The 72,089-nt window shown below is 40.6% G+C and overlaps 1 protein-coding gene and 1 long non-coding RNA gene across 6 annotated transcripts; one reads left to right on the forward strand and one right to left on the reverse strand.

Moving 5' to 3' along the window:
- Window positions 1-11,272: 11,272 nt before the first annotated feature.
- PHF6 (PHD finger protein 6) lies at window positions 11,273-60,187 on the reverse strand. 4 transcript variants are annotated; one of them, XM_059384826.1, is made up of 11 exons: window positions 60,015-60,187; window positions 55,904-56,087; window positions 55,580-55,681; window positions 41,787-41,920; window positions 41,423-41,466; window positions 29,099-29,265; window positions 28,797-28,940; window positions 27,488-27,592; window positions 24,765-24,898; window positions 16,944-17,073; window positions 11,273-11,588 (listed from the first exon to the last, which is right to left on the reverse strand). In XM_059384826.1, exons 2-10 carry the CDS (start codon window positions 56,039-56,041, stop codon window positions 16,944-16,946), a joined length of 1,098 nt encoding a protein of 365 aa, XP_059240809.1. In that variant the 5' UTR covers window positions 56,042-56,087; window positions 60,015-60,187; the 3' UTR covers window positions 11,273-11,588. The 4 variants fall into 4 exon arrangements, with proteins under 4 accessions (XP_059240809.1, XP_059240808.1, XP_059240807.1 ...); XM_059384825.1 differs by lacking the exon at window positions 11,273-11,588 and adding an exon at window positions 13,445-15,795; XM_059384824.1 differs by lacking the exon at window positions 11,273-11,588 and adding an exon at window positions 13,445-16,611.
- Window positions 25,153-35,251, forward strand: LOC132006801 (uncharacterized). Of its 2 annotated transcripts, none has more exons than XR_009401231.1 (4): window positions 25,153-25,788; window positions 33,645-33,759; window positions 34,454-34,544; window positions 35,178-35,251. It is a non-coding gene; the product is annotated as an uncharacterized LOC132006801 (long non-coding RNA). The 2 variants fall into 2 exon arrangements; XR_009401232.1 differs by having other exon boundaries at window positions 25,153-25,783.
- Window positions 60,188-72,089: the final 11,902 nt, after the last annotated feature.

Consider the following 72,089-nt stretch of genomic DNA (forward strand, 5'->3'; position numbering starts at 1 on the left):
TGCTTCTTCGCTTACTATTTGGAATGCTGCTGTAATAAAGAGCGTTCTCTTCTCTCTATTCATTAGTTCTTAAATTATTTAAATCACCAGAGACCCAGGCATTTTATCCTGTAGGTAGTGATCCATCAGTAGCATTAATTACTTTTGTGCCCAGAAGTTGGCTCTTGGGAGTCCCTTTGTGTTGGTTCCTGTGTCTTTGTGGTTATTTTCCCATCATTCTTTGAGCACTTTCTTAATTTCTGGCACCACAAGATACACCAGGCTCATCTTGTACTTTTCCTATCCTAGCCTTGGAATTGGCTGTTTTTCCAAAAAGCCCTGGTTCCACTCATTGGAAAGTAGTATTAGAAGTAGGAGAAAATACTAGTATTAGAAACTAAGCTCTGGGTATTAGGTTATAACATTTATTTTATTTTATTTTATTATTTTTTGTATTCCAGGAAGACATTTACTGTTTGCTGAATTAGAAATCAGACGGAAAACCATCCCAGGCTTTGAGTGCTCAAAGACATGATCCAGAAGTCAAGCCTTTCTTCCCATTCTATTATACCCTTCTCAGGTTTGTCCCCTCTTGGTCACAAGATGTCTCCTGTAGCTCCAGACATTCACACAAGACTCAAAGCACAACAGGAGGGAAGAGGGCTCCCCAAGACCCTATTTCTACAATTCTCTAATAAGGAAGAAAAGTCTTTCTCATATACCCCCCTGTAATCTAGATGGCCAAAAACTGTGTCACACTTACTTCTCTCTAAACCAGTCAGTGGTCAGTGGGAATTGGTTTAGACTGGGCACATTGTCCACTGAACAAGACCCAGGGTTCTGTTAGCAAAGAAAAGAAGGTGGGGGAAAGGACTATTGGAAAGAAAATTAAGAATGTGTGCCACAACAAGGTATAGAGCTGAGTGATATTCTTTTAGACATTCTCACCAAAGTATCTAACCAATGTATATCTGAAAGAAAACAGTGATTCCATTGCACCAAAATGACAAACACCAATATTGTAGTACAGCATGTTCTCTAGAAATTGAGTATTTAAGGAGCATTTCCTTTTTTAAAAAAAGATTTTATTTATTTTTTTGACAGAGAGATATTAAGGAGCATTTCCTAAGAAATTGCTAACTGTAAGACATTGTGCTAGGTCTATCAGTGGGCTTGAAGATGAATAAGAAATGGTTGGTCCCTATCCTACCTCAATATAGTTATTCCAGAAGAGACAGGATAGATCTAGTGAGGGTTCTCAACCCTGGTGGCACAGTCCAGTCACTTGGGAAGCTTGTAAAATTCTGGCTCCAGGGCCAAGTCCTAAAACAATGAAATGAAACCCTTACAGGCAAAACTGGGTCAAAGGTTAAAGCTTCAGAATGGGTGAAGATGCAGAGAAAGGGGAACCCTCTTGCACTGTTGGTGGGAATGCAAGGTGGTACAGCCACTCTGGAAAACAGCATGGAGGTTCTTCAAAAAGTTGAAAATATATAGAGCTACCCTACGACCCAGCAATTGCACTACTGGGTATTTACCCCGAAGATACAGATGTAGTGAAAAGAAGGGGCACATTCACCCCGATGTTCATAGCAGGAATTGTCCACGATAGCCAAACTGTGGAAGGAGCCGAGATGCCCTTCAACAGATGAATGGATAAAGAAGATGTGGTTCATATACACAATGGAGTATTATGCCTCCATCAGAAAGGATGAATACCCAACTTTTGCATCAGCATGGATGGGACTGGAGGGGATTATGTTGAGTGAAATAAGTCAAGCAGAGAAAAACAATCATATGCTTTCACTCCTACGGGGAACCTAAGGAATAGCGTGGAGGACCATAGGGGAAGGGAGCAAAATCCAAAGGGGGAGAAATCAGAGAGGGAGAAGAACCATGAGAGACTATGAACCCCGAGAAACAATCTGGGGCTTTCAGAGGGGAGGAGGGGTAGGGGTAACAGGGTGATGGGTATTGAGGGCATGTGCTATGTAACGAGTGCCCTCCTTAATGCCCATCGCACATTTAACCCCCCCCCCCCCCCCCCCCCCCCCCCCCTTTCTAATGTTGCTTTTTCCTAGGATCAGGCACCAAGTTCAGAATAATACAACTGATGAGGTATTTTACACCAAAACCCATCCTTAGCTGTTCTCCTAGATGCCGGCTAGTACCTGACTCACAGTGTGACCTCACAAGCAAAGGTAGGGAGGGGTGTGTGTTAGCAATAATTATAATAGGTATGCTTCATGTATGTTTCATGAGATCAACAGTAAACTGTCTTGTAGTTTAGGCTCACAACACAGGGAAAGTTGTCAAGTCAAAGAAGCTCAAGTTACTTTAGGTTTACCTTTTACTACTATAGGAACTGGTATCTCTTTTCAAGCATTGTGGTGATAGCATTCATGTTTGTGGGTATAAGGGCTAGTGAAGTGGCTGTTTTAGTTTTTAGGATTTTATTTATTTGTTTGGCAGAGGGAGAGCCAGGCTCCCTGCTGAGCAAGGAGCCTGATGTGGGACTCCATCCAGGAACCCTGGGATCATGACCTGAGCAGAAGGCAGATGCTTCATCGACCGAGCCACCCAGGTGCCCTTAACTGTTGTATTATAGGGATTCTAGCACACACTGTACAGGCCAGATTTTAACACCCTGAAGATTTCCTCGCGGCCTTCTCTGTTTATGAAATGTTCTTGCCCCAAGGTTATCGTACACCACTAGTTACAAGCGGATCCTTTCCCTTGTGTACTGTTCCCTGCTAAGGTGTTCGGCTCACCTCCATTCTGATACTGTTGGTTATCCTAAGGAACCACTAGAACAATTTGGTCTTTCCATAGATGGTCTCTGCTCTCCCTTTGGGCTTGCCCAAAGATCCCTGCTGTGATTTAAGTAGAGCTGTGCTATCCAGTATGGCGGCCACTAACTACATGTGGCCATTAGTCTACGTTTAAATGAATTACAGTTAAATAAAAAAATTTGGTTCCTCAGTCCTCCTAGCCACATTTCAAATGCTCAGTAGCCACTTACAGGTGGTGGCTGCTGTGTTAGCCCACATGGACGGCCGGAGAGCATTTCCATCATTGTAGAAAGAGTGGGACCTCCAGGAGGAATGACAAAGAACAGGGAAGGCTCTACTAAAGCTGATTTCTCTGTAAGCTGATACTGCTAGGAGGGGCCCAAGACTGACAGACTGTTCCAGTATACCAAAGACCCAGGACTTCTAGGATTATCTTAGCCCAGAATCGGAACACTTCAGGAAGGTAGGCTGCTGGGGCTCCTGGGTGGCTTAGTCCGTTAAGCGTCTGCCTTCGGCTTGGGTCATGATCTCAGGGTCCTGGGATGGAGCCCCGCATCCAGCTCTCTGCTCAGTGGTGAGTCTGCTTCTCCTTTTCCCTCTGTGATCTCTCGCTCTTGCTTTCTCTCAAATAAGTAAAATCTTTAAAAAAAAAAAGTTTATTTAAATAAAAAGTAGACTGCTAGTCTAAGTAGAAAGCAAAGTAGGACAGAGTAAAACTGATAAGAAACCGAGTCACAGGTGTCTTAGATCAGAATTGTTCTGAATGTTCTTTGTGGCAGCAGAGCCAGAGCCCCCTTTCTCTTTTCTCTCTTCCGGCCCTCAGTTTAGCAGGCTGTATCGATGCCATTTACCAGTGGACTCCAGCCTCAAGTTCTAAACCAGTAGCATAGCTCCTTCCTTGACTGTTAATGACATATCAATTACCTGATTTGTGGAGGGGTGCTTTTAAAGAAAACCTGGTAGGGGCGCCTGGGTGGCTCAGTCAGTTAAGCATCTGCTTTCGGCCCAGGTCAAGATCCTGGAGTCCTGGGATCAAGCCCGAGGTGGGGGGGGGGGTCCCTGCTCCCTGCTGAGCACTCCCCCTCTCCCTATCCCACTCCCCCCCACCCTGCTAATGCACATGCATGCTCTCTCTCTCAAATAAATAAAATCTTAATTTAAAAAAAATCTTGCAAGGCGAGGAAATCAAAGCAGCATAGGGACAGGGAGGGAGCTGAGCAAGAATATGTCCTGGCCTGACTCACAGGGGAAGCCAACCCCCCCCCCCATACAAGGACTTTGTATCCTAGAATCATTGGCTACTTTGGGAAGGGGGAGGGTACCCTCCCAGGCTCCCATGAGGCAAGGGCAAGTAACCAGAGACCGAAGAAGTGTGGGATGAGGGCACTAGCTGGTCAGGGAAGCAAGGCACCAACAGCACCTCCCACACCCGTGTCCATAGCTACGTGCGACAGCTGCCAGTGAAAATGAGTTACCATGGGGTTTTGTTCTGCTAGAAACATTTTCCTAATAGAGGAAGGCAGTTTAAAGGAATATTATTGCATTATCATGAATAGAAATGACTTTAATAATGACTTTGCATGCTACATAATTAAGACTAGGTCTCATTTCCACCATTTGTTAGAAATTTTAAAAGCGATTGACTGGGCAACAAATTAATGGAATTTTCACTCATTTTTGCTGGTAGCTATTGAGTAATAATTTGTTTAGCTGAACCCAGGTAACATTCTGAAATTTACGTGTATAGAAATGTTTCTACTCAGCTTTATGTGTGGCCTTTTAAAGGCGTACTATCTGATGGGTTTGTAAAAATTAATTTTATTTAGCAATTGTATTTTATCTCCGTTTTGTATCTCTTAATAATTCTTAAGTGTCTTTGGGGAGTTTAAATTAGTATAATACTAGATTCATAAGCATCTAGTTTTATACAGTATACTAGAATTACCTGAAATATACTCCTGTAACACATGTAATACCGAGAGGGTAATTATATGCAAGTGAGTGCTGACCTTGAGGTGATTTCAAAAGCCTCAGGAACTTGTGTTTACATCTCCCTTCCCCCCTGAGAAAGCTGGAAATTTAGATAAGAATAGCAAACACTTAAGCTGCACTTACCATTGGAGAAATTTAAACAGTGGTTGGAAGACAATCAGGGAATTCTATTAAAAACTGAGGAGTCCAGGGGTGCCTGGGTGGCTCAGTCACTTAAGTGTCGGACTCTTGATTTTGGCTCAGGTCATGCTCTCAGGGTCGTCACAAGATTGAGGCCTACCTCAGGCTCTACTCTCAGCAGGGAATCTGCTTGGAATTCTCTCTGGCTCCCGCTCTTGCACCCTCCCCCGCAGTGAGTCTTTTTAAAAAAGAAATTTATCTTAAGGCTATAATCAGAGAAGGGCAGAAAGCTATATGGAGAAGAATGTTCATCTCAGGGTGCCTGGGTGGCTCAGGCGGTTAAGCGTCTGCCTTTGGCTTGGGTCATGATCCCAGGGTCCTGGGACGGAGTCAGGACAGGGCTCCCTGCTCAGCGGGGAGTCTGCTTTTCTGCCCCTCCTCTGGCTCGGGCGCTTTCTCTCCCGCTCACTCATAAGTGAAATCTTTTTTAAAAAAAAGAGTGTTTGTCTCAGCATCATTCGTTATCGAGGCTTCCTATAAGAAAAAAGGAAATGTCACTTAAACAAAATGAAAAAGGAACCTAAGACAGATGAGGACACCGACATAGAAACAAAACAGGCGCAGCTGAAGGGTGAAAGCAGCTCATGAGGTCAGTCTCCTACATTTCGGGGGTACTCCAGCAGAAAAGGTTAGCAATCACCCCAAGCACTGGGGAGGGAGAGCATTCTCTCTGGGCCACTTGATCCAAATACAGTTTATGCTCTTTCCTCCAGATTGTGGTTCTTTAGTGGCCTTTGGTGGCCTTCGTTTATAGATAGGCAACTTGATCCAAGTATAGCTCGTGCTCCTTCCTCTGGGTTCCTTAGTGTGGGTTCCTTCCTCTCTAGGTTACTTGAGCCAAATATAGCTCGTGCTCCTTCCTCCAGAGTGTGGTTCCCCTACCCTCCCCTTACCCTTCGGAAGGATGTCTTGACACTCCCGTTCCCTGAGTTTGGACCTTCTTCAGGCTCCCTTAATACTGGCTGCTATTTCTGCTGGTAGGCCCAACGTTAGATTTTTTTCCAAAATTATAGAAAAGTGGCAATAACAGTGCAAAGAGCTCCTGCATACCATCCACCAAGATTCATCAACATGTGGTACCATGCTCCATTTGCTTTCTCTCTCTCTCTCTCTCCTTTTTTCTGAACCAGGTAAAAGGCAGACATGACACCTTTACTCCTAAACACGTCGGTATCTGTTTTCTAAGAATAAGACTATTCTCCTATAACCACAATTATCAAAGTGAGGACATTGACATTGACATCATAGTATCAATCTCCAGTCCATGTTCATATTTAGTCAGTCATCCCCAAAACGTCAGAATTCTTTTTTGCTGAACCAGTCCCCATGGCAGGATCCCACATTATTTTCAGTCGTCACGTCTCTTTATTGCCTTTAATGTGGGACCGTTTTTCAGGCTTGCTTTGATCTTCAAAACATTCAAGGCAAGTACAGGCCAGCTGTTCTCTAGAATATTCTTTAACCTGGGGTCCTCTGCTGTTTCTTCATCATCAGATCGGCACTGTTTGCAACAGCGAGGTAATAGCAACAGCAAAACCCGGAAACTTAGCGATCTAAGGACAGGGAAATGGCTAAACTAGGACAGAGCCACAAAATGCACAATTAGGCAACTAATAAGAATGATAGAGTTTATGTACTGAACTATGAAGATACTTCCGATTTTTAGGTGGGGAAAAAAGCAGAATACAACTTAGATATAAAATGTGCCCATTTTTTTTTTAAAAAGATTTTATTTATTTGACAGAGAGAGATCACAAGTAGGCAGAGAGGCAGGCAGAGAAAGAGGAAGGGTGAGCAGAGAACTGGATGCGGGACTCAATCCCAGGACCCTGAGATCGTGACCTGAGCTGGAGGCAGAGGCTTTAACCCACTGAGTCACCCAGGCCCCCAGAATGCGCCCATTTTGTGTGATTACATATATGCACAGACACATTTGAAGATTTTACAAAAAATGTAATGGTGGCCTTATGGTTCATAAGATTAGGGGAGATTTAAAATTTTTATTTTTATTTCTCTGTGTTTTCTAATTTGGATTCAGTGACCATTAATTCATGTGCAAATGGTGAAAATACAAAAAAAGCTTTTCAAAGAGATGGAGGCTCACGTGTGGCAGGCAAGGGGACTAGCTATGAAAGGATTTCTAATCTCGGCCCTGTCATCTAATGTGTTACTCTTACTCTTGGGTTATCTGCAAAATAACCATGTGACAGTGCTTGGACAGTTAGGGACATGAGAGTCAAGAAGTCAAGGAAAGAAGAACTGAAGAGGACCGATGGGCTTTAGCAACGGCCACTGGTGGACTTTGCTGGAACAGTGTCTGTGTAGTTGAGAAAGTGAGTGCAGTGAAGCTGAGGACTAAGTCATAAAAATAGGGAAGCAGAGGCATGGAGTGGGGACTCGGCTTTCCAGAAAATTATTTGCGAAGAGGAGAGAAACAATGTAAAATGAGGAGGGAACACAGGAACGAGGGCCAGCGTGTCAGGGGATGGGAAAGTCTTGAGTCTGTTCTCTCCTTTAATCCTCACAAGTCTATGCATGGAGTCCTTTTTTTTCCCCCAGATTTTATTATTTATTTGAGAGAGAGAGAGAGCATGAGAGGAGAGAGGTCAGCCAGAGAAGCAGACTCCTGAAGTTAAGCCCAATGTGGGACTTGATCCTAAGACTCTGGGATCATGACCTGAGCTGAAGGCAGTCGCCCAACCAACCGAGCCACCCAGGCGTCCCACGGAGTACTAATTTTATGGGCATTTTAAAGATGACATCATGGAGGTGGAGATCCAGTAACTTGATCAAGGTTACACAGGATCCCAGCCAAGGCCACCCATACCTAGAGTCCATACACCTATGTTTGTAATAGGTTCTAGGTATAAAAGGAAAGACAAGTAAAAAGGATTGCAGACTGATGTGGAGAACCTGGGACGAAACCCCAGTGTGTATGGTGGCATGACTCCGCAGCATATGTGGTGGTGATCTCTAGTGTTCTCCTTCCCCGATGGAACAGGAGAAGGAACTCTAGGCACAGGGACGTGGAAGGGCAGATGAGAATCGCGGAGCGGCAGGTCGTGGCCAGTGATGTCTATTAAGCATCTCACGCAGACTGAGTAGGAAAGGAAGCGAGGCCAAGAAGTGTCCCCAAAGAAAACGGAGGAACAGAGAGTCTGATGAACAAGGGTGCAGAGTGGAAACGGAAGTTAGGATTCTGAGCAAAAGGTGAAAGAGAAAAACAAAACACCAGGTAAAATCAAAACTAGTTTATCAGCCGTGAGACTATGGAGAGGATGGATCCAAGAGACAGAACGAATGACGGGTCCTCAGGAACTTCGCAGGCAGACGTGGAGATGGAACCAGACCGGGTGCAGCCCTAGAGATGGATGGCGTCATTAACACGCCAGAGTAGCCTGCAGACTGGGTACAAATGCTCAGGAGGAGTGCAAGACGGCAGAGACCAGAACGCTGCCGTCGGTCAGGGCTGGGGAGAAGGGCCAGCGAAGGAGTCATCTTGAAGGCGTGGTACAGATCATGGGAATGAAGGTACGAGGGTTTCCAGGAAAGCATCAAAGGAAGAAAGGAATAAAGATGTGAAATGTTCCAAGTTTTGTGCTGACCTTTCTAGGAAATGGCCTAGAGTTGGCTGCATTTCCAAGTTTCATGGAATGAAGGGACCCCAGTTAACCCTTCTCCCTGTGTCCCCGTCCCCAGCCCCTGCATACTGGACAGCTGCCCTAAGCCGTTTGGGCACCTGGGACAGGTTGAAATGCTTAAGGACAACTCCTCTAAGGCAGGTCCGGAATGACTGTTGTGTTTGAGGATAATGCCAAAATTCCAGCTCTCTGGGGCACCTGGGTGGCTCAGTGGGTTGAAGCCTCTGCCTTCAGCTCAGGTCATGATCCCAGGGTCCTGGGATGGAGCCCCGCGTCGGGATCTCTGCTCCGCGGGGAGCCTGCTTTCTGCCTGCCTCTCTGCCTACTTGTGATTTCTCTCTCTCTGTCAAATAAATAAAATCTTAAAAAAAAAAAATTCCAGCTCTCTGATCTGCAAACTGTCAGAAACTCATCTTTTGTGCTTGCTCTCTAACCGAGAACATGTGAAACCAGGATCCCAAGAAGGATTGCTTCCTGGTAATACTAAATCAATACTAAATATAGAACATAGGCCTACTTGGGCTTAAGGATCAGGAACATTTGAAAATAAGCCTTTGTGTTAAATTGTCTGGCTAACTTCTGAAATGAAAGTAAGGGCAGTCTCTGTGACCACTGAAGTTCAAAGTTAGAAGAACTCATGGAGTCAGGGTGTTTTCTTACCCCTTGTTACAGACTTCATTATTTCATAAACATAAAAGAAATGAGTAGAGGGAAACATGATCAAAGGTTCTGTTATTGGTAAAACATTAAAGAATTATTTTTATAGGTTATGCATCTGACTGAAATCTTTTTAAAAAATGGCTGTTTGGCTAATGTCATAAGTACCTAATTAGCACTAATCGATTTTGAGAATTAGAAAAAAAACTACTTTTCGGGTGACACCGATCATCCCTGACTACAATTCAATTTATTCTTTACTTAGAAACTGGCAGGTTGACTGAGGAGCGTAACCGAATATTTGTGTTATTTTTGCCAACAGTTTATTTTTAGACATGCAGGTAACTGTTGCTTGAAATTCTTAAATGAAAGCAAATCATTCTTTAGCAAATGAGCTAAAAGCATGATATATACATCAAGCCAATTTTTCTGGTTTGTCTTAGATTTGTTATGCATACAAGGACAAAACAACTAGTCGAAAAGTGGAAAGTACAAATGGCTTCGTCTTGTTTTTACACAATTGACTAGTTGTTAGACACACGGATGGGGAGTAAGAACCATCACAACAGATAAAGGTCATAGGAATTCTTCAACAGTACACGACCCCTTCAAATGCACCAAACCAAACCACACATGACGCTGGACACACAGAGAAACAGATCATCTGGCAACAATGAACGGCTATGAACAATCCATTACATTTCAGAAAGCAGGAGGAAGAGAAATGATTCACCAATTACTACTGTTACTAATACGTATGAAACAAAACCTTGACTCATTTCACAAATGAGATTCTCCCAAATAATCCATATTCTACTTTGAGATATACTCTACATGGGCCTTATGACAAAATGAAAAACCCAGAGTTTCCTATAGAGCACGTAAGCATGTATCACGTTCTTTAAAAGAAGGTACTGGGTGCCTGCGTGGCTCAGTGGGTTAAGCCTCTGCCTTCGGCTCAGGTCCTAATTCCAGGGTCCCAGGCTCAAGCCCTGCATCAGGCTCTCTGCTCAGCAGGGAGCCTGTTTCCACCTCTCTGCCTATTTCTGATTTCTGTCTGTCAAATAAATAAATAAAATCTTAAAAAAAAAAAAAAAAAGAAGGTACCGTAATTCTTTCCATTAAAAGGCATTCCTTTGGAGCGGAGAAGCTTAATCCCTTTGGGTGAACTTTTCAGTTGGTGTAAATTTTTTGGATGGCAATTTTTATTAAAACTTTAAATGTATAGGGCACCTGGGTGGCTCAGTGAGTTAAAGCCTCTGCCTTCGGCTCAGGTCATGATTCCAGGGTCCTGGGATCGAGCCCCACATCAGGCTCTTTCCTCTGTGGGGAGCCTGTTTCCTCCTCTCTCTCTGCCTGCCTCTCTGCCTACTTGTGATCTCTGTCAAATAGATAAATAAAATCTTTAAAAAAAAAAACCTTTAAATGTATATATACCTTTTATTTAGCAGCTCCACTTCTGGAAGTTTAGCTTGTGAAATGGCCTGAATAAGAACACGAAGATGTATGTGAGACCAGACAGAACCATTCCAGCCCGTTCACCGAGCTGCTAAACAGAAGGTGAGAAATCTAGTTGTTCTGACAGCTTGTGGTGGTGTTCCAGCGAAGAGGACAGGTGCAGATCTCCATGCCCAGCATGACCCTATTTATGCTAAAAAGTGTAGAAGTTAGAGATGTACACAAGTACTTTAGAAGGACCCATGTCACATCCTGGGGAGTAGGCTTGCAGACGTGGTGCGGCGGGGAAGGAGAGGTCTCACATTTTGCCCTACAGATCTCTGTATGTTTTAATTGTGTACGATGACCACACAGTACTTTTTAAAAATCGAGGTTAAAGTCATGTAATAAAAAAACTCACCCTTTCCAAGTATATAATTCATGGTTTTTAGTATATTCACAAAGTTGTGTAACCATCACTACTACCTAATTCCAGCCATTTACATCACCCCAAAAAGAAGCCCTGTACCTGCTAACAGTTGCTCCCCGGGGCCCCCTCTCTGCACCCACTAATCTGCATTCTGACTCTGTGGACTTGCTGCTTCCGGACATTTCACATAAAGGGCAAACGGCAGGGGTGCCTGGGTGGCTCAGTCGGTGAAGCGTCCGCCTTTGGCTCCGGTCCTGGTCCTGGGGTCCTGGGATCGAGCCCAGCATCGGGCTCCCTGCTCAGCGGGGAGCCTGCTTCTCCTTCTCCCTCTGCCCCTGCCGACTCTCGTGCACTCATGCTCTCGCTCTCATAAATAAATCAATTAAATCTTTAAGGGAAAAAGAAGGGCACCATACAAGATGCGATCCTTGGTGCCTGGCTTCTTAGCATTAAGTCTTCAAGCAGGGATCAGTTCTTTAGCTGTTTAAACAGAAAACAATCTGTAAATAGCTCTGATTAAAAAAAAAAAAAAAGACACTCGGAAACCGCCTCACCCTTTTGTACAAATCACTTTGTAGAAGCTCAGCAGTTCTAAATCCAATGTCCATATTAAAGCACGGTTTATTTCTATCTTCCTCCTCCTAGCGCTCACTTGAATAGACTCTCTCAGGTCCCAGTTCAAAGGTTTGGCCCTTCACAGAGCATTTTTGTTTCCGCCTAAGTCTGTTTATGAGATCATTTATCCCAGCATCATCTTCCCTATCTCCCTGGCACTGCCCCCACCCCCACTGTAAAAACACACTTAGAGCCACAGAGAGGTAGAGACAAAGGCATAATCTGGGTGTTTATGGACCTCCTATCTTTTGACAAAGATCCAGGTCTAAATGACTTCGGTACACTGACCACGTACAGAACATGGCCGCTTACTTTCCTAAGTGACTTTCTAGTTTCCACCCCCTGAACAGAAATCAAGAATGCATTTTTGCTTTAGGTCCTTAATGTCCAGATGCCTCATTATCTAAACAAGGCAAAATTATGTGAACGTTGGTTGATCTACAAAGCAGCACCGTCTCTGCAGCTGAGGACTCTGATACATAAATAAGGAGGGTTTTCCCTAAAAAAGATGGACCAGCCCTTTGCTGGCCATAGAATTTTCCTAGGAAATTCTACCAGTTTCATACGTTAGAATGACCTCAGCACCTGCTGATGACTGAAGCTGGAAAAGGAGAACAACCCCCCCCCCCCAGGCCCCCAGCTGCCAATAGTTTCAGTTAGCTGAAGAAAAGCACAGAATCTCCCTTCTCTAGGTCTTTATGGTGGTAATAAAAATGAAATAAAGTAATAGGGAGGCCTGGCTGGCTCAGTGGATATAGAGTGTGCAACTCCTAATCTTGGGGTTCTGAGTTCGAGCTCCACCTCGGATGTAGGGATTACTTAAAAATAATTTCTTTTTAGATACAATCTTAAATTAAAAAAAAAAAAAAACAAAACGGGGCACCTGGGTGGTTCAGTGGGTTGAGCCTCTGCCTTCTTCAGCTCAGGTCATGATCTCAGGGTCCTGGGTTCAAGGCCCATATCGGGCTCTCTGCTCAGCAGGGAGCCTGCTTCCCACCCCCACCCGCCTGCCTCTCTGCCTACTTGTGATCTCTGTCTGTCAAATACATAAATAAAATCTTTAAAAAAACAAAAACAAAAAACCAAAAAAACGAAACTAAGCAATATATTTTAAGCACACGCACCAAGCACGACTAGGTAATGTCTGCAGTCAGGCACGCCGTCCCACAGTTCTGGTGTTAATCGGAACCTGTTCCGTAATTTTTTTTCCTCTCGAGTAGGAATGCAGGTGAGGACTTTTCTGTATGGAACGAGCACGTTCCACTGACTGAAAACTGCTTTCCGCCCTGGCTACACGTACCTCACTGTACGAGCGCGCTACTAGAAGTCAGCTGTCCAGGAGAAGGGTTAAATTCGTAAGTTGGAATCCCTTCACCCTTATTACCAAGCAGATAAACCACACTAGGAGTTTTGGCTTATTTTTCAAAAGCACCTTCTACCTAGGTTCCAAGGACCCAGTAGAAGCCAGGGTTCTCCCCGAATCACGTAATAATAAGAGCAGCGAGGAGTCACGCGCTTCTGCTGTACCCGGCAGACTGCCGGTTCTCTCCATGGTGAAACCTCTGCGCTGTGACGCCTTGAACTGGACTCGAATGCACTTTCTGACCGCCAGTTCCTACGCCAAGTAGGCATCTCGTCTCTAAGACTAAAGGGAACACCGTCCTATTGTCGCTGTGCGCGTCATTAGACCCTCTCACAAAAAAGACAAGCGTACAAACATGAAAGTCGTAACTCATTTATTGAATGAATAGTATATGCAAGGATACCAAGAAAAGGAAACTAATACTACAAACTACCATTTTGAAAATAAAGCCAATATAACAGGAACAAAATATACATAACATGAGAGGAATGTTTGATTTTGACCCATAATGCATTCCTTATCTTTACAACGAACCTAAATGCCTGTTAGAACAAAACTGCATACCTTGGTCTAACCTTTAGTGCTTTTCAAAAAAGCAACAACATTCTAGAACACATTTCTTTTTCTTTGAGATATTTAAGATTCACACATTTGTTCAAGTACATAGATTCTGATTCAACAGTAGATCTACATAGCTTGTTACTCTCTTAATATCTTGAGTAGCGTGTACTCCTGAGCAAGTACTATCTGAAATTCTAAAATTGCTGATCTTTGAAATAAAATCTATTTCAGCTGTGGGTTTTTAATAAATTGAGATGAAAGTAAAATTCACACCCCACCCCCCCCCCCCCCAGGAACAAAGAGCTCTTATTAAAGTATAGAAACTCAAGTCTATCTTTCTACGCTAAAGAACATTTCTTACTAACAGTTCTGGTAAGGCAATAAATGCTCCAGAATAATCTTCAATATACGCTTGCAAAGATTACACTGTTGAATATCAATAACGAAAACAGAACAAAAAAGAAGAGGGGGGAAGAAAGGAAAGAAAGAAAAGACGCTCTGAAATTTCAAGCTAAAATATGCGTAAAAGACAGTCATGGCAGTATTTTTTTGAAAGGATGTACATGTTATATACTTATCAAATAATGTCATGCTTATTAAAACTACAGTTAAGGACTTAAGAGATGAACAGTAAATACACTGCTGAGGTCCATTTTCCTAAATATTCATACCACAATGTAATTACTACCCAGAAGATGATGACTCTACTTGGGAACATAAGTACTGTACAATTTTTACATTGTAAGGCACTTTTTACTCAGCATGTGACGAAAACATGGATGGAGAATCAAAGTATTGGAGGTTTACAACCAAAGGTGATTTTTCATGTGACTTCAGTTTACATTTCAACTTTGAATGAAAGACTGTTTAGCCAATCACACCACAGTGAGAAAAATAGGTAGCCAGCCACTTAATTCTAGCCAACCAAAAGGTAAAGTGCTATTCTGGTTGCTAGTGGCAGAGAAAGGGGTGAAGACACCCAGAGGAATTGACGCACTTGATTACATAACAAATCCATTGACTAATAACTACAGTATGTGAAGTCTATGATATGATCATTGGCTGGCCACTATTACCCCGGCACCTTCCATTTTTCCTAAAAACATAATTACAGTAGTTGTCCGAAAATGAAGGTGCCCTACTGTTCCACGGGTAAGTCTATGGCACACAATGTAAAAATGATCAAGACACAGTGATTCGAAGATTTTAAAATAACAGGTTTCAAGCTGTTGTAAGGAAATAAAGTACAGATCCTTTGGGAAAAGTCACATAGCTCGGTAAACAAACATCTAGATCTGTCGTTGCACTTCAAGTCATGGTGAATTTTGAAAATTCATCACATACACACACACACAAAAGCCCAATGGCATATTTAGAGCAAAAAGAGAAAAACACATAGGGCAACCCCACTAAAGCTAGTTTCCTTCTAAAAATAATAAAAGATGGTTAAAATAAAGCAATCATTGAGTCCCTTGATTGAAGTGAATGTGTAAATAACACACTCGACAAATGTGACCTTAAGGGACTAGCAGTTAAAAAAAATCAGTCATTAAGCACAGTGTAATTTTCCACCTGTTACATTTTAAAAACGCTTCTCCATAAGCTGCAGAATATCATGATGTACAGTCAAGTTAACATATTATTTCTTATTTGCTGATTTGCTTTAATGTGGTAGGTTAACGAAGAATTCAGAAATCAGAGTCCCTACCCTTGGTACTGAGGTGCTATGGTAATATTAGGCAGACCACAACTAAAGTTTTTTGGTTTTGCCATAAAGAAATACATAAATGTGCTTCAGCAGGTAAGTGGAAGAAAATATCCCTAGCTGGAAATGCCAGTGTGAAAATCCTTTCTAAACAGCTGCATTCTTAGGCTTCGATAAACAACTCTGATGATTAAGAAAATACCACCGAGCCCTACCAGGAAAAAACAAAACACGTAGGGCACCGAAAGCCTAGTCAACAGATAAGCAAAGCAATGCATGAAAACATGAGAAGTATTAAATAATTTTTTAAAAAATAGTGGTCACAAAATGAAAAATAAATACTGTTTTATGCAGACTTTTTTTTTTTTTTTAATTCCAACAGCGGCTGAGACCTCCTCGTGTACTTTGGGCCAATATATGAAGTGTTCCACACCACACGGCACCTGAGAGAAACCAGTTTCAGACATGGTGGCTGAAGTCCTTCGTGAGTGGTAACCCTTTCAATCTTAAAGAGGTTTAATTTGCTGCTGCCAAATCTTAGTTTAAACTTGAAAGGATCCAATCATTTTGCTAGAAGCTCTTTGTAGGACATGATAAGAGAAGAGGTTTACTGTCAAGGGAATTTTGGCGTAAGCACCGGAGCTCACAACTTAACATCGCCAGTTGCCCGAGTGCATGCTGGTCAGTGAGAACAACTTTAACAGGAACGAAATGAAAAACTTTAGCACACTTCCTGGAAGAGATTTTAGCATGTGCTGTCAAAGCCAAGAGAAAAAGAAGGTTCTCTTCATTTCTAGCCTCCGTGACTTGAGTGTGAAAAAAAAGAAAATCACAAATTCCCATGTGTTGCCCCCAGAGGCGTGTTACTGTGAAGTGAAATTTGCTTATGCTTTCCCTTGAGTATGAGTCCACTAAACAAACTTAGACACTCTAAACAGTAGAACTTTTGTTCAGTCCAGAAATATAGCTTACTTCATTTCAATGTCTGCTTTAACTGTTGACACTATACACAGGGTTAATAGTGTTTCGATTGCTTCCCAGAAACTGCAAACTACAGCTAGTAATATCAACATGTTAAATTCTGCCATCTAGTGAAGGCTCATAAAACAAACAAGACGTTTTTAGGCAGTTCAATGAAGGATCTAAGAGTTGGGCAGTAAAAAGTGACAAACCCTTTTTGATTTTAGAAAACAGTGAAAAAAGAATAGTAGTTATGGATGTCTTATTCATTCCCAGTTTTCTAACTCTGTCCCATGAACCTGTTTAAAAGATGATAAAAAATTGTAAAATATGATGTTTGAGGGGAGCACAATAAATAATCAAGTTACTGAGGAGCAAGAACATCTTACTGGTTCGACATTACAGCTACGCTGATTGATAAAGCAGATCGCTTGTTTTTACGGTTACAAAATCAGCTAGTTAAAAAAAAAAAACTATGCAAGCCTACACAATCCTTTAGCATTCTAGTAACATGCTGAACTAAACATAATAGCATTAAAAAATCATACTGCATATACCATTACTCCAACAACGTTATTTATCAGCGAGTACTGTATCCCGACAACGGATCCGACACACGTAACGTTCATACCTAGTTTCCATTAAGTTGCTGCTGAGTTAGTTGCTGCTGGTCAATTTCTACTTTTCCCCGGCTTTTACTCTCTCGTTCCTCATCTTCTTCATCTCTCTCATCATTCCCACTATGATTTTTACAGTACAGTCTACAATGAGGAAAGATAAAAATCTCAAAATGTTTTTTCGCTGTTGATGAGAATATATTTATGCCATTAATAGATGAGGTTGGTGCCCACTTAAAATAGCTATGCTTTTAAAGAATGCTACAATTAGTTACAGGTCGTCCATTTCTATCTGAATGATAGGAAAGCACACTATTAATGAGATCGTAAAAAGTTCATCTGAAATAAAACCTGTGGTTTAGGATAAAAGTTGTCGTGTATGCCCAAAGATATAGACATTTCCTCATTTTACGCATTGAGATTAAAAATAAAGCTTCCAGCCTACTTGAACATATAAATTTGCAGGTATGTAGACGAATAGTCCAATTCTACGTTTCAGATACAGAATTCAAAAGCACATTTTAGGACATAATATAAACTCTATAGATACTGCTGCTTTCTGCTCGTATTACATGAAACACTTTTATTCAAACTCCCCACAATGTCATTTCATCATTTGTGTCCTGGCCCTTCATGAACCCCCTAACAATTTGGCTCGGTCTCTATTTTTATTCATTCATTCATTCATTCATTTGGCTCGGTCTCTCTTGATCTAGACTGGCTCCTCCCAACTTCTTTTTTCCCCATGACATTGACTTTTAGGGAAAAGTTAGACCAACTACCTTTTCAACTGTACCATTCTGGATTTGTCTAACTGTGGGCCTGTTTCATTTGGTTCTCTCTTACCCCATATTTCCTATAAACTGGAAATAAGGTCTAAGGGTTTGGTTAACTCTAGGTTCAACTTTTCCTTGTGAGTCCAGGATATTTGAGAGGGGACCCTGCACACTTCAGGAGGCATGTTAATTTCAGAATGCCCCACTATTAGTGATGCTGTTGGATCATTTGGTTAAAGTGGTGGTGATAGCCAGACTTTTCCATTGTACAAGTAGGTTTTCCTCCTTTAAAATCAGCAAACAACCTCTGGAGTGGTTTGACGTCTGGCTATTCTGACAACCTTTTATGTGGGTATATACACTGTTTATTTGGCATTCATTGTTTTTAATTAAAAAAAAAAAAGCAATGCGTGTTATTTAGGACAAGGGCGTAGGTAGGCCAATTAATGTATATGTACCAATAGTTTTTATAGTTAAGCGCCCCACCGTAATCAATGGGTGAGCTGACATCAGCTCAGTTTTAGGTCAATTATATATACCAAGACAAGATGGAACAATGCTTTAAAAATGTTCAGTGGGTGCCCTCTTGTGGTCAGCAATAGGTAAGACATTCATATACTAATTCTGACACAAATGACCTAAAATTAGTTTTAACATGAAGAGTTTCTAACATGTGAGTAGAATAAAAGGCAGGGAGGGGGGTGGGGAGCAACAATAACAACTGACTTCCAACCTAGTTTTGCTTATTTTTAAATTTTTAAAACATTTTCAATGATTTCCAAAGAACTATGGAGAATCTGTATTCTTCAAATGCTACATGTTGGCAATCACTTAAAAATAAACCAACAGCCTCAGTTCAAATTATCAGGAGTGAATTCCTTTATAGTGTACCTATAAAGTGGCTTCCTCCAAAGTATAACCTGAATTAAGCCTTTAAGCCAACTTGTAAATTACACGATAGAGGAACAAGGTGAATGGCATCATGAAAAGACAAAAAAATCAATCTAGAAGGTGGGGCTTTCACAGGACGACTTATCAGGGTTCTGCAAAAATAGGGGGGAAGGCGGGATGGAGTGGGGATTGCTCTATTTTGAGAGACTTACCAGACATATTCATTAAATGCAGTGTATGGGCCTTGTATGTATTGAGATTTGAACAAATTGGGTCTGGAAAGGCATTTCTAAGACAACTGGGGAAATGTGAATGTGGACTTGGGAGATGACACTAAGAACTTCCTGCTGATTTTTACAAAGTGTGGTAATGCATAGTGATCCTGATGTATGTAGGGACACACTGACAAGAGGTGTGGGATTCTGCTTCAGCAAAAAGAAAAAAACAGTAGATGAAAGCAAGTGTGGCAGTAACTCGGGAGCTGCTTAGATGGGGAGCGGCTACAGTATCCTATTTTTGTATACTTTTGAAAAATTTCAGTAAGAGCCCTTAGTTGTTAAAACAGATTTTAATCTTTTTATGGCATCACTTTTCACTCCCATAGGCCCATTACGTGTCCTTTGCCAATCTAGACACCAAGACCACAGGTGACATCCTGTCAAACAAGATCCCTGTCACATAATTTACTTTTTTATGGTGGGGAACTCACTTTTTAAACATACATATTTTTAAAATTTTAGTAATACAACAGAGACAATAAAACAGGATAAGCAGAGAAACTATGTATGGAATCTTCCCTCACCTTCTTAAGGAACAAATACATTTAATCTAATGTATAGATTAATGTAATAATTTAATGAATATATTCAGGATCCAGAAGGAGCCAGTAAAGAAGGAAAGCCACATGCCGGAGAGGGAAGCCACTTCATTCAGAAGTATTTCTCCTTGCATTTCCTATTTGTGCGTTCTTCTATCCCCGAACTACTTGCACACGGACTCATTTGAACTCAACAGTCTCTATGAACGAAATCTGGAATCTGCACCATAAGCAGATTTCAGAAACAAATTTCAATGTGAAAAAATAAAAAGTAATTCAAATCACTGTGGATTCTGGTGTAAATATTTTCTTTAGAGACGGTCACTGCAACGTGGTTTCTTAATAGCTAAAGATTAAAAACCATCTGAATGTCTAAAAAAGGAACTGATTACACTGATAGACCCGTACAATGGAATACTATGCAACCATTAAAATGGTGATATAAAACTGTTTAATGTCACAGAAAAATGTCTCAGATATAGCAAGTGGAAGACAGATTACAAAAGCATATATAAGATCTTTTTATGAATAAATGTACATACACAATCACATACATGTCTAGAAAATATCCTGGAAGATTTAAAATTCTCTCTGCTGGTAGAATTGAAGTTCACATTAGGCCTTTTCCCCTTATCTTTATTTTCCATTTTTTTCCCCCTCAAAGTGAAAATGGGTAAATATTACAGTATGTAAATGGAGCTGAAATTTAAATACGAGAATTTTCCACATATCTGATTTTAGATGTTTAGCACGGGCCTGTTTTTAAATCTTAATGCCACTTTAAATAACGGACTGCTTATAAAAATATTCAGCCACTGAACTATATAAATATAAAACTGCCGAACAGTAAGTTGTATAAAGAAAATTGCTTCTCTCCCATCTCCATGCAGTGAATGAGGTAACAACTGGTAAAGTACGTTTATGAACACAGACACGTATCTTGTACATGTGTGTTTTTTATATGCCAGAACAGGTCACACAACTCGATTGCTTCACCTTTCTCGACCCCAGAACACCTCTCCATGACTCTCCACATGGATCGACTTCAGTCTTTCATTGCTGCATAGTATTCCATTAAATGCACCTACTAAAACTTGAGTCTCTTGATAGACATTGTTTTGGGCTTGATTTTTGCTGTTGTGGGTTAAAGGGTAAAAAAATTCCTTTCCCATTTCACCTTTGGTTAACTCTAGCGGTTATTCCCTTGGCAACTGCGCCAAAACTGGCACGGTGCGTCCGCTTCTTTACTAAGCCGCCCCCGCCCCTTCCACCTGGTAGATGGGAGACGGCTCAGGAGAATTCTACTCTGATGAGCCGGCTCTCTGGCCCTGTGTGGTGTGACCTGAAAATGCCCTATGCCTAGACGACTATCCCGTAACAGGTGCTGGCTCAATGGGGTAAGCAGCTTTTAAGACGGGGGGGGGGGGGCGGGGGCGGGGGGATCCCCTGTGGCCCCACCCACAGCTCGAATCCAAACTTACTGGGCCTGCGCAGCCCGCGTACCGCAAGCACTCTCTCGAGGCAGCAGATGTTGCCCTGCCGGCCAGCTGCGCTTCCTGTCTCTATCCCCAAGCTGACTGATGCCATCTGCGCTAATCACACCAATCCCAGCACAGGTGCGTCAACAGGGTGCCCTAGTGGGTAGTGCGGCTATCCTTCATGGGGCAACGGAACTGCGTGCGCATACATCTTTGAGCTGTTTTCTTGCTTCCCTGGCAGAAATCCCTACTACGCATACCAGTAGCAAAATACATTATTTTCTTAAAGGCCGTGGTCTCCAATGCTAAATTGCTCTCCTAAATTGTAAGTTACATTCTAATTCACTATCAAATGCAAATACCAGGTCTCCAGAACCTGGTCAACAGGTGAATCCTACTCATCTTTGCCCATCAGATAGGCAAAAACTAGTAAGATCTTGTTTAATTTGCATTTCTTTCATTACTAAGGGGGAGTGGCTTTTCACATGCTTATAACCCCCGGCTAGTTCTCCTATAAACTGCCTTTTCATGTTCTTCACCCATTTTATCCCCCCTAAACTGGGTTCTTTCTCTCAAGGATTTGGAGTTCTTTTTAGCCGAATTTTAATGTAGTCAAAAATTCCAAGTTTCCTAACACGTTTAGAAAGGTCATCTGTACTCAGAGAGATTCTAGAAAATTTCTCCTACATTTTCTGTTTTACTTAGGGTTCGATTTTTAAAGCCCAGGAGGTATTCCTGGGGTACAGTCTGAGGTAAGGATTCAAACTGTTTCCTAAATGGAGCCAATTATATAAACTGTACAGAGATCAGATACTGAATAATCAATCCATCCTGTCTCCACAGATCTAGAACCACCGAAATTACCCAGCAAAGACATGGATCAGTTTCCTGTGATCTTTGTCACTGTGCCAGTACCAGTTTAATTACTGGGTGAGTGGGTTTGATAGCTAATAGGTGATCTCCCCTCTTGATCTCATTAAACTTGTTCTTGGCTGCACGTAATAAAGACTAGTCCACAACCCCAGGACCTACTTTCCCCTCTTCCCTTGGTAGCACTGAAGCAGATTTGGGTAGCCTGGTACCCACCAGGGGTGCATTTCCCAGCCCCTGCTGGAGAGGTGACTGAATTCTGGCTAATGAGATGCTGAGCAGAAGTGTGTGTGGAACCTCCTGGAAGGACGATTAAAGACCCGTCAGCTGGAGGAACTGCCACTTCGTCCTTCCGCTTTCCTATGGCTCCGGAAGGACACCCCGCGGATGAGAGCAGAAACATGGTAATCCGGGTCTCGGATGACACAGAGAAGAGGCTAACACATTGGACTGCACTCCTTGGGACATCTTGCAGGGAGAAACAAATTTCTATCTTGTTTAAGCCTCTAGTTCTTCCCTGTTCATAAGGGAACTTAATCATTACCAGTAGAAAATAATAACCCACTCACTCTTCTAGATTAAAACATCAACATTTTATATTTCATCAAAATTATACTTGATGTATAGATTAATTTGAGAAGAACAGGTATCTTTCAGTGTTGAGTAACTTTCCATCAGGGAACATAATACATTTTACTATCCATGTGGGTCCCATGTAAAACACTGGGTTTTTTTTGTTTGTTTGTTTGTTTTAAAGGTTCAACTGTGGTGTGCGAATGTCTGTGGGGAACGGGTAGAGGGTGACGTTTTTCCTTGCTATTTTCTAACTAGTTGTTATTGGAGCTGTTTTTAAAACTTCATCTCATAGTCAGCAACCTTACTGAGCTCTTATTAATTTTAGTAAATGGAGTTGGTCCCTTTGGATTTTCTTGGTAGACAATGACATCAATAACAAATACTGACAATTTTATTTTGCTCCTTCATGGTATTTATTAGACATTTTTCTTCCTTCTCTTGTTGCAGCGGCTTAACCCTCCAGAAGAACGCTGAAAAGTAACATTGGTAGTTGGTAGTATAGTGGTTCTCAGTTACAGATGAACTTGAGAATAACCTGGAGAGTCATCGAAAAACATGGTTTGGGCCTCAATCCACTGAGTTTAAAATCTCTGGGGCCCAGGCACGAACATTTTTAAAGAGGGCCCTATCCACCCTCAGGTGGTTCGAGGCTCAGCCCTGGTTAAGAACCACTGTCCCTTTAACACTTCGCTGTTGTCTTCTCATAAATGCTCCATCAGGGCCCCCCGCTTCCCACGGGGACCCTTGGTACTGCACTTTAAAGTTCAGAAATGGGTCTTGAATGCTATGAAATGCCTTTTCACCATCCACCAGGAAGGTGATAGGATTTTTCTTTCTCTGTTAATGGCAATGGATCACATTAATAGATTTCCTAATTCTGAACAGTCTTCAAATTGTTAGAAGACAGCACTGCGTTTAATGTTCTAACATTTTATTAGGACTTTGGTATATTATTTATAACAGTGAGACTGGTCTATAGCTTTCTTATTTGCTTTTGTTTTAAATGCTATCTTTGTCAGGTTTGGTCTCTCAGTTATGCAAAGTTTTAAGGAATGAACCAAGTCTTTCATCTCTGCTATGCGCTCGACCTCTTTAAATAGTACTGGAATTCTCTGTTCCTTAAAGGCTTGATAGAACTCACTTGAAAAACAGCTCTGCCTTTATTATTAAACAGAGTTTGGCAAATTTTATAATACAGCCCTCGCGCCTCATCCAGTTACCCAAATGCATGGCGGCTGTCTGTATAAACTACTTTGTATACGGGCCAGTAGGGTGTTTACTCATTGGCCTACTGCATCCTGGGAATGTAAGGAAGTGCTTTACAACTCGCAAAGGCAAGTCGAAAAATCCACGGATCCCCACCAACTTCTTGTCATTCAAGCAAACAAATGGAACCATTATAGATGCGCACTGATATGAAAGACCCAGAAAACAGAAGGTAACATGTCATCCCAAATCTCCAAACCTTGTGCCTTCATCACAGGCTTAAGAGGGTCTCTGGCCTTCTGTTTTCACAAATGCACCTGCTTCTAAGCTACCACGAACCCTCACCTGGACCCTGAGCAGGAGCCTCCCAACTCACCTTCCCATCTGCACCCTTGCTTCTGTCCCAACTTCGGGTCTTGGCGTGTGCTGTTCCTTCTGCCAAGGACACCGTCCCAATGCCCACCCTGACCTTCACCCAAGAAGATGAAGCTCTTCAGCTCGAGCTCTATTTCATTAAGGAAATTCCTAAACACTCTGCAGTACAGACTATGAGTCAGGTCCTCCCTTGCTGGCTCTCTTGTAGTGCTTTGTAATGGATCCTTTCCAGCACTTAAGTAGACTGTAATTGTAGATTTATTTATGTGCTCATTTAATTAATATGGCTCTCCCACTAGACTACAGGCTTCACGGGAACGTAGCTTGTGCCTCTACTGATCACTCTATTTTTTAAAAAAAGATTTTATTTATTCATTTGACAGAGACACAAAGAGAGTGAGTGAGAGAGGGAACACAAGCAGGGGGAGCTGGAGGAGAAGCAGGCTCCCTGCTGAGTTTGGCAGGGGCTCATGCGGGGCTCATGCGGGGCTCATGCGGGGCTTGATCCCAGAATGGTGGGATCATGACCTGAGCCGAAGGCAGAGGCTGAACTGTCCGAGCCACCCAGGCGCCCCCACTGATCATTCTTGTATGCCCAGCTCCCAGCACAAAACCTGGCATTTGGTAAGCATGATGCATACTAGCCGAATGAATGCGAATCCAGGGATGTGTAGTCAGAGGAAAACGCCAATCGTAGTACTTGTTTCTTTATATATAAGGGTCCTAAGTATTCTACGCTTGGCTAAATACCACCTAGGAATCATGACCAAGTAAACTAATGCCATCTATTTAAGGGCAATTACTTACTGACAAGTTTAGGCAAATGGACAATTGTTGTTCTCTTACTTGTAAATTCCTCGTGACATATTTTCAATGTATTTAGCTTTGTCTTGTACTCCACAGTGGTAATGGTAAGTCTTAACACAGGCTTTTATTTCACATCCAATAGTAGCACCGGGCTGACTGCAAAGTGTACATTTCTGTTTAAGGGAAGAGAAAGAATGATCATAAGCAGTATTTCAAAGTTTTTGCAACCTTATTTATTCTATTTTAGCCATATTTCAGCCACACATTCTAGTTTACAAAGAAAACAGCCAGTTTTCTACGGAAAAACAGTACAGTGAACTTAGTGTTTAGCAGATCTGTTAAATCATGCCGCAAGTTAAACCATACTTTGATAGACTTTCTGATATTAAGTCCCTCCCTGATGCTTCCATTATTTACCTATACTAACCTTCGAAGATCTGACATCCAAACATAAATAAGACACTCCTCAATACCGCCAAACACAAAAAGAATTAGATTCTGTTACTTTAGTGGTTGGCTTCTTCTGCTCCCTGGAACCAGTTCCTTTCCTGTGATGACTGAAGAATGAGAAGACAGGAAAGCAATTTGCCACCAAGAGGGATTGCTACCAAGTAGGTAAAAGGGCAGAGGGAGACTGAAGGGGCTGAAATCTTTTCAAAACATCGCGTCTTGGCCTCGGTCAGCCAGCTTTGCCTCAAGAATGTTCTGAGATTCAAAGGTGGTTGTTGACAAAAGGGTTTCACAGTCAAGTAAGTGTGAGGAATGCTAGTTTTAAACAGACTGCTTGACTGCAGAACGTCTCACAGCCTTTCTGCAAGAAAGAGGGTACAGTAAACAGTTCCCAAATTACTGAACTCTAGATGCCCTTATATTTTTGGACGGTTGAGGGGGGGCATCTTGTCGGACTACTTTCCTTTGGAGCACACTTGGGAAAGTGCTAGTTTGGTGTTTGCATGAACATTCAACCGGGCAGAGGTGAATGAGTTGACCAGAAGGACTGAACTGTTACACTAGTCACCTACTTGGACCGCAGCTGTATGACACGACAACACTGCTTGGTACGGTAAGCCGAAGAGATTTTTCCCTTATATTTTTTTAGGATTCTACATTCTGATTCAAAGGAGTTTCATTATTACGAGAGTAATCGAAGTATCAAAACAGAAACTGGATTTAAGGGGGACAGATCACATCAACGATCTTCACACCTTCAGAAATGCAGCTCCACAAAGAAAGGGGCATCTCTAATGGATTCACATAAAGCTCACCAACATGGCAAACCACTAGATGAGACACTGAAGGGGAACTTCACAACAGAGGGGGGAGGGAGTAGACTCACCTCCTGAATCCAAGGATCAGACATTACGACTAGTCTGATGTGATAAAATACGGATGACAGAGTCCTACCCGTGGGTATTCTTACCCCCCAAAATCTTGACACTGAATCTAATCAAGCCTTTACATCTAACTTCCACTTTAAAAGAAAATCTGGTGGATAGAGGGACAAGTTAAATGGCATCATGAATAAGCAGACAGATAAAACATATGGGGCATGGGATATTGTCTACAGGACAATTCATTCATTTTCTTCAACAAGCCAATGGCATACGACAAAACAAAAACAGACACAACAAAGACAAGGAGAGAGGGAAGTGCCCTAGGTTGTTACATCAAGGATACAGAACCACCAAATGGAATGGGCGATCCTCCTTTGGATACTGAGTCACACGAATTGACTTTAAAAAGGTACTTTTGAGACAATTGGGGAGATACAAATACGAACTGGGTATTAAATAACACTGAGAACTCAATGTTAATTCGTAAGGTGTGATGACATTGTGGTTAGGTAAGAAAATGCCCAACTTTGAGGAGATACATACTGACATAATGTAGAGGTGAAATGATAAGAAGTCTCAGCTCTGCTTTAAAACACTTCAAGCAACAAGAATAAAAGGCAGAGATGAAGCGAGTGCCGCAAGCTCTTGATAACTGAAGGGTCAAGGTGATGGACAGACGTGTGTTACTAGTCTTTCTAATTTTGAGATGTTTGAAAATTTTCACAGTAAAAAATTTTTTTAATTCAGGTCATCTCTAGAGACAGTTGAGGTCTTAAAAGATTTAGCATTCCATTGACATTTTATAATATTTATCAACTGTAAAGGAGTAAGTAATCAATAAAGATGCCAATATTTCTTAAAGCTATTTATTAGTAATTCAGTATGTTTAAAAACATGAGACTTAGGCACAGTTTATAAAGAAAACTTTAAAGCTATGGTAAACATTTTAAGAGACATAACTGTGTATGTGAACGTTAACTAAACAGAAGGCTCTGAAAAAAATCTTTTCCTTTTATTTGAAAAAAAAAGAAAAAGAAAAAAAATAATGAACAACATGGGGAAGTTCCCAATGATCTATTAGGATTATGGAACTGTTCTTTAAGCAAGCTGAAATAATATTAACATTTTAAACTTAGTAAGGTGTGTCACATTCACATCTTCATTTATTTTATTAAAAGACTCTCAGATACCCTGAAATATAAATCTCAGTGTAATTCTCTTAGGTACTGAAGTTACATAGAGGAGTAAGTTCCAGAAACATCAGCATCCTTTATTGTATTACAAATAAGTCAAATATATACTTGCTTTAACATATGAACTACTTTAGATTAGATGTTTTAATGACTGGATAAATTTGAGATGCGTTCTAAATTTAAAGCAGAAAGTCAGAAGAGTAACGTTGCATAGCATAAATATAAAACCACAGACCATTCTTTTTCCTCGCTTAATCTCCTGAAGTACAGTTTTAATATCAAAATCTCCAAATTCTGCTCTTGATGTTGTTGTGAGCTGGACTGTGCCAGAAGAAAATAACTAGGAAAGAAAAATGCAGGAATATTTAATGTTCAGAACCCTTGTGAGAAAAAGATTAAACAATGGAATAACAAATGTGTTCTACAACTTCAGTATCCTGAGAAAGAGAACTTTTCTTTAAAAATCAAGTATCAACTCCAGTATTTTTAACACATTCACATGTCTGATTAAAATATAATCCAAAATAAGGACAACAGGGGCGCCTGGGTGGTGCAGTTGGTTAAGCTTCCGGCTCTTGGTTTCAGCTCAGGCCATGATCTCCGGGTCATGGGATCGAGCCCTGTGTAGGGCTCCGCACTGCGTGGGGAGTCTGCTTTTCTCCCTGTCTCTCTGCCCCTTCGCGTGCATGTGTTTTCTCTTTCTCTCTCTCTCTAATAAATAAATCCTTAATTTAAAAAAAGGAAAATAAATCAAAACTAATGTTGCCAGTGTGGACCCAAGATTAAATATTTCATTCAACGATGCAGATTTCAACAATGTTACCCAGTCGTCTCCATTGTTTTATGTTTCCACAAAGTTTTAAAAAATAGTTTAAACTGGCAAATTTCAGCCACAGACGTAGATCAGAATTACCTGGGGATATTTTTTTTAGACTAGACAGTTCTGGGATATACTCCAGGGGTGTGTATTTTGGAAAAAGCTCCCCAGGCAAATCTGATACACATCTCTGGCCAAGAACTCCGGATATAATAAATTCAATTTAAAAAACCTAACCATAAATGGGATGAATAACTGAATACAATCAAATTCAAAAATGTTTATGTATCCTGTAAGTCAGACCCGGATCTAAGGACGCAAAGATCAAGCACAGTTCCTCTCTTTAAGGAATTAAAAGTCTGTTACGGGAGAGGCTCATAAGTGACGGCAGGGGGGACAATCACACAGACACGACCTGGGCTACAGGGGAGGCCAAATGTGTATCTTCCATCACAAGTTTATAAAGCGCAAAGGTGTACAGTCACAAAATAGTTAACTGTCATTATCTAGAATATGGGAACTATAATTAGGACTCCTTTAGATCTTACTAAATCATAAAGTCTTTATTTTTAAAATCCTAAGGTCTAAGAGGATATGGAACTACAGGATATACTATTCCTAATTCTATACCACTTACGCTGGAGAGAAAAGTGCCCTATTTGGTTACTAGCTAAAAGCCTTTCCAAAAAACCTGGGTTTAAAAGCACATGAAAAGAACCATGCTTACCATGCACTTATAATGTGCAGCTGCCTTCTTGGCATTAAATATATGCAGCTTTCCTCTTGCTTCGTTTTCTTCCTCTCCTACATGACAAAATCCACATTTAGGCCTGGTGTCACTAGGGCTGCTTCTATGTGGAGACCTATCTCTCTGCAAATGCAAAAGAAAAAAAAAAAGAAAAAACTTAAAAATATATTATCAGTACCTTCAAGCTTCGTTAACATTTCAAATGATGAGCTTTACCTATACACACGGTTTAGTGAAATACTTGTGGTACAACAAAAAGAATCCCACGTTTTTCTACTTACGTAGGAACTACTTTCCATTTCATCTGTTCCATGGGAGGATGTGGACCTGGTATCTTCCGACAGCCCTTTAAAATTAGTTTTTCGTGGCCTTCCTTTGCGACTTTTCTTTTTACTTTTAGGTGATGAGGGCTCCAATTCATGTTCGTTAAAACTTTCTTCTAAGTCAGCTGCTCAAAAATGAACAAAAACTTGACACGGACTCATCTTAAAATGAACATTTGTTCATGGGTCCTTAGAATATGCATTTCTCCTCAGAATGAAATCCCCTCCAGAGATGAAGGGAAATTGTCTGTGGTATGCTCGCTAGAGCAACCTTAATGTTTCACATAAATGTAACAAAAATTGAATATAAAAACATAGCTTTATTATAATCACTGTCATTATTCCTTTTGAGTTTATAATTCTATAAAAATGAGTTTTGGAATCTTGACTGTGCACATAAGTCAGTAAACATTTTCAGACTCTAATAAGTCAATTCTCAGAACTAGCACTTATACTGTTGGTTTTTTTTTTTTTTTTTTTTTTTACCATAGGTTTCAAAGCGTTTTCCCTCACACTGTTGGTGAAATCAGAACACTTAAAGAAAATAAACTTACTCTAACTTGGAAAACTAAATGAAAATAAAGCAGGTGTATCTGTGCTGTCCGGTATAGTAGCCGTGAGCAAATGGTGGCTTTTTACAATTTCTGTTGCTTATAATTAAACAAAACCAAACCCTCAGTTTCTCACTCACACTAACCACACTTCAAGTGCTTATTACTGGTCACATGAGGCAAGCTGCGCCTATACCAGACATCACAGATAGAGAATGTTTCTATCATCACAAATATAGTTCTATCAGACATCGCAGTTCTAGCATAGCTCCTTGAACTGTCATAAAAATCAGATGATCATATTCAATGAGCAAGTCTTGTACAAATGAACTAACTACTGATCAAGTAATTAAATGGTAAGTATAAAAGGCATTTCTAACATAAATGGTTAAAAAAAAGCTGTGTTGCAAGTTAGTTGTATACTTTAAGAGATTAAACAAAATGTATGCAGAAATTTTACACTACATTTCCCAACAATTTGAAAAGAATTTCTACCATTAATGGAAGGGTGTTTCATTCACTATAAACATTTACTGAGGCCCTACTGTACGTAAGACAATGTATTTAGTGTAAAAAAGTATAAAAACCAAACATTCACTTGTCTTTTAGGGTCCAACTAAAAGTTTTAGGCACAGTTCTAATGCTTCCATTGTTTTTTTCTTTTGACATAAGTCTTCGATTCCAGGGACTAATTTTTCAATGAGAAAGCATATCAACTTCGAATCATAGATGCTAATATATTTCCTAATAAATACTACAATGGTTTTAAATTTTTTTATTGTTTTAGAAATAAAAGCATAGTCATTATGACAAGAAAAGGGTAATTTAATTACTGTATCTGAATACATAAAACTCGAAACGAAAGCATCAGACTGTTTGTGAAACAGTTAATAAAAATTTATATCAATGCCACTTCACATAACTGCAGTAGGGTTTGAAGGAGGAAAAAAGGGGAAAAGGTAGAAGTGGACAGCATTTTATAGGCAACAAGGCAAATTTATATGGCTAATTCCCTGTGAAGACAGAGAAGTCAAAAATACCTTCTGATCTTAACATTATAGCAAATTTCCTATCAGAACACATCACAGACTTCAAACATTCAAACTGACAGCTTCTAAGAAACAGAATTTCATTAGGACTGTCAGAATTACTTGCAGTTGCCCCCAATTTAAAAGTTCTTTAAAATAAAAAATCATATGCAAATGTTTCAATCATTCTGATGCATGTTATACCGTACATGTGATACACATAATATTGTTACAATGAAAACAAATAATCACTAACACTGTAACACTGCATTCTTAAACACCGTTAAAGAAATTACTTAACTGATTCCATTATCAGACCAACATGACTAGTTTTCCAAATGGCCTTCTTTTTTTGGTCCTAAATATGGAACAATTCGGTGTAAAATTTTAGGGGACTTTAAAAGCAATAGTAAAAATCGTAAAAGACTGACAAATTTAATTATATTAAATTTTCAAACTTACATAGCAAAGACAGTGTTAAAATTAAAAGGCAAACAAACGAGAAAAACCTGCTGTAATTGTGAAAAAGGATCACTATCCTTACCATATAAGCTCCTAAGAGATTAACACCCCAACTAAAAAAATGGACCAAACATATGATCAAATAATTCACAGAAAGTAAGTAGTTAAACATAGTTCTATAGGAAATTTGACTTCTCTGGACTCAAAGTGTAAATTAAGTGATATGTCATTTTCACCTATCAAAATAGCAGACTTATAAAAAGTAAGAATAAACAAAAAATGAGTTAGAAATAAAAATCTAGAAGAAGCCCCACAGAAATACTGAGCTACACCATGCCTCTGGACAAACAGGATCAACATCAGAATGTCAGCTCTCACTAACCTAATTAATGCAACTCTGATAAAATGGTTGATCCCACTGTTTTCTCAAAGAGTAAATATATTATACACAAGAACTTTTTTTTGAAATCTCAAAATATACTATAAAGAAACAGCAGTTAAAATCTTGGCACAGGAAGAGACCTATATCAGCAAGAGAGAAAGCAAGGTTGAAAATAGATCCATAAGCATATGGGAATTCAGAGTATAATGGTAGCATTTCAGATGCGTGGGGAGAAGACACGATGGCATAATTGGCTATCCACTTTTTAAACACTGACACTCCTTTCCTTACACCATATGAGAAAAATCTTATCATAAAATAACCAACTATAAATATAACAAAGAAGAAAATGGAGGAGAGTATTTTTTATAATCTTGGGTCAAGTCACCTAAGAAGTCATAAAGGAAAGGACTGAGATCTGACTCAACATTAGAAACCTTTGCATGGGGGCACCTGGGTGGCTCAGGTGGTTGGGTGGCTGTCTCTTACTTTGGGGTCGAGTCATGATCTCACGGTCCTGGGATGGGGCCCCGCATGGGGCTTTGCACTCAGCAGGGAGTCTGCTTCAGGCTCCCTTTGCCCACCCCCCCTCACCTGCGTGCACGTGCTCGCTCTCTCTCTCTCTCTCTCAAATAAATAATAGATCTGTAAACCAAACCAAACCAAACCAAACAAACAAACAAACCTTTGCATGGCACAAGGCACCGTAACAGAAATAGAAGACAAATGATAAACTGGGAAATCATTCCCATTTAGTGACGGGGAATTAATACCCCTATTACAGAAATCACTCACTCACAAATCTATTTCAAAAGGAAAAACCCAGAGAGAAAAATGCACAAAGGACAGAAACTGGCAATTCACAGAAAAAATATAAATGACTGAAAAAAAAAAAAAACTTGAACAGTAAGGCCAACCTTACTAGTGATAAGAGAAATGGAAATTAAATGAGATAACAGGATTTGCAAAAATTAAGGACTGATAAGGTCCAGCACAGAGGCAGGAAATACACTGTTGGTGGGAACCTAACCCATCTGGGTGTGAAAGTCCTTTCCCCAAAGTTAAATGCAAACCCCTTTTTAAAACTTTATCCTATAGAATCACTCGTATAGGTAAGTAAACATATATGTACAAGGAAGATCAATGCAGTCTCGTTTGTTTTAGTGAAACAAATAGATATAAATGATTTTATTTGACAGAGAAATTCTTAAATACGCTATGGTTCTATTTATTCTATGGGGAAAAGAATGAGGTCAACTGATAGGAAAAAAGACAAAATTGCTTCAATGGAATAAAAGCAAAAAGAATGCGGTCAATCTGGAACCACCAACAGGGAAGGAGGTCTGTGATAAATCACAGAATTAAAAAAGCAAGTAGCATCATAGTATGTACATCAACTATGATGCCACCGTATTTATCAGTAAGTGTGCACAGACACTAGCTACACAGGTTTGTATGGCTCAGTCACCCAACTGACTACCAATTACTCCTCAAGAAAGTGACTTCAGGGCAAGGCCAGGGCTCACTGATCTGCTTTAATTTAGTATTATTGTACTATTTTCATATGAAACAATGGAAAATGAACTACTTCCATAACTGAAAGAACTTCCATCATCCAAGGCACTGAAAGGAGGGTAAACTCCTCCACCGCTGATGGGAGCACAAGCCAGCACAACCTTCCAGAAAGTGACACGGCGACAGACCTCAGGAACCTTAAGAAGACTCAACCCTTCAACCTAGTGACTGGACTTTGGGAAATTTACCCTAAAAAAAAAAAATCACTGAAAATGCACATGGAAAAAGGAGCATGAGGCCAGTCACAGCGCTTTTGTTTAAATTTTTCACGGTTACAACAGGTCCACCCCCATTTCAAAAGCGTGAAAATGTTTTAACATTAAATGTTGTTTCCTTCTTCAGTAATAATTATAAAGGAACTCTGCATAAAAAAGGTAAAAATCTCCCTTTCCACCTTCTAATTCTGCCGGCTCGGCACTCCCAGTGGCGCCGTGGCTTTCTGGCCTCCCCTCCCCTCCTCTCTCCCTCAAGTAACCCCCCCGACTGCTTTTCTTCTCAATCTCAAGGGTTGAGAGCCTGGTTTTGGATCCTGGAACTGCCAGAGCCACCTCACAGGGCCCAAGAATGAACCGGATGAGTCCGCCCGTGTAAAGAAGGGAGTTCAAGAACAGCGCCTGGCCGGTGAGACCCTCTCCGTATCTGTTAGCTACTGTTTTCCCTGTGTGTGCAAATGGGCTTTTTAAAAGGAGACACGAACAAATGGCATCCTAAGTATCCTATTCTGCATCTTGCCCTTTTCTGTGTAATCTCTAAATTGGAAAGAGCCCAAATCTAAGAGCTCACATTTCAGCTTCTGGAGTTCTGACTGTGCCACATGTGCTCCGCAAATTATACACGCGATCGTGCTGGAGCCTCACCACCTGCCCGCGAGGTTCTATCCGCCACCGTCCAGATCCCTCATTTTTACAGATAAGGAAAAGTTTGGGAAAGGTCTGATAACTTTAGCCAGGGTCACAAAGCTGGGAAGTGGCAGAGCTGGGACAAATCTATGCCAGTGAGTTCCGACATGCTTCTAAAGTGGTAATATCCACTGTCACAGAAGTACACCATTTCAGGTGCTCCAGAAGTTAGAAAGAGGACGGCTTCACATCTGCTTGTGTCTGCAGAGCAAGGCTCGGGAAGGGTACTTAGGAAACAGCCAGCAGTGGTTGCGTTTAGCAAAGGAATCTGGGAACAGATAGAAGCGGAGGGATGGAAGGAAAGCTCGCGAACAGTGGATACTCTTGGCATATTGCTGGCTCCTGTACAACGTTCATATACCTTTTCAAACAAATGAGAGCAATAAACCCCCAAAACCTTACCCTTGTGTTCACAGCTTCAACTCCAACAAACCCAGGCTGGTAAGGGAGGTGACAAAACAAGGCTGTGCTCCTTCCTGGGCCACCAAGCATTCCCATCCACTTGCTGTGAGTACAGCTCCTAAACATCTCTGTCACCTCCGAAAGGCCAGGCTCCTGTCTGTTACCCTTCTGACTGTCACTAGGAGGCACAGCAGTGACCAACTGACCAGGGCCCCAACTCTCCTCCTCCTAGTACCGTCCAGCCCGACCTGTTCCTTTACCAATTCTCTTCTTCCTAATCAGTATTTTTCCCATCTTCTCACCTCCTGGTTTTAGCTCCATTGCCTTTCCTCCCCAAAGTCTCACATCAGGTAGAAAGGACCCCTGGATAGAAAGTCTGAAGACAGGCACCTTCCAGGTCTTAAAACTTGGTAAAGCTAGTTAATGCCCACGAGGTGAAGTCTCCTGGTGTATCAAAGGGAACTAATGCTCACATCTTCCTGAAAAGGATGCCTTAAGAAAATGTGAAAAATGCTTTGTAAACTAGAAAATTCTATTCAGATGTTAGTTATTATTCTTCTCATACCTTGTGTAGCCTGTAAGCTCTTTGTCAAAGGGCTTATTTTCTAAATTGCCCAATGAGCCCACACCCAGGAGGCACTCAATAAATGTGTGGTGAAATTATTTTGAAAACAAAAGCAAACTGACGAGCATTAAGGCTGGGGGGCAAGCGTCACCACCTCTGCTTTGCATCTATAGGGCTGCGACCACAGGAGGCCTGGAGGTCACTTGCCCTGCCTTCACCCATGGAAACACGATGTGCTTTTGCTCGGCTTCAACTCTGCTTTCTGCTTTGTTGGTAAAGTTGGGAGATAAATGATTTTATGCATATCCATATACAGATGCATATATAAACACATAACATACATCAAAAATAGTAAATCTTAATTAAGTGTGCTAAAATGAAATAGGTCTGGAACTTCAGTCCCAATTATCCAGAGGAAGTAGGTGAGGGGTGCAGATGAAACAAGACTGGCCACGAGCTGATGACTGCTAAAGCCAGGTGATGGGGCTTTTTCTCAAACATACTCTTGTGTACGTCTGAAACTTCTGATAACGAGCTTGTGAAGCGCGCTAAGTGAAAGATAAGCATCAAGAGTGCCTAGCACAGCACTCTGCACGGGGGTAGTCAACAAAGCTGGTGAATTGAAGAAAAAATAGGGAGTCCGTTCTAGCAGAGGGCACAATGTGAATACATCACTAACATTTTCCAAGTTAAATCCCAAATACAGTGTAAATTCTATCACCTCCCAAGGAAGAGCGCGTGCACGTAGTACTTACTGAGCCCTTGACGATGTCCCCGGAACACTGCTAAGGCCCTTACACAAGCTATTTCATTTAATCCTTACGACAGTTCTTCCAGGTAGGGTTTTTTTTTTTTTTTCAATTTTACAAATGCAGTATCTAAGGCTCCAAGAGATACTAAATCACTTGCCCAAGACCATGTGACTAGTAAGTAGCAGAGCTAAGATTCAAATATAGATCTGATTTCAGAGCCCATATTCAACCAGTGTACAAAATTGCCTTTCTAGTACTTCCTAAATCTATTCAATGTTACAAAACCTAAAAGGTTTTAAAGACTTTGGTATCATAGTAGAACCTCCCTAAACTTCCATTTGATACAAGTAATGAGGACTGGAAGGTGCAGCACATTCCAGAGAAAACAAACGAAAAGAAAATACTAAGGGAATATTCAAGTAGGCAAAGGCTTCGAATCTACATGGATAACAACACACAATATATTTCTAATGTAACTATGATGACTCTAGTTCTTGAAACACAAATTGAGTTAAATGATTTGACAATATAAACAGTTCCAAACTGGAGGCACCTGGGTGGCTCAGTAGATTGATTGGGCCTCTGCCTTCAGCTCAGGTCATGATCCCAGGGTCCGGGGTGAAAGCCTTGCATCAGGCTCTCTGCTCGGCGGGGAGCCTGCTCCACACCCCCCTTGCCTGCCTCTCTGCCTGCTTGTGATCTCTATGTCAAATAAATAAAATCTGTAAAAAAAAAAATTGTAAAAAAAATAAAATCTGTAAAAAAAAATTTCCAAACTGTCCATTAAAGATGAGCTCTTCCAAGGTTAGGCACAAAAGAGTCCCTTACATTGTCTTTTTTTTTTTTAAAGATTTTATTTATTTATTTGACCACAAGTAGGCAGAGAGGCAGGCAGAGAGAGAGAGAGGGAAGCAGGCTCCCTGCTGAGCAGAGAGCCCGACGCGGGACTCGATCCCAGGACCCTGAGATCATGACCTGAGCCGAAGGCAGCGGCTTAACCCACTGAGCCACCCAGGCGCCCCCCTTACATTGTCTTTTATGGCCACTGCAAGTAATTATAGCACTTACCACTAAGCTATTTTTTAATTTGATATTTTTATTATTTATTTATTTGACAGAGATCACAAGGAGGGAGAGAGGCAGGCCGAGAGAGAGAGGAGGAAGCAGGCTCCCCGTTGAGCAGAGAGCCCGATGCGGGACTCGATTCCAGGATCCTGGGATCATGACTCAAGCTGAAGGCAGAGGTTTTAACCCACTGAGCCACCCAGGCGCCCCACCACTAAGCTATTTTTAAGTAATTTCAGACTTATAAAAATTGACAGAAACAATTCCTTTATACCCTTCACCCAAATGTTAACAACTTACCACATCAGCTTTATCATTCATATACTACTTTCTGAGGGTTTAAGATACAAGCATGATACCCCTTTACCTCTAAGTACTTTCATGTGTCACCACTGTATTTTAATCAGCTCGTCACATATCTGTCACTAAATGATGTCCCCCCCAAAAACCCCAAACCCTGTTTTATTAATTCATCTTGTGTACTAACATCCAGTACAAGAGCAATCACAGGCGACAGAAAGGTCACCCCAAAATAAGTGATGCATTACATACCATGCTTTGTTTCAAGCCAAAGGAAAGAGATCACAGATTTCTCTTGTGTGTCCATCCTGAGCACAACATTCTGTACTGGGTAGTTCAACAAAAATAATAAGCCACAAGTTTGGCTACTTACGATGTCAAGAACCCAAACTGAGCTGAGGTTCTGTTTGTGATCACGACTTTAACAATCTACACATTCTTGCTGCAAGGAACTAACACTCAGCCTCTACTCTGCTTCCTATCTCACCACAGATGACTTTGCTCCATGTAAATTATTAAACAGAAAAGCTTTAACCCCTTAATGAAAAGGGTTTTAGAAGAACCACAAGAGGTAATCACAGCTCCTTGTAGGTACTCAAATGTTTACTGATGACGAGCTGTCATGTTTAACTACTTCTACAATTCAAAAACTAGCAGCAGTTACAAGCTAGAACTACATGCTATTGCTAATGTTTGACATTTTTGAAATACCACTTTGGAATTTAGTTCTGGCTTTTCCTGTCCAATTTTAATGTATAAATTCTTATTCTTTTAGAGATTTTATTTATTTGACAGAAAGAGAACACGTTGGGGGAAGGGGCAGAAGGAGAAGCAGACTCCCCACTGAGCAGGGTGCCTAATGTGGGGATGTGGGGAGGGATGCGGGGCTCAATCCCAGGACCCTGGGATCATGACCTGAGCAGAAGGCAGATGCCCAACAGAGCCACCCAGGTGCCCCAATGTATAAATCCCTGTTAAGACTAGGAGGGTACTACACAGTTTTTTAAGTACTCAATGACCACATGTGGTTAGTGGCTACCATACTGGACAGTGCAAATAGAGAACACGTCCACTGACACCGTAAGTTCTACTAGACAGCCTTGCTGAACCATTAGTTCTGTAGCCCCTTGTAAAAGCCCTGCGCCTGACATCCACGACATTCAGCTAAAGCACTGCTTCTCAAACTTTAACGTGCACACGAACCACCTGGGATCTCGTCAAAGTGGCGATGCTTATTTTGTAGGTCAGGGGTGGGGCTTCAGATTAGGCGTTTCTAACCAACTCCCAGATGATGCCAATTTTGCTGGTCACTGACTATGCTACCTTCCTCCCTTCCATTCTACCCCCGCTTCAGATTTTCTGTAGTGCACAGCCTACAGCTCTTTTCTCCTTCCTAGCCCCCGCTGCATCCTGGGTGACTTCAACAGCCTATGGGACAATCCTAGCAAGTTCCGTGACCTTCAGTGGTGTTCTCCATCAACTACCCAATTCCGATAATCACACCCAGACACCTTCACAATCACCTAAAAATGGTTCTAACCTCTGAAATCACTATAAATCACACACACTTTGGGACCACAAAATGATTGCTTTCCCGAGTACTTTCATTCTCATTGACCTTCAACCTTACCAGGACACCCAATCTATTAACTCCTTCCTATTTCTTTTTTTCCTGCCTTCACTTCCCTCAGATTTTTGCCTTGCAGATATCCTAAATTCCCTTTGACCATTACTTCTTTGTTGAACCCACTTGGCAAAATCCCAATTCTGATCCAACCAACTAACCCCTCTCTCTGTGCTACACAACGGATCCTGAAGTGCTGAAGGAAGTCACACAACCTGAGGGTATCACTATGTCAATTAATGGTTAACAACCTTAACTGAGCCCTCTATCCACTCGGGAAACTTCTCTAGGCAAACTTCCTCTCCCAGTCTTCACAACTGTTCTTTCAAACTTTCTCCTCCCGCCTTTGATTTCCAACCCTCAGGCCTCACCCTACGTTTTCCCTCACAGAGACAACAGACCAGTTAGGAACCATCCCCCCTCTTCCCGCTCTCCTATTACAAAGGAAATGTTCTCCTATCACAGGGCAATTCTTCTGTTCAAGCACTGAGTCTCCCTCCTTCCCAGACCTTCAATCTCTTCTCGCCTATCACAGCCTCTCTCATAAGCATTTACATATCAACTAATCCGCTGCCCTCCAAGAAAACAGCCAACTCGGTGAAAGAAGCTAACTGGAAAAGGCTACATAGGGTATGACTCCCACTATATGACCTTCTGGAAAAGGCAAAACTGTGGAGACAGTAAAGAGAATCTCAAATTTAGTATTTCAAAACACAGTTCATATTACATCAAACTCATATGAACAGACTGAATCACAGAGGATTTATCATTTTAAGTATTAGCAAACTAGATGACTGAGCCGAAGGCAAATGACCAGGAGATATGGCCACAGGTATCAATTCCTCTCTGTTGCACAAACTACCATCCTGAAACACAATCCTAGAAACCCCAACCATAAATTAGAATCATAAAGTAGATTTCCTATTGGAGCCCCCTGTTTTCCTACTAGAACAATGGTTTCCTAGTAGAACAATGAAATAGCCGGAAATCTGTTTCTAACAAAGCCCTCAATATCAAGCAAATTAAAGCTAGATAAAAGTGATAAAAGCCAAAAGTCAATAAATACAAACCCTGAAGTGTCTTTAAATTGTAAAATTATGCTTCAAGTTCTACAATGTGAGTGTAAACACATTGTTCATACATCAATACGGCATGAGGTCCCATAGTGCTACGAAAGTATACACTGAACCCAAAATTCAAAACAATCATATCATGAATTTGAACTGTAGGAACCTGCCAGTTACATTAAAAAACAATCATCCTGAAAAGTATTAATTTAGATCTTTCTCGGTAAGTTTCTCAAAGCAAAAAGGTGATCAAAATTCTTTTACTTTACGCAGCCTGCAGTGACTTGTCCCTACCACTAGATGGTACTATCAGCTTCAGAAAGCTAGAGAATAGAAGGGAAGCCGGCTCCACTAAACATGGTTGCCGCACTCAACTCTCCTGCCCCAGAGCAGCCTGTACTTGGGTTCCTTCAGGGCCTTAGCTCTTAACCCTTGCTTTACCATACACATCTGGTCACCACAATCTTAAAGAGAATCAAACCCATTGTTAAAATCTGAAGTAATGAAAGGTGGGCAAGCTTCCTCTTAACCTTTGAACAAGGTCTTCGACTGAATTCTAAAACTGAACGAGGAAAAAAAAAAACCAAGGGAAACAGTGTAAAGGTTTCTCAGTAGTACTTTATCACCTCTAAAATGTTCTGGTCTTACTATTTATCCAATCTGTTTACATTAAAGACAAGTTTTTTTTAAGTCTACACTACACTAAGTACTGGAACTAATCTAGAGTCCCAAAGTGGAGGATATAGCCACGATCTAAGATATCAAACAAAGAGGGTGACAAACTCTTAATAGGCTAATACGAATAATTAGGTAAACCCTAACATGGGAAACCACTTCCTAAATCGGCAGGTTCAAACCCTCCTAATTCTAAGCAACATGTTCTCAGAGGCTACCAAAAACCAAAGATCTCTAATTTAACTGTAAGGGTAGAACAATCTCAGATTAAATCTAAGCCTTTCTATATAGCTAGTGAAAATATCAAAACCGTATGTTTACAAAGGCGTGAACCAAGTCAGAGTTCAATTTAAGAACTTCCCATCCCTTCCAAAGACCAAGGACAACTTGGCTAACTATTTATAAACACCCTAATGTTGTTTTATAGAAGTTTAAGGAGAAATAAACTATAAAGTCATTTTAAAAGTTAACATACTTTAAGATTGATCACTTCTTATGAACATGTCTGTATTTTCAAAAAAAGTACAATGTGTACAACTGTACAAAAGTACAAAAAAGTAAATGTTAAAAATTTAACAGTAAGCCTGGTGATCACAAAATGTACCAATAACTCTAGCTCATCCGACAGTAGTTAAGGATCCCTATTATTACCTTTACAATCTACTAACACTTACATGAGCATAGAAATCCAAAATCACTAGCATCCTTTTTTTTCCTAAAGATAAAATATATCTCAACATACTCCTTACAAGAACTTCAGGGGTAAATATTTTCTCAAAAATCCATATCTCTTTCACTATGCACTTGTTTATCCTAACACTTTTGTTAATTCTTTGAAATGTATTCACTATTGAGATACACCTTATAGTAAAAATTAGTATAGTAGAATTCACTCAAATCTCTTCCTGATGTTGAAAAGTGGCTGCACAACGTACCTTCAGCATTATGTGCAGTTTTCTTGTGTTTCCGGCAATAAACCCTATAAAAAAAAAAAAAAAACCAAATGAAGAAGTCAAAAATTACCAAGCCAAAAAACTAAACTCTTTTTCAGATTAAAAAAATGAGCAGTACACTTCACCCCATTCACAAGCTGGATTCCAAAAATCTTATTAAACATCCTATGCCATGGGTCTAACCATTCAACTCATTACCAGAAACACCCTTTACAATGATAATGAAATGTTTTGAAATGGGAAAAAAACTTTTACAAAAGCCTAAAGAAAGTAGGACTGCTAAAACAAAACAAAACAAAACAAAACACACAAAAAAAAACAACTGAAAGAGAAGTTAAATAATTACATGTAAATTCCTTGTGAAGGTTTCTCCCGTATTTGAGCTTTATCATGCAGCGCACAGTGGTAGTGGTATGTCCTGTGACATGTTTTCACATCACAACCAATTGTGGCTCCAGGACAATGGCACAAAGAGCACATCTACAGCAAAACAATAAAATAATGATTATTAGTGTGCGATTCTGCTAAGGCCATGATGGCAGGTTAGAGGCATATCAATCTCTGTCAAGGAAAACAAACTGGTTATTGAAAAGTTTTGTAACTAATAATGCAATTTTTCTTGTTTTCTTGCCTAGAAATAATCTGAATAAAATTCAACTAAGGGTACTTTCTCCCCCAAGATTGAATGCTGACAAAATTAATGGAATATTATTAATGTCTACTGTTTCACTGTGGTCAAGAGAAAATTTGAAATGTTGTGAATCAGGACTGTAATCTGTATGTCACTTAGACCTTTTCACAATCCAGATTTTCCTGGAAATGGGTAACTGTGGAAAATGTCTCATACCAGAAAAAATTTTTCCTTCACATTTCTCCTTAATGAAAATCTTTGGGGGAAAAAAACCCTCACATATTATTGGGGAACTTGGTAAAATCAATTTCAAGTGAACGAAGAAGGATAAAAAATTAAGTAGATATTTAAATATCTCAAGCTCTAAAAATATTTTGTGATGTCAAATTGATTGTGAAAATACACTCATCTATTTTAATTTAATCTATGTTACTTACCTCGTGTTATGAATTCAGGCAGATAGAAGAACAGACTCTTTAAACATATTTTAATGTAATTTACCTTTTGACTTTATTAGATAATTCCTATTGTTTAACTAGCTCATGCTCTCAATTTACGAAAAAGCTCTTTTAAAAAAAAGCACATAACAATGACTGTTAGTGGTTTTGATTAACGTATCATTGTACACGGTACTGAGTGGACTTTTAATGAGCTATTCTCCTGAGCTATAAATGCCATGCCAAAATAAATTCACTGTAAGGCAAATCTTAAAAACCGTTTCTTGGTTGCTAGATACCTCATTCGGAACTGTTCTCCTTCCTCTATTAATTTTAATATAAAGAACACTCACCACCCTAACTTGTGGATTACTTGGCCCCTAAGCAATTTGGGTACACTGGAAAGCTAATATAAATTCCTTACACTTCTCTAAGCAAGTCAAACACTCAACCCCTCATTCAAACTGTCATTTAAGAAATACTGAGTCAGAAACATTCTCAATACAGGTACATTCCAGAAAACATGAGGGCTAGTGCCATTATTAATATTAGAGAAACACTCCCATTTCCTTAAATACAGAAACTTCAGAGTATTACTTAAAAAGAAATACTGTGCCGAATTATCAAGCAGGAAAAGCTGTTAAACACTTTTGGGGAGCTTGTAAATTCTTGAGAAGGTGCAGCATTTGTACTACAGCTTAATTATGAAGTTTTATCATTTTAGCAAATTATATCTTTCATCAAAAAACACACATTACAGACATTTTGGAAAACACGAAGGCAAAAGAAAATTAAAACAAACAAACAACAACAAACTAACTCCTGCTTACCAGAGATACACTTAGAGTATGTTACAATGTTTACATGCAAGTATTTGTCTATGTAATTCTGTACATACTATTTTACAACCTTTTTTTTTTTTAAATCTAAACAGGTTGAACATTACTCCACCTCATTAAGAACTCTACTGTAAATAGTTCATCTTGAAATTTCATCAAAAATGGGTTTGCACAGGTACATTTTGAAGAAACGATTATGAATTCAATTAGCGAGCAAAAATGAAAGGAGGGGAGGGACTGTTAAAAATACTGCACTTGGCTCGACGTTGGCAAAAGTACAGTGACACGGGCACTCTCGTATCCTGCTGGGAATCACTATACTCTGCATAGCAGCTTTTGCCATATATATCAGAAAGCTTTTAAAAAGTTCTTATTTCCTGATCCACTAACTTTACTTCTATTAATCTAGTCTAAAAAAATTAGATTCAAATGATTTATATACGTATCATCTTCACTGCAGAATTATTTGCAATAGTCCAAAATGTAAAACCACTCATGGAAAACAACTGAAAAATCTTTGAATTATAGCACACCCATAGGCAGAAAGTCTATAGCCACGCTCCAAAGAAAACTTAAGGGCATGGGAAAATGTTTATGTATGAAGAATAAAGCAGGATACAAAACTCTGTTAATTATGACCACAGTTGGGTTTATAATAAATTCTTTGGGGGCACCTGGGTGCTCATTTGTTAAGCGTCTGCCTTTGGCTCAGGTCATGATCCCAGGGTCTTGGGATTGAGCCCCGCATCAGGCTCCCTGCTCAGCGCAAGCCTGCTTCTCCCTCTACCACTCCCCCTGCTAGTGTTCCCTCCCTCGCTGGGTCTCTCTCTGTCAAATAAATAAATAAAAATCTTTTTAAAAAATTTTTAAAAACCCCACAAATTCTTTGAAAATGGGAGGAAGCAAATACAGCAAAATGCTGAGGGACTGTCAGTAGGTGGCTGGTTTTCTTTACAATTTCCCGTATTTTCTGATTTTTTTTCCTACAATGGGCAAAAATACTTTCACATGTAAAAAATTATTCTTGGGAGAATACACTAGCCAGTGCTTTTAATACCCATCTGTCAGTTTGTTGAGAATAAGAAGGAAACCAAATGTCCAAAATATATCAAAATTTGTCTTTGCTGGTTCTCAGTTTAAATCTGCCCAAAGTATCACAAGTTAACTACAGTAATTTAGGACAGATACAATTTCTAAGTGAGAAGAAGCTCATTCTCACTTTTGTCAGTTCCTCAAGGAAGAAAGGAAGAAGATGTTCCATTAAAAAATGGTTTCCAAGAGTGGAAAATTCTCTTTAAGGTTAGCAGTAGGAATTTTTCTCAATTAGAATTTACTGGATCTATTTTAAGCAGCATTCATATATAAGCTGAAATACCCACTTGTACATGAAATTCTGGCAAGATGCTAACCAAATAGCAAAAAGTACCCATAAGAAAACAAAATATACAATTTAAACATCATTGTGTGCCTATGAACACAAAATGGAGACACAACTGTTACCTTGAAGTGTACTACGCTATACACCCTAACCCCTAAATAATTCTTTCATCTCTAAACTCCAGTGGGACTTAAGATATAGTATTCATTTTTGGCTCTTAGCATTTTACTTCCTTGCGTGGCTAATTATATTTGTAAATGTATAGATTCTATCCATCAATTGTTTCTAGATTGAGTTTTCTGGAACACTGCCACTGTGCTTTTACAAAGTAGTGCTCAGTAAATGTGTTGATTTTAAGCTTCCTGTTACTGAAGATTTTAGTATCTCCCAGCATATTTTTTCCCATATATGTTTCTAATGCCTACAGATTTCACAGAATAATCTTTAAACATGCCTACAAATTTAAACAGTCTGATCTAGATTTTAGAAAGGTACAATTGAGAAGAACAGTCCAGTAGAAGGGGCATAGAATGCACAGAAGTGAGACTATTTGGGAGGCACAGATTAGCCCTGTGAGATATAAGGTTGAGAATCAAAAGAGAGAAAAAGAAAAATTAAAGAAGTTGGGAAACCAGATAGGTTTCTGGTACACCTAAAAAAAAATTATGGGAGATAAAACAAAGATGACTTCTCTTGAAATAGAGTCACAGGATCATGGGGTCTCCAAAATGGCAAGGCAGCAGTGTGCTGGACCCAGGCAATGTCATACCATATTTCTCTCTCTCTTTTTTAAAAGATTTTATTTATTTATTTGACAGAGAGAGAGAGGGATCACAAGTAGGCAGAGAGGCAGGCAGAGAGAGAGGGGGAAGCAGGCTCCCTGCTGAGCAGAGAGCCCCATGTGGGGCTCGATCCCAAGACCCTGGGATCATGACCCGAGCCGAAGGCAGAGGCTTAACCCACTGAGCCACCCAGGCGCCCCTACATAAAACATTTGCCCTCAAATTTGTTACAGTCCCTACTGGGCTCCTAGCAGAAGGACTGTGAGCTACCATTTCATATCAAGTTTACACTACCCATGACTCTTGCAAATGTGGGAAAATGAAAGTTAACCTGACAGGATCATGGTGAACTAACTGTGGACCTCTTCCCCCTGCAAAAATGTCTGTCCCACACAGCAAATACTCTGCTGAGGGCTGATTTCCTGCCCCCAACAGAAGTATAAATGTCAGCCTGATTTCAAGCTCTTTAAGTAGAGGTGATCATTTGTTGATAATGATTTTTCTTTCATTTTCCCTCCTCTCTTCAGTTTGCTACCTAGTAGACCTAGCAAGCCTCAAAACTTGATCACCTCTTCTGAAATGGGGAGCCTGGGAAGGGGGGGGGGGAGGCCCCATCCTACTGCAGATGTTTGCACGTAATCTTTACAGTATGGTCAGAAGCTATACTAACTTTAAAAATTTTTTGCTAAAAGTTATATATATATATTCAGGCTATATGGCACAATATTTTAAAAATTAGTGAAATGCAAGTTAGTACCCTTTAACCAACATGTCTGCACCCTCCCTGCCTGTGGTAAGCACTATTCTAAAAGCTGTGAAGCTATCTGACGCTAATGTCAAGCTGTACCCAACAAGCTGAGTCTCAAGGGGCTGACCCACAGATTAAAGAGGAACTAAGTCACACCCGAGAGCCGACAACGGGAACCGAAAGGACGATGACTTAGCTGAAGTCCTGCGGGAGCCAGAGACTGGCATGTACCTGCTCCTCAGTCAGCTGAGCCAGGCCAGGGCTGAGATTCAGTCTGTAACAGGAAGAAGTCCTACGGAATAAAAGGAGAAATACTGCTTTCTCCATAGCTATGGGTAAACCATAGGGAAAACTCATCCAAGGGCACAGAGAGACACAAAGTGAAACTAAAATGAGATTCCCAACTTCTAGGCTGGGCAGAAAGGGGTGGCTTTCGGGGGGAAAAGCTAGAGTCTGATGGCTAACCAGAGTCACAGGGAAGCGAGGGACAAAGGGCTTGCTAAGACAGCTGTGCCCAGCTTAACTGCTGCGTATAGACCATGTGTATCAGGGACTGATCACCACCGTACAGATATAAATACTCACGGCCAAGTAGTTACTACTCTTGACATCTGCTCCCAAGAAAGGGCTATAAACCTACGAGAACGCAGAAGAGGTTCCAAAATGAGACCTGTAGGCAAAGAAAACATCCCAAGAGCACTTGGGTTGGGAACAGGCTACCTAGGATATCTGCACAGGAGACATGAGACAAAAATAAAGTGAGGTCAGTTCACCTTACACCGGTGTCTGCTGTTTTCAGTAACAGATAATTACTACCTCCAGTAAAAACATGGGACAAGGCAGTTGGGGTAAGTTTTCCAAGCTGCCTAAAAAATGCTCCTAAACTCCAGGGTCACTGCTTTAAGTAAAGCAATGGAATCCCTCGCCTATCCAGTATGGTTAGAAAGTTCAGTGACCTCTGAATTATCTGGTTAAGTGACAGCTGTCTGATTTACTGGTTATAAATTCCTAAAAAGAAGCGCCTGGTGGCTCAGTTAGTTGAGCGACCAACCCTTGATTTTGGCTCAGGTCATGATCTCAGGGTCATGGGATCGAGCCCTGCACCAGGCTCCACACTCAAAGCAGAGTCCGCTTGAGATTCTCTCCCTCTGCTCTCCTCACTCCTCCTTCTGCTCTCTCTCACTCTGTCTCTCTCTAAAAATGGATAAATAAATCTTAAGAAAAATTCCTATGGGGTGCCTGGGTGGCTCGGGCAGTTAAGCGTCTGCCTTTGGCTCAAGTCCTGATCTCGGGGTCCTAGGATTGAGCCCCATGTTGGGCTCCCTGATCCCAGGGAAGTCTGCTTCTCCCTCTGCCTCTGTGCTCTCTCTCTCTCTCAAATAAATAAATAAAATGTTTTTAAAAAAATTCCTAAAAGGAATAGCACTGCTTGGTGGGGAGGAACATGAACTCAGGACTGTTTCTGATTTCTGCTAGAGCTACAACTGAAAAAAATAGTCCAGTGTTTTCAAGAGGGTCTTATAAAAACACAAACTTCACATTATCAATAATAAGAAACTCTGCATAATAATTAGGTCTAAATGGAAAGCTAGAAAGCAAAAATGACATCTGAAAGTCATCAAAGTCATCAGAAAAAAACACACCTGATAGGGTAGGACCTTAAATCCCAAGTGCTTCTAAAAATCAGGGCTACTGAAAAGTACTTTTTTTTTTTACTAGAGTAACAGGCTAAATCTAAGCTTTTACTAGAGTAACAGACTAAATCTAAGCTGCTATTGAACAAATCAGTTCAGAAATCTTTTCAGAACCGGAGGGCCATGAACTAAGTAAGCCTGTCGAGTTCTTCCTTAACCTAGTCCCCTGACCTTGCTGTGAATATCACATACTCCATACTCATACTTTATGAGTCATCACTGATGAGAAATTTAAGTTCTCTTACTGTAGCTTTTGAAGGGTATTTTTTTGTTTCCACCTGAAAACATTCAGACCGAGTTTTTCTGGGCACAGATCAATAGGTTCAGGCTGTTCTCAAGGGTAGGTCTTTCAGGCTGAGGCTACTCTGAACTCTAAACATGCTGCCTGCTATCCTTAATCGGGGAAGAACGTCAAATACACATCCATGTTCAAGTAAGTACCAAGACATCCCCCCAAACCAGACAAACATTATTTTACATTACTGGTTTGGGTTCTCCTCCATTAGCACAAATAAATGAGAACTAGTTATGTAATGACATAAATTTACAGTATTCACAGTTACAAAGAAGTATTTAATGAAGGCAAAGGGGAAAAAAATTAACTTATTCAGTAATAGTCAAAGACTTGATTTTCTCCATCATTGGACTTGAAGTTTCTCTTTCGCCTTATATTCATTCTCCTTAACCGTCTCCAAAGAAAAGCAAAATTCATTTTAATATAAATGACAGGTAAAATATTTGCACGCATTAAAATTAATCCGCATGCCATAATCTGAGCTTTATAAAAAAAATACACACTTAGAGAAATACGCTCATGATGGATTTACACTTAGTTGCACAGATGACAATAAGGCCAGTGAACAAATCTGCAGGAGGAATTTACCTGTTTTTCCACAAAAATACTCTTGGACAGGGTTCCTGTAAGTCCAATCCAGCTCACCAGCCATTTCTGTAAATAATGTTTTATTGGAACACAGACATGCTCATTTCTTTGAGTATTGCCTGTGACTGAAACTGAGATAATATAGCTGGCAAATTCTTAAATATTTATAATCTGGCCCTGGACACAAAGTTTGCCAACCCCTCTCCTGAGGCAATGGTCCATAACCAAAAGTGTTCACCAGAAATCATTTGCAGGGGTGGGAGGCAGAGCGCCTGGGAGGCTTAGTTGGTGAAGTGTCTGCCTTTGGCTCAGGTCATGATCCTGGGGTCCTGGGATCTCTCTCTCTCTCAAATAAATAAAATCTTTTAAAAAATCCTTTGGGAACCTTTCTCAAAAAATATATGCCTGCAATCCCCTGCACGGCCCACTCAGATTTCACAGTTGGTTCAGGACCAGTGCTCCAAGGGTTAGTAGCACCACTGACCAATCACCTGGCATCTTCCGCTTCTCTGTATGCAGTAAACAGTCGGAGCATTCTATGCACTGTGGGCACTCCATTTTGCCCTTACTGAATGCTAAATGAGCTATTCACTCTACTTTAAATAGCACTGGCATTTAATACTTACCTAATACTTTTGCCCACTTCCTCCTCCTTGAAACTCTTCCCCCTCTGACTTCTACGGCATCACTTTCCCCCTGGAACACATTTCAAGTGTCACTTTCTATGAAGCCTTCTGACTTCTCAAGTAGAGTTACTGATGGTCCTTTATCCCAACTCTCCCGTGGCATTCTCTACATACTCCTAAGGCTAAACTGTATGTATTCATAGTGGCACCTACTGAAGTGTCTCACATGATGCTTGGTACAAAGTAGGCACTAAATTAAATAACTGACAAATGGACAGAGAGATGAATTTTAGACTCTAGGACAAGGGCGTGACCAATTCCACGCCTAAGGAAACAACAAAAATAATACCACACTGGGTCAGGGAATGTTGAAGAAACATGCAAACGGTCCTGGCTGAGGCATATACAGCTCTCCACTGTCCTGAAAAAATAACCAGTAGCACGTTTCCCACTAGATTTCTCCCCTTCCTTTTCAAACCACTAGAGATGCAAACCACCAGAGCACTGATTAACCAGAAAAGAGGCATTTTATGCTCTACCATTACTTCCCTGGCCAATCTACACCTAGCCCGTTATTAAGGTTTCCCACTGTTATCCAACTGAAGCTCTTCTCTCCTCAAATCCAACAATCAGTGAGTGCCCATCTATTTATCAGAATGCTAATGAGACACCAAGGGCTGTGCCAAGTGTCTTCCAAGCATTATCCCCACTTACTCCTATGCTAGGCCGAAAGAAGTCTCTACCCTCCCAGAGACCAGAATATAGTGGGGAAGAAAGGCTTGCACACATGCAACAAACACAATGCATGTGATGTTAAACTCTACAACAGGGCGCCTGGTGGCTCAGTGGGTTAAGCCTCTGCCTTCAGCTCAGGTCATGATCTCAGGGTCCTGGGATTGAGGCCCGCATCAGGCTCTCTGCTCGGCGGGGAGCCTGCTTCCCCCTTTCTCTCTGCCTGCTTCTCTGCCTACTTGTGATCTCTGTCTCTCTCAAATAAATAAAAACAATTTTTTTAAAAACTTCTATGACAGAGGTGAAGTTTGAGCTGAAGTCAAAAACAGAACTGAGAGGCAGCTAAGAAACAGCGAGGATGAATAATGTCAGTATGTGCACAGCAGTAGGGACACACCGAGGATGTCTGGGAAACCAAGAGGAGAGAGAATCAGATCAAGGATGGAAAGGGTAAGTTATGACTTCTGAAGGGCAGCCTCTGGGTATGATTTTGTATACATGAAGGCATCAGTAAAAGTTCGAAGTCAGGGAAGTAGAGATCCAGTAGTTAGCAGCAGTATGTTGGAAGGATGGGAAAAGGAGGACTAGGCACAGGGTAGCCCTGCAAAAGAAAAGATGGCAGATGCGCGCCTGGGTGGCTCAGTGGGTTAAGCCTCTGCCTTCAGCTCAGGTCATGATCCCCGGGTCCTGGGATCGATCCCCACATCAGGCTCTCTGCTCAGCAGGGAGCCTGCTTCCTCCTCTCTCCCTACTTGTGATCTTTGTCAAATAAATAAATAAAATCTTAAAAAGAAAAAGAAAAAGAAAAGAAAAGATAGCAGAGACATCCCAGAAGGAGAACCAGTGTGACAGATATGTAAGAAGGAAGAGTTGAAGGTAAAGGATTCTGAAAAAGACTCAGGGTTCAGGGCAGGGCAGATGATGAATAATGGTTCAGAGAGGCTGAGTTTTAAGACGCTGCTGCAGGACATCAATGTACAGCAGACAAACACGCTACCATGATTATTTCATTCTCCGCAGTGACTACTGTACATCCCTTTTCTCCTGAAAACTGCTTTGCCCATCCTCACCCCCACCTACCCAAGGTGAAACTCCTGCCTACGGTTTAAAGAACCTGCCATTATCCGACCTTACTCAACTCGATTCCATTACTGCAGGTCTCAGTGACCCACTCTAGTATTAACCTATTTTCTGGACTCACCCCCCTCCCCTTTTTTTTAAACTTCACCATCTCTAGGAAGCAGTCTTACCTAAATAGGCAAGCCTCCTCCCACACAGAAGAAAAAGTTGTATCTATGAATTGTCATATACACAGATTCATGGCATACCCAATATTTAAATCATAAACTCTCAAAATTAGATACCCCATTTCTATAGGGCACCCAGCACTCCACTGGAACCATGTCAAATTGGTCTTCCCATTTTTAGGGGCCACAAAAAATATCTTGAGGGTAGCGAAGAATCAGAATATTCTTACCTAGTACCTATATAAGATTTCTGTCCTAAAAACAATGCTATTAATACATATGAAAAGGTGTCATATTATACCCTAAATCCAGTAGTATTTCCATATTTGTTTAAAAAAACTACTAAGCTCTAATATTTACATTTGTTTAAAATCTGATTTGGGGTTGGGTAGCTTAAAAGGCAGTCTAGTATAACCTGGGGTAATCAAGATTCTAGCTGGGCAGTTCACTGGCCCTGAAGTCGAATGGCAGCTCTGCCACTTACTAGTAATAGGACCTTAGTCAGCTTAAGTTGCCGGCCTCAGCTTCCTCATCCCTAAAGGGAGAATTAAAACTTCCCATCTCACATTATGATGGTCAGGATTGTAAAGAATCCTGTATTTAAAGTACTTTGCCACCATATTAAGTGTTCAGTAAATGTTAGCTATTTCTACTATTGGGGGGGGGGGGGGGGGACAGGAAAAATGTTCAGAGGATTTCTTTAGACCTATAAAATTTAGTCCAAAAAGGGGAAAGCTTAGGAGTGACCTGAGTATACTCATCAAGTATATGAAAGATTTTCCAGTTTTATTAAAGAAAAAACCCAAATCTTGCCTTTAATGGAAGGAGAGAGACCTAGAATTAATGGCTTAAATTAAGCAAGATAATTAAATTATAAAGAAGGACGAATTTCTCAATTCTGAAGAGTGTCATGTAATTACGGTCATGATTCAAGCTGCTTGGGTAGAATCACCACCTCTGGATATATTTAAGAATAGCAGAGATGAAAATCTTATGTTGGTTGGCTTGGAGGCAACCTTGCATAGGGGGTGGGGAAGGTGAACCAAACGGCCTCTGAACTCCTGTTCTCAGAGTGATACATCTGACAGTTACCACTTCCAACAGTAACTATTATCCAGCGTAGATACTGCTAATGATTTCACCACCTAGCTTCATCCAGAAAGAGTATGTTCTTCAAATATACTCTTCCCAAGTATCTCCTTAAAGAAAATGAAAACGGTGACGATGATTCATATAATTTTACTTGGAAATTCGCGTTTCTTGGCTAGATGGCTGGAGAATTAAGAGTAGATGGTACAGATGTGGCGTCTCCATATGGCTGCAGAAGAAACTGGAAACCATTCTGGAAAAATACGTATCTGTCTTAACTGCAAAAACAAAGACTCAAATGATAAAATCCTTAGTACCCTGGCAAATTCTTCCCAGTCCATCTTGGAGCTCAAAGGTAATGCAAAAGAGATGAATTTCCTCACACAGAATAACTTTCCTCCCCTGATCTTTGCGACTGACACGAAAACCTCCGAAAACTGCCTGTGGCAGTAAGAAGACAGAAACCATATACCTGTACCTCCTGTTCTGTGACCTCTCACTCTCTCAAGACTCTGACCCATCTGGTTACCTAAACACCTTCACCACAAGCCCCAGTCTCATTTCTCTTTATTTTTCTTTGGGGCGAGTGGGCACCTATCTTAAGCCAACACCAGGTATAGCCTGGAACCTGACTTGAAAGCACCCGGGGACCAGCACTCCTGTTTATTTTCGACAGGTATTCATGACCTACTTTTCACCTAGAAGTCAAAGTTAAATATATGAATGCTGCTCTAGCCCTATCCCCTATGTAACTGATTTAAATTCTGACAGCTGGGAGAAGGGAAAGAAGCAAAACTACGTACTAGGCTCAAGAGTTCTTTCCTTTTGACCCTATTCCTTACTACTAGGTGCCCATAGCCTCAAAACAGCTTTTTAAAACATCTTTCCTAGGGTAACTCACTCTGTCTTTTATAGAACTGGTTAGCCAAGGGACATCGCTGTTTAATAAGTGGTGATACAGCATTATCTGTTTACCACTGGCAAAAAGACAAAGAAGTTAACAACCTAGCTAAAGTTACATAATGTGTCAGTAGCAGAGTTATTTAAAAAAAAAAAAAAAAGCCTCATGACTTTCCCAGCCCAGCATGCTTTTCATTAGCCTACAGTGACATCAGCAGGATATTATTATCTATAAACAATAACTACAGTGGTAGCTAGCATTTATCAAGTCCTAACCACGTGCTAGGCACCATGCTAAGTCCTGTCCAGCCTCTCTTGTAATTCTCACAACAGCCCTGTGAGACAAGTCCTGTCTTTTTAGCAGGGGAGGAAAAACATGGCGCAGAGAAGTAGATGACTTGCCTGGGGTCTTCCAGCTAGTCAGCGACAGAGCTAGGAGTCACATCCAAGTCTGTTACTTACTATAGCTTGTGGTCTGCACCTCCAATGGTCTTCCACTTTCTAGATCAAGGGACAAACTTAATTCTTTATAACTCACTACACTTGGGGAAAAATGAATTCCCCCCACCATACCATTAAAAATTAATCAAAACAATTTATATTAGTGAAGCTTGTACAATGTTCTGATGCTGTCTTCACAAACACATCCAAATAAATGAAATGCCCGCTGGATTTACCAATGCTGCCAGATGTACACCGCTGCTTCATGTAAAACCAGGCACTGCGTTCGTTAATAATAAGTAACATCAGAGACCAAAACTGCTCCCGTTTGGACCAGAGCAGCCATGCCAAGTGACAAAAATGCTAACGACTCAGGATGTAGACGCATTTCCAGGCATATGCATAATGCCAGGGAATAAATAATGGGGTGATGAGGTTTACAGTACAACCACTTTCTGGTAAGTAGTATTCTTTCTTTACCTCTGAATTTGTTTTTAAGGACTAGGAAATAAAAACATACTGCTCTGGTTCTCAAAAATCAGCAAGCCATAAAAACATGGAAGAATTCTGAAACCACCAAATAAAAATCACACTAAAAAAAACGAAGCATTCAAAAAAAAAAAAAAATGAAGCATTCTATAGTTACTACAGTTTTGGGGGTGGGGGAGAGAAATACTTTCAGTTAAGGTCTCACTACCACAAAAACTGGCCTCTGAATTCCCATTTGTGCCAATACTGATTCTAGGGTTTTAGACTATTTATCCTAAAGCCAGTCTCAAATCCTTGAACTTCTTCATTTGCTTTTTTTTCCCTGCTACTATCAGACTGACAACTTCAAAAAAAATAGGTTATTCCTGGTCATCGACATGACAGTTCCTAGCTCTCTGCTCCTCAAATTCTTTGTGAAACATGAGATTATCCAGCGCTGAAGAACACAGCTTTGTGTTCTGCCAAGCCCACCTTTAAAATAATGCAGCACTTAATAGTGAAGCAACTGAAGGCACATTTGCAGACATAATTTCAACAAAGGGTTCAAAGGGAAAAATAATAACCAAATGAAGAGACGTGTTTCGAAGTAAACCATAATGGATCACAAAGGCCAACTGAGATGAGGTTACTTTTCCAACAGAGCAACATAGTATCCTGCCCACCTGGTTGCTGGTAGAAAACAATTACAGGACCATTCAGTGTAACAGAGCTTCAGACAAAGAGTGAAATCCGTCAAAAGTGATACTAAGTTATAAATGCGGGGTTATATAGCTGAACCACAGTCCAATACAGCAAGTGCTAACATATTCCTGCTGAAAGGGCAGGGTCATCCTCATTCATGATGACCACAATGACTTTATGAGAGAAGATGAAAAAGCATCTGGTTCATGAAAATTTTGAATGAAGAATTCAACACACGATATATTCAAATTAAGCAAACTGCTTGTTTTTTTGAGTCAACACAGCCTCCAAGAACATTTTGACTCTTTGAAAAGGAAAAAAAATTTGAATAATATAAATATTGATTCGCTCCTTTTTTGTTGCATGGTAAACAAGTTAAGCCCAACCTTGGAATTTCTGGTTCAGGGGGTGAAAAAAAAAAAAAAAAAGACTGCAATTGAAAATCATAATGTTAATAAAGCAATACACTGTAAACTAAGCAATTTCCTCTTTAATGAGCTTAAAATAAGTTTTATTCTCAAGAGGCAGAAATACCAACTTACCAGCTTCGTGCCTCTTTTAATTTCCTTTTGGACATCTTCAATAGAAAATCCACCAAGACTTTCGTTATCAGAGTGTGATGATACCAAAGCAGATGAAAAGAGCTATAAATTACATTTAAAAAAAATTAAGGTTCACATTTAAAGAAATTGCAGTGCAACAGTGAATAAGATGTTAACTTTACAAGGAAATTTTCTAGTAAAAATGGCATAGCATTCGTAAGAAACCATCTCTTAAAAAATTTAACTGAGTTTTTTCATATTCGGAAATATTCATTGTCAGGATTCTCATGGTTTCAGGTGTCTTGGTTGCCGGCCTATACTTACCATGCACTTATGGTGTGCTGCCACCTTCTGGTTTTCAGATATTAGTAACTGTCCACATTCCTTGTCTCTATTTGACTTACAAAAGCCACATTTGCGCTGTCTTGTAGGCCCCTTTTTCTGTTCAACTGAGCTTGACATGATTTTTAAATTGCTTTTAGAATGCCACTTTAAGCCTCAAGAAATGCTACAGAGAATAAAAAGGGCAACAAAATGGTTAATTTCACTTTAATACCCATTTGCACAGTCATGTAAGTTGTTTAATATTTAACCTAAGTTTTAACATATGCATTTTTAAATGGCTATTTAGTATAGACAAATTAATATTAAAACCTACAACGCTTCTGTAAGGAAAAAAATGAACGTATGCATAAAGACAAGGTAATGAAATAATTCAGGAAAATCAAACTGCTTCCAAATTAGGGGATATGTGAAATAATTAAAAAGATTTCTGTGTGTATCGATAAAAAAATGTACAATGTGTGATACTAAAACAACCATCTGCTGACATAATTAATATAAAATATTTTTTAAATATAGCTAGATGCCTCTTCAAGGAGACAAAGAATTATGTATCTAAGAGCAGAGCAGAAACTTCTAAGAGAAGGACACAATATGCAGAGTGAACAGAATTCTAAAATTGCACAATTCCTTAAAGTTCACATAGTGATAAACCAACAAAAGACAAATGAATGCACTTAACCGTGACTCTGGAACACTTACTCTAAAAAATCTGAATTATTTTTAAGTATAAAAAAAATCATGTATATACATCCTTAATAAGTTTTGCTATTGTAGTCCTTTTTAGAGTAAAGAAAAAAATTAAGCTTATAACAATCTATTCCAAAAAGCATACTTTAGGAACCAATTATTTATTTTTAACAAGCTATATTATCTGACTCTGGGGCTTACTCCACAAGCCTGCTTATCAAATTAAAGCTACAAACTGACCGTGGTGCTCTAAATGTAGTAACTTCCACATTAAATTAGCAATATTGTCTAAAAGGAAGGAAAATTTTTCTGAATGACCCTTAAATCTAGTCAAGTTATAATTATAGGTAGCAGAGTCAACCCCCCCCCCCAAAAAAAAGGAGGGGGTGGGGGAGAAAAGCTCTGACATAGACGGTGTCAGATTTAGATCATCAATCTCAACAGGGATTCTTAAGAATCTAAACAAGTGTAAAATCAGTGATGTGACTTGTGTGGTTTTCCCAAATCGACCAACCTAAGCAGTTCTGGATCCAGGCTGCTACAACACACAACACAATCAATAACATCTCCAATTTTTGTCTTAAAATCCCCCGAAATTCTTCCCATTTTTCTGTATACTCAAATGCTTTCATGATACTATGTTGAAAACTGGACTCACTGATGCTACCTTGTAGCTCTCTGAAAGGCACTTACTCCCCATCAAGAACAGTAGCTGCCGGATGCCAGGAAGGTGGAAGATGCAAGCCAGTATTTTACAATATAAAAATGCAGACATGGGATTACAATTTAAGGTGAAGCCACAAAGAAACGGTTCTTTTTTTTTTTTTTTAAATCCATTTATACCTAGGCCTTTACAGTCTTCGCATTGATGGGTTTAACAAACTCTTAATGCTATCGACAATTTTAAATACCTCAGTCTTCCAAATGGCATCGGATACTTTACAACAGTACTGTATTCATAGCACTGGCTATAAACCATGAAACTGATTGAAAACAGGCAGCAAATACTTTTAGGATTAAAGAAAAAAAGACATTAACAGAGAAACAAAAGAAACAAAAGGGGAAGTGTGTTTGCATTTGTACAGGCAAATATGTGTTCAGTTGCTTTATCAAGAATATAGCTGCCAAATCTTTAGAATTAACCATGCGAAACACCAAAATTCACAAATAGCACTAAAATTTGCTATGTGAGTTCTAAATTAGCTTTCTTTACTACTATGCAATGAAGAGTAGGCACTCTGAAACCACTGTAATGCATTCAGCATTTCTCCCGGTCATCCCTGGCCATTTCAAAGGATGGCACATAATGAATCTAATATGTACAGACATCTTTAATGTGTAATTTCTGTTCAATCCTAGCATATGCTATAAAACCAGTTTAAGGTTTTTTAAAAAGTCCTGGAGTAGAAAAGCACTTTTTATTCTTGAAATTAATCCTGAAAATGGTGTCCCTCAGATTCTATCTATTGAATTCTGCCTCTTTGAATTTATAAACAGGTACATTTGTCCTCCTAATTTTGAGAATTTTCTTTTCCAGATATCAAAGACCCAAAAATCTAAGAGAGAAAAAAGGTATGCTTTATTTTACATTCAAAAATATTCTAGTGTCTTAATCAGTATAAAATGGTAAAGTGAACAGAAACACTAAAAAAGTGCATCAAACCAATTAAAAACTTTCCCCAATGTACAATGACTAAATGGATTTTTCCACTAAAATTCAAATAATGCATCTGTGCATATCTTGCTAATTTTTTACAGCCTCCTAGTGAAACATGAAGTGGGGAACATCATGGAAACAATGACTCCTAACAAAAATGTCTTTATCATAAAAATACAGATTTTTATCTAATGCTGTCTCATTTGTGGTCTCTAGTTAGGGAGAATAAGGGCATTCCAAGGACCAATATTAAGAGATTCATAATGATCCACACAGCAATATGGCCTTTTAATTTCAGTCTAAAAGGTTTTTCAGCGCATGCAGAGATCAAACTTTGATGCTTTCGCCCAACAATGAAACCTTTTCCTTAAAAGAAACAGAATATTATGGACAGTGTTATAAAGCAGAAATAAAAAATCAAAGGTATCCGCGTGAAAAACATCTAAATATCTGGCAAAATATAAAAGCTCGATTAGTTACGCTGAAGCCATCAATGCGTTCCTGATTTTACAAGATGCTGTAAAGAACCAAGGTAGAAATAACCTGAAACATCAAGGAGAGCATTGAAGAACCAAGTCGAGAGCTCATTCAATGTCTCGTATCTGAAAGACCATTTTCACAGAAAAACAAAACAAAAACTGCAGTTCCGGAAGATCAAACAATCCCGCACGCAATCAAGCTGAAATACACAGTTCAGAATACATAAACGTGATCCTCAAAGAAGCAGTATTTCTGTCAGGAAAGTTAGAGCGGAGAGAAATAAACGAATAAGAAATGAACCGGAAGGGCACCTGAATTTGGTTGCACGATATTATTACATGCTTCGCACTGCTTTTTGCGGTTATTCAAAAGGAAACTGAAGGAATTTTCCAGTTGTTTCAAACCCAAGGGTAAGAAAGAATTTGAACTGTAGGAATAAGACCTGATATTACGTAGTAAGCCGATGAAAAGAAAAGGGTTTTCAAAAATAAAGGATTTTTCAACTTCCACGCAGGATATCGAAACGAACAAATTTCAGAAGAATGCCGTGCTGTTCGTCCATATAATAAAGGACGATACACATAATGTACCGGGTCCTCTCCCCGTTATTTATTCCTCAATACACACTAGACTCCACGACCTCCCTCTAATCAAGCGCTAGATCAACTCGCAAAACTATCTTCCTCTAAAACACTTTAGCAGGTCCTTGCGGTCGGCAAGTCAGGGTCCCCTAATCGTCCTTTTCCAATCCTCCCGAATCCAGGCAAATATCCCACCACTTTCTTTAACCCTCCTTCCCCAGGAGTTCGCCCTCAAAGAGTCTCCGTTTCAGATCTCAGTTTCGCCCCTAATTCCCCCCACCCCAGAGTTTTTTCTCATCCCGTAAAGCTAACCCTCTTGCCATCCTAACCATTCTTCCTCTTAAGCTTCCCAAACTGGGAGTCTCCCTCCTTCCCAAATATGTCCTAAGCGATGGCAAAGACTAAAAATTCCCAGTATTTTTTCCTCCCTAAATGCTGCGCCCCCTCCCCCGAAGTCTAGGCTTAAGCCTAACCTCTCCCTTAGCTCCCCCAAAGCACTTTTCTCAGCAGCCTCTTCGCCAAGCGCCTTCAACGAGCGGCGCTTCGGGGGTCCTTGACAATAAAGCGAGACCACCAAGAGTCCCCCTTAACAACGGGCAGGGGCGGCGGCCTGGCCACCGCCATCCTCCTTGTCTTCTCCCGCCGGGCAGAGAATGGGGGGCCCCAAGCTACCGGGGGGACTCACCGGCGGGGCCCGGAGGCGAACGGCAGCGGAGAAGCGCCAATGAGGGGAAAGAGAAAGAAGTCGGTGTCGGTTCTCCGGCAGCGCCTGGGAGCGGGGCTCTGTCGCCGGAGGTTGTTTCCTTTCATTCGAGGAGAGACGGGCTCGCCGAGCGCCCTTACGTCGCCCCCCTCGCACGCAACGACTCAACACAGCGTTAATACGTCCCGAGCGCGCCGCGAGCCCCGATTGGCTGCACGGCCGGGCAACTGAAGCCTCAGAACCACGGCGCATGTGCGGAGGCCACCCCCCAGGACAGATCGGGGCGGCAAGCTCCGCCTCCTGCTCGCGCGCGTACCTTCTATTCTCCGGTCCGCCGCGCAGCCAAGTGTTTGGGGGCAGGAGCCGAGGAGATAGAGAAAGAGGTTCAAAGATATCGCTGTGGGTCGGACGGGGAAGGGGCAGGGTTGGGACTAGAAACCACTGGACAGGGGCCCTGGGTAGCCAGTTTTCAACAGTGATTGAAGTGGGTAGGCCTGATCCTTGCACTTGTTCACCGAGGCCTTTTCACATCCATTATTTCATTGTACTCTCGTGGCATCCCTTTGAGGTCCTCCGTTCTCTCATCTTACTGCCAGGAGAGACTGAGAAGCTCGTAGTGGAGTCAGTCGGCCCGTATTTCAGTCCTCGGGCTGATCATTTTCATCTCTGTACCTGAATGATTTTTTTTGGGGGGGGGGTCTCTAAGATGGGGATTAAAAATAGGATCTCACGGGTTTATTGTGAAGAAGAAATGAGATAATGCAAGTTAAGCGTGTATGAGCGTCCCTCGCATATAACAGGCCCTCTATAAATGCGGAGATTATCATAATCAGAAAAAGATAAGTGATTTCCTTTGTAACTCAACATAGGTAAACGCGACAGCTCACGGAGCGCTTTCCTTTTTGATGTATGGAGCCTGACTGCTTGGGTTTGAATCCCAGCTCCCCCACTTCTAGTTCTGTGACCTTGAGCACGTTGCATTACCTCTCTGTCCCTCAGTTTCAGCATGTCCAAAATGGAGATCACAATGGTAACCGTCTCAAAGAGCTGTAAGAGAAATGAGTTAATACATGTAAATCATGTAGAATAACACTTGGGGCACATAGTATGCCCTTTGCAAGGGTCAGCTTTTGTTATTTTCTTTTACACTCACAGACTAAATGCCAGTGGTTAAAAAAAAAAAAAAAAGCCCTAACAAACAGATGAAAATTTAAAGATGTCTTTTATGTAGCTATTTTTCCTGTAAAAGAGGGGAGGGGGGCGTGGTGGATTTCCATTGTTGCGACCCAATGTTGTTACTATGCTGTTTCATCATTCTTTTTATTTTTCCCTGCAATGTCAACGTTAAATTGTAATCCTAAAGAAAACAGTAACCATGTTCATGTAACATTGTATCCCATACAAACAGGTATCAAATAAGGTTGGACAAAGCAGTGATTTAGCTGCACAGGACCCTTAGCCCTTTTACTCAGGCCCTCTACAGTGAAAGGGAGAGGCTGGCAATTTACATAAGATCCATAATGTGTGTTCCAAACACCAACAGTATTTATAAACAGGTTCCCCAGCATTATTTTCACCAGTTTTACACACCTACTGGTGTCAGAATGAGACTGATGATTGTGAAAGTGACAAAATGTAGTGCCTGTGCAGTATGTCCTCTTTTTAGATCCCTCCCCCAGAATCCTGGCATTTTGCTATCATTCTTTCATTAATGCACTCATTTCAAAGATTTTACGGAATACACATCTGCGAAACTACTAAGTTTCAAACACAAAAGAGACACAGATCAACTCAATCCCTAACCTCAAGGTCATTGTCTAAAAAGGGAGACAAAGAGGCAAACAAATAGGTTATAGTGAAATAAATGCTACAGAAAGGTGTGTGCCTGGTACAGCCATCCTCCATCTACCACGTACAAAGCACTATGCGAAGGTACAACACAATAGTGAATTAGACACAGCCTTTGCCCTCAACTATTTACCATCTAACAAGGAAAAAACAAATGGCTATGATAGGAGATGGACTGCAGCACGTGCCTTAAGAGGTGGAAAGAAAGTGCAGGAAATGTTCCAGAGAGGAAGAGCTCAGCAACCCTTGTGAGTTTCAGGCCCCAGGTCTGCTAGCCAGTTTCAGTTAGCATGACTAGCATGACTAGATGCAGCCTGTCATTTCAAGGGCTACAGAAAAGAGTCAGATTGTGATAACACGCTATTAACAATGCCTGAGGATATAGCAGAGGATCTCTTCATCTGTTATAAACCCACCAGCATGCTCCCACTGACACTCTTCCAGTCCCTCTTCAGGCTCTAGATCCCACTTTCTGGACCTCATTCTCAGCAAAAGCCTTAACTTCCTGACATACTTAGAGTTGGACCATCTGAGCTAAGTGACTTTGCCTTGAACACCCACCCTTTATAGCTTCCTTCAAAACTCAGGAGAATTGTCCTTCCAGCTTTTTAAAGCTAAGGCCGTGGTTTTAATCACGTCTCTTCCATGCTCTAGACGAACTGCTTCTCTACTTATTCGCTTCTCTTGTTTGCCCTCAAACACTTAAGATTCTGCTACCCTCACTCCCAGACTGTGTTCTCAGCCTCCGATTCCTTCCCAATCACACGTTCAGCGGGCACACTTATTCTCTTTACTATGGCAGACACTGGAGATTTGAAAAGAAATAAGAAACAGCTCCTGCCTTCAAGGAATTCTCAGTCTAATGAGGATGAAAACCTGGTATTTCTAACGAGGAAGAAAAACCGAATTTCAGTACAAGAGACAAAATGTTCTAATAGAATTACATACTACGAAGATTGACGGGCTCTGTCCAGCGGAGCAGGAAATACATCCTTGGGGAGGAAATGTTTTGAGTTGGATCTTGAAGGACAGGTCCAGGCCCAGAAAAATCTGGATTCCATCTTCACAACTTTTCTCTATCTTCATTCTTTACATTTGACACTTTGTGAAGTTTCCTTATTCCTAAACTGTCACCTTCTTTGGCCCTTAATGGAGACTCATGACTCCTGCTCTCTGGCCGTGCTTCCAGTCTGTTCCTGCAAGGTTTCCCTTCTTCTTACCTTACAATGCAGACTTTTCCCTAGTCAGAGTCTTAGACCTGCTGCAGGTCTATTGTGATTCCAGCCCAGCAATTCTCAAAATTTGGAAGTGAGAATTACCTGGAGAGCTTGTGAAAAATGCAGAAATTTTTGGCACCAGCCCCCCGTCCCAGCCCTGGGATGCTGTAGTGGGTTCAGGAAGATGACTTCTTAATCTTCCCAGATATTCTGATGCAGATCTGTTGAGGATCCACACATTAAGAAACTGCCTTCCATTCTTTTTTGTAGAATTGAAATGGTATCTAGACTTCACCTTGTAAACAACTCCATCTGCTCTTCTTGGATTGGTCCTGCCTTTTAGCTCAATCACTAAGTCCAGTACAAGCAAAGTCATCCTTTCCAGCAACTAAAAAGTAATTCCTTTTCCCATCTTCAGTTTTTCTGTGTAAGATACCTCTAATATTTCTACTCCTGCCTAAAACAAAGGCTAAATTCAACTACATGCCTGTGACCTCCGTTCTAGCTATGATCAACACCAGGGGATCATTCATTTATTCATCAAGTTCATATTGATCACCTACAACATGTTAGATGAAAATGGATGTAGTCCGTTTTGGTGTAGTGGCGGACAGACCTTAATCAAGTAATACAAACAAATGTAAAATTACAACCGCATCTTGTGCAAAAAGAATTCAATATCCCCTATATGGAACTGAAGTTTGCATTTTGTATATTGGATACATCTTACATTTCTTATTTTTTATTTTTTAAAGTAGACAGCTTCTGCCTTTTTAAAAATATTTCTGTGTAGGAGCACCTGGCTGGCTCAGTTGGTGGAGCATGCGACTCTCAATCCCAAGCATATAAGTTCGAGCCCCACTTTGGGGGCATAGTCAGAAGACCTGTGTTTGAGTTGTTGGCCAGTCACTAACTAGCAGAGTGACCTTGGCTATTCTTTTTCTTTTTTAAAAGACTTTATTTATTTATTTGACAGAGATCACAAGTAGGCAGAGAGGCAGGCAGAGAGAGAGAGGAGGAAGCAGGCTCCCTGCTAAGCAGAGAGCCCAATGTGGGGCTCGATCCCAGGACCCTGGAATCATGACCTGAGCCCAAGGCAGAGGCTTTAACCCACTGAGCCACCCAGGCACACCAGATCTTGGCTATTCTTTTGACTTCTCGGAGACTTAGTTTACACATCAGTCAGATGAGACTGGTATTACTTGCAAAGTTGTCATGGAGAACAAGGACAGATAATGATGTACATGAATATTCTTGCCCCAACCCATACGAAGGATGGTTATTTTTTCTGTGTATCCCTTAACTGCCATATCATCTGATTGATCAACTTGCTAATGTCAGCGGCCAGAATTTGGTCCCTTATGCTATTCTACTTAGTTTTTGTTGTTTGTTTATTTAACTTCCACTGAGTGTATTAGTGAGGTTTTAGAACACCCTTTACGTAGTCCAGGCTATGGAGCTACTCGGGTACCTAACTGAGGAACTAGGAGCCTTGGCCGGCTCTGATGTTTCTCCTTGTTAAGCAGTTTGACGTTGAGTATGGTACAGAATCTGCCTAGGAAACCAGCGACCTGTGGCAGAGGGAAATGCTTTAGAGGCACGTGGACATCACTAAGACATTGTTTATTGGATGTTAAATAAACACAGAAGCTGACATAATGTATCGATGGCAATATTGGGGAAGTAATTAAGCTTTATAGTGCTGATGCTTGCAAAATAATGAGTTAACTGACTTCCGCGGACAGTGTACCAGGCACTCTGCTAAGTGCTTTATGCACGTTATCTTATTCAATCCTTACAACAGCCGTGAAGGGCAGGGAATATTATTAGGCCCATTTTACAGAGGAAGAGACTGTTGAGCAATTAAGTAACTTGCCCTAGGAAGAAGAACCATGTGTCAAGCCTACATCTGTTTTGACTCCAGAAGCCAAACTCTTAATCACTAGGTAGCACTTCTTCTTTATTTGGTTATGTGTTTTTTATCTGTCTCCATCGAGGCAGGGGCTTCGTTGTGCCATGTTCTCTGCTCCATCCCCAGCCTGGAGAACTATGTGCCTAGAGTAAATATGCAATAAATATTTAATGAGGGAAAAACCATGGAGAATGGGGAACGGAAAAGAGGAGAAACAGAGAATGGGGAGGGGAATATCATGAAGAATGGGGACAAGTACATTTGGAATGTAATGAAAATATCTCAGAAATTGGTGAATAATGCAGCAGCCTAAGCCCTACAGTGACTCTGGCACAGACATGAAGTGGGGTCCAGCAAATTTATTTTTGACAAGCTCCCCTGGTAAGACCACAGTATGCACAAAAGTTTGAGAACCACTAACCTACAGCCTTCAAACAGAAAACGAAAATAAACTCTTACCTCCTGGGCATTTTGTCAGTTACATCTGCAGGCCTGAGAGACTTCCTTCTGATCAATATCATTCTTCGGCATGTATCTTAGTGAAGACAGGTGCCACTGGGTCCTGGGTGATCTTGAGCATCTTTGTTCCTTTTGGTCCTACTTTGGCTGTTGGTTAAATAACAAAACCAGAAAGGTCTACACTAATCTCAAATAGTATGATAATCAGTCCAAAATCTGAAAGAATTACACATGACTAAGATTTGAAGGAGCTAATACTCACAATGAGGTGTAACTATACTGGGAGGTAAAAACCTGAACGGCCTGGGCATGAATCCTGACTTCAGATTAAATTCTTAGTGCCTTGATTTCCTCATCTGTAAACTGCGAATGATGGAAGTAACTTTCTCAAGGATTTTTTTTTTTTTTTTTGAGGATTACATGAGATAATCCACATACTGCACTTAGCACGTTTTCTGGCCCATAGAGCACAATAAATAATAACTACAAGAGCTATTTTTATAGGAGGTGATACAGAGTGTTTTTTTTTTTAATCTTCTATCACGAGAAGCTAATAATGATCTCCAGTTTTTCTGAGAAGTGGAATAGAGAGACAAAAAGCCTTTGTTTCTTTTTTATTATTTCAATAAGCTTGTCTTTCTTTCTTTCTTTTTTGAAGTATAGTTGACACACAATGTTCCATTAGACTCAGGTGTATGACATAGTGATTTGACAAGTGTATACCACAAATGTAGCTGCCATCTGTCCCCAAACAGTGCTATTATGATACCACTGACTATCTTCCCTACGCTGTGCCTTCCACCCCTATGACTTATACATTTCATAACTAGAAGCCTGTACCTCCCACCCCCCTTGACCCACGTTGCCCCATCCCCACCTCCGTTTCCCTGGCAATCACCAGTTTGTTCTCTGTATTTATGGATCTGTTTTTGCTTTGTCTATTTGATCTGTTCTTTAGATTCCACATATACATGAACTCATAGGATATTTGTCCTTCTCTGTCTTATTTCACTCAGCATAATACCATCTAGATCCAGCCTCTGTTTCTTTTTTCTTTTAAAATTTTTTTTAATTTATTTGTTTGTTTGTTTGTTTTCATCCTCTGTTTCTTCACTCCTACTGTTCTTGCCTCCCTAGACTCCTTTACAACTCCTTTTGGACTAGCCAGGATGTAGCAGCCTTCAGGAAGCCCTTTAGGTGTCAGCCCTTAGCTTTTCAGAAGCTTTACTCACACTTCGATTGGGTAAAGCTTACCTCCAAGGCTTCCATAGCATCCTGGCCAGACCTCTAGCTCATCACTTGAAATTACACATACTTCTGACTCTCCCACGAAGACAGAGAGCTCTTTGGGACCTAGCCCAGTGCCCATCCAATAAACATCTGCTGAACTTTCTCAAAGGAACATGTCGTGGCGCCAACGGTGACTGCTGTCTGAGGCCCTTGTCTTCTACTCTGGGCCTTGGCTCCCATGCCTCTGTTGCACAGAGAGTCACGCAGTGCAATTCAGCAGCTCATCATATACTGTCTACTATATATTATTCTCTAATTGCTTCATATGTTAATGTACCACTTCTTTCCTCTTCCTTCAAGCATGGAGAAGAAAAGATGACGAATGGAAAGCAGACGAGACAGCTGTAAGCCACACCCAGTTGTCAATCAACTCTGCTTATTGAATCCTACTCTTCATCACCAGAGGCAGATGCAGATGGAAAGGGAACGTCATATCATAACAGCCTAGAACAGTGCCTTCCCATAGTAGGCACTCAGTTAATATTTGTTGTCTAAATGAATCCTTTTCAGTGAAAAAGAGTAACATACTTGGTTAGGCGAGAAATCAGGAGGCCTGGCTTCTAATCAGATCTCTATCACTTCATTTTGAACTTGAAAAGTCAGTTCGTCTTTCTGGGACATGCTTTTACATTCTGAAAAACATGACAGAATCAGACTAGATGACCTTTAAGGTCTCTTCTGATTTTAATATGCAATTCTTCCCACCCACATCTTGAAACTTCCTCAAGAGTAGGCACAGTTGATATCCCTTACCTTCTCCATAGCACCCAGCACAGTGATAAGCACACAGGGCTTGATAAATACTTTCAAAGTTAGAACCATAAACCTCCATAGTCACCCTTACCCCGAATTTTAGGCATAACCAATGGACACCAAGCATTGCCCTGAAATATACAACATCTGTAAAAATAAGACTTAAAGGAAACGTAGGAGAAAACCTAGAAATCTCTTCTATTTGTTGCATTTCAAAATCTTTAAAACCTGGGTATCAGTTGCCCATCAAGGAATCTCTTTAATCCTGATGAAAACTTGAATGCAATGGGGATTTGACTGTAGCTTGATCTTGGGTCCTATCCTCACTCTCCCTCGTAATCACCCACACTCATCACTTTATTTACCCCCCATGGACATGGTAACACACTCATCCATCTCTCTTGCCAACATCTGTCTGCTGAATTCTAAGACAATATAGCCAACTACCTATTTGAAATTGCTTCGTCATCTCAAAGGCATCTCAAACTTGATATGTCTGAAAGAGAACTCATGACCTTCTCCCTATAAAGCTGGTACCCGTCCACCATTGGCTAGCTGACTCACTGCACGGCCCCTCTATTCACCCAGTTCTGCAGGCCAGAGATCAAGGAGTCATCCTTGATACCAACCCCCATTCGGCTCCCTACCCCATCACTTCTGCTCATCTCCACTCTATCATTAATCATGGCAATTGTGTCTCCTGGTCATCTCTAAAATCAGTCCACTTTTCCTAATCTCCTCCACCATTTCTACCAGCTCTAATCTGGACCACTCCACTAGCTTACAGACTTGCATATCTGATTCAGTTTTCCCCTCCTCCAAAGTAGTTTCCATACTCCTGCAAATATCATTAATTCATTTATTCATCAAGACGTTTACTGTAGAACTATTTGCCCACAATGTGCTAAGCACAGGGGATAGAGCAGTAAACAAAACACACAAAGCTCCCTATTGCCATGGAGTTTACATTTTAGTAAGAGAAAGACACACTCATAATACGTAAAATACACAGTGGGAGCAATTCACTTCTGACACAATGAATGAAGGAGGTTAACAAATCTTCTCCCAAAAACCACTAGAATGCTGAACAAAACTATCAGAAACAACCCTTTCAGTACTCTGGAGAGTTACCAAAGGTATAAGAGAGTGACCAACCATCCTGATTTCCGTGGTATTGTCCCAGTTTCAACACTGAGAGTCCTGAATCCTGGGAAACTCTACGCCAGGACGTGAAAAATCCATTTTTGGTAATGGTTGCTCATGTCTGGGGGGAAAGGTATGAAACCCAAACCACGGCTCCAAATATAGGAGTTGAAAGCAACACTCTTTTTAGTGTCAAATAGATATAGCCTAGATTATCTATCCACAGTCACCATCAACCCTGACCATGACTTCCAGTTCCCGATAGCGGATCATAGCTGTTGCTGCTCCCTTGAAAGGACACAACTTAAGTTTGCAACTTAAGAGCATTGCCAGCGTGAGTTGTGACATGCTGTCTTGGACTGCCTGTGGATTAGTTCTTGTGATTTGTGTGGAGATAGTGTTACTTTAATTTTTAATGTTATGGATATTGTACATGTATTCTAAGTATTCAGATAAAGAAACTGAAAACAATCACAATGCCAACCCCAGCTTAACCCAGAAAGCTTCCAAAGAGAAAGCTAAATGACTATGTCATTTTGATGACAGATGGAAGAATACATACAATTGGATTAGGGAGGTAAATAACCAAAACACAGCTTTCTGAAAAAAATAAGCTGAAAAGAACTAGGGACTAGGCATGCCAGAAAAGGGGATGTGAAGGCCCATACAGAGCCTGAATGTCAGAAGTTCTGGATGAGACTCATAGGACTTACACATCAATCTGAAGTTTTTAGTCTCCCAAAAAGAACACGAAAACTCAGTCAACGTTGGCGGCCACTGATTTTGCTTGGCATCCCACAGCAACAAACACCCATTATTGCGTCATTCTCTTGATTGCTCTTTGAATAACGTTAGATTTCCTGATTCGGAGGTCACAACGAAAATGTCCTGTATTTGAACAAAAGAGGAAATTTTGCTCCAAGAGCTGATTCTGTCAGACCTTAGCAAGGATTATGCTTTCTACAGTCTATCAACTGATGGGTGAAATCACAGCAACTAAAAATGTTCCTCCTGGCTTTCAGATACTTTGATTTGAAAAGCAATTTTAAATCATTTTCTTGATTTCTACAAAGATCATAATGAAACTGCAGAAAACATAAAACAAAAGATTGTGGATATCTTGTATAATTTTGCTCATCTATCTACATATTCAGCCGACAGTGCCAATGTAAATTTTGGAAATCAGAAGGCTTTAGACATCAAAATAAAATGTCACCAGAAAAGGGCAGTCAAATTAAACAGGACTTTCTCAATTTCTTACGAAAACTCTAACTTATTTGGATCCAGCTTTGATTTTGCAATTTCGAGTTACTGCTGTGCTTTCAAACCATTTTCCCTGAGGAAAAGGGGGTTGACGTATAATGATGACCAGTATATTTCATGGTGTTCCAAACTTATGGACATTTTTGGGGTACCTGGATGGCTCAATCAGGTAGAGCATTTGACTCTCAATCTCAGGGTCATGAGTTCAAGCCCCACAGTGGAGCCTACTTTAAAAAATTATGGTCGTTTTGGGGGCACCTGGGTAGCTCAGTGCATTAAGCCTCTGCTTTGGCTCAGGTCATGATCTCAGGGTACTGGGATCAAGCCCCACATTGGGCTCTCTGGTCAGCATGGAGCCTGCTTCCCCCTCTCTCTCTCTGCCTACTTGTGATCTCTCTCTGTTGAATAAATAAATAAAAATTTTTATAAAAAATTATGGTCATTTTAGACGTGAATATCCTTTATGATGAGTTCACAGATGCAAAGGACCTGTTTGGCAAACAGCTGGTCTACCAAAAGTAACTTGAAGATACAAAGTAAATGTACATATTTGGGGAAGATACAAAGTGACTGTACATATTTGGGTAAGATACAAAGTGAATGTACATATTTGGGGAATTGGAAACTAATTCTTACAAATCTGAAAACCTGATGTTTTTACTTTGTGAAAACGTATGTATTCCATGTTCAACAGTTTTGTTCAAAGGATCTTTCAGCTCTTACATTTAAGTCTTTAATCAATTTTGAATTAATTTTTGTATATGGTGGGAGGTAGGGGTCCAAACTATTCTTTTGCATGTAGATAGCCAGTTGCCCCAGCACCATGTGTTGAAAACAGCATCCTTTCCCCTACTGAATTGTCTTGGCAACCTTGTTGCAAATCAGTTGACCACAAATGTGAGTGTTTAGTTCTGATACTCTTCCATTGTTCTGTATGTCTACCCTTATGCCAGCACCACATTCCCGTGATTATTACAGCTTTGGAGTAAGTCTTGAAATTAGGAAACGTGAATCCTCCAACTCTGATCTTCTTTTTCAAGGTTGTTTTGGCTATTCTGGGTCCTCTGAATTTACGGATGAATTTTAGGATCAGCTTATAAAATTCTTCAACAAAGCCAGCTGGACTTTTGATAGAGGACTGTCAAATCCTTGCTGAATTTGTACACTGATTTGAGGAGTATTGACCATCTAAAAAATACTAAGTCTTTTGATGTGTGAATATGGGATGATTTTTAATCTTTTAGATTTTTAATTTCTTTCAACAATATTTGGTAGTTTTTGGTGTACAAGTCAGCACTTCTTTTTTTTTTAAGATTTTTTATTTTATTTATTTGTCATAGAGAGAGAAGCGAGAGCAAGCACAGGCAGACAGAGTGGCAGGCAGAGGCAGAGGGAGAAGCAGGCTCCCTGCCAAGCAAGGAGCCCGATGTGGGACTCGATCCCAGGACGCTGGGATCACGACCTGAGCCGAAGGCAGCTGCTTAACCAACTGAGCCACCCAGGCGTCCCACAAGTCAGCACTTCTATTGTTAAATATATTCCAAAGTTTTTTATTCTTGATGTTTTTATAAGTGGAATCATTTTCTTTTTTAAAAAATATTTTATTTATTTATTTGATAGAGAGAGCGAGCACAAGTAGGGGGAGCAGCAGACAGAGAGAGAGGGAGTAGCAGGCTCCTGGCCAAGCAGGGAGCCTGATGAAGGGCTTGATGCCAGGACCCTGGGATCATGGCCTGAGCTGAAGGCAAACGCTTAACCGACTGAGCCACCCAGCTGCCCATGGAATCATTTTCTTAATTTCATTTTTGGTGTGTTCATCGTTAGCGTATAGAAAGACAGATGATTTTTGTACATCGATCCTGTGTCCACAACCTTGCTGAACTTATTTACTAGTTCTAGTATATTTTTAGCGTGCTCCTTAAGATTTGATATATACTATCTGCAAATAGAGATAGTTTTATTTACTTCCTCATTTTCCATCTAGAGGCCTTTTATTTTTTCTCACCAAAGCCTTGGTTAGAACTGCCCATACAGGGGTGCCTGGGTGGCTCAGTGGGTTAAAGCCAGCAGGGAGCCTCCTTCCTCCTCTCTCTCTGCCTGCCTCTCTGCCTACTTGTGATCTCTGTTTGTCAAATAAATAAATAAAATCTTTAAAAGAAAAAAAAAAGAACT

The sequence above is a fragment of the Mustela nigripes genome, chromosome X (assembly GCF_022355385.1).
Source record: "Mustela nigripes isolate SB6536 chromosome X, MUSNIG.SB6536, whole genome shotgun sequence".
NCBI classification, from domain to species: Eukaryota; Metazoa; Chordata; class Mammalia; order Carnivora; family Mustelidae; genus Mustela; species Mustela nigripes.

Excerpts from the sequence above, each read along its gene's own strand:
- PHF6 (XM_059384826.1), bottom strand. The coding sequence starts at position 56,041 with ATGTCAAGCTCAGTTGAACAGAAAAAGGGGCCTACAAGACAGCGCAAA. Across the intron at positions 55,682-55,903 it reads CAGCACACCATAAGTGCATG|CTCTTTTCATCTGCTTTGGT; the intron begins GTAAGTATAGGC and ends TGTAATTTATAG. Across the intron at positions 28,941-29,098 it reads AAATGGAAAGTAGTTCCTAC|AGAGATAGGTCTCCACATAG; the intron begins GTAAGTAGAAAA and ends TTGCATTTGCAG.